This window comes from Cryptomeria japonica, chromosome 6 (assembly GCF_030272615.1).
Source record: "Cryptomeria japonica chromosome 6, Sugi_1.0, whole genome shotgun sequence".
NCBI lineage: Eukaryota > Viridiplantae > Streptophyta > Pinopsida > Cupressales > Cupressaceae > Cryptomeria > Cryptomeria japonica.
Window position 1 is genome coordinate 418,407,373 of NC_081410.1, and position 72,089 is coordinate 418,479,461.

Sequence of the window (72,089 nt, forward strand, 5' to 3'; positions counted from 1 at the left end):
ATTTATTCTCAGATGTTTAAGCGAGGTGTGTTATTTTTTTTACAATATGATACCACAATAGCTTATAAGATCTCATGTATGTAAATATTCTACACCAACTGAAGTTGTACATTTGCTCTCAAACATCCTCTTAGAAGGGTGGCATAGGTTATAGCCTTACAAGGAGGACTACCTTAAATTTCTCAATAGACAATGTTGAAAATTTTAGAAACTTTTGACAATAGGCAATATGATTCCATGAATTTTATAAGAATAATTAGTGGCTTTTTAAAAAAAAATTGATCCCATGACTTATTTAAATAAAAAATTAATAATACATTATGTGTAATTTATAAATATTTAAAATTATCTAAAATATAATTAAAAAACTAACAACTAAAACTAATATTTTTAGAAACAAGTGCCACGTAGTAGTGGCAAGTACTTGTCTTTATAGTATTGTAATAAAAACATTTGTTGTAATTCTTGATTATTAGAATTTTGAATTATTGTTATTTTAAGATTATATTATTTTTGTAATATTAACTATATCTCTCAATTCAATAAAATAATATTAATAATTAGAATATAATATAAATATTATAGTGAAAATATATTTTCTTAAGAATATAATCCTAATTTAATAATAAAATCTATATAATTATAATTATAATAATAAAATTCTCTGTTAATGAGATTCAAGGTTGATCTCCCCTTCAACTTGGGAGAGGGTGCAGTGGGTTGCCCTAGATAATGGATGGATAAAGGTCAATTTTGATGGAGCTTCTAAAAGAAATCCGAAATCAAGTGGGATTGGATGTGTAGCTCAAGATCACACCAGATTTTTTTTTGCAGAGAAGTTTATACACATTGGTGAGGCAATGAACAATATAGCTGAATTTAAGGCGACATTGACTAGGCTACAATTGGGATTGGAAGTGGATGTTGGGTAGATGCATCTTGAAGGGGGCTCATTATTGAAGGGGGCTCATTAATAACTGTCAATGCCATTAGATAGAACCACATGCCCAATTGGAAGTTGGCTCATTAGCTTTGGCCGATAAGGGTGGCTATTGCAAAACTAGGAGAATTCAGAATTTCACACATTTACAAAAAGGGCAATGTTAAGGCAGACAAACTTGCCAAGATGACAACTAACGTAATTAGTATGAATGCCTCGTATGAAGATTATGGTTCGTATAGTCGAAATGAGATCTAGATTACATCGTCAAAATATGAGAAGGGATTGCATTCGTGGGAACGAGGGTGCGAGGACACTTGACTATTGATAAAGGAGGTTGCGAGAGATTGATGCATAATGGGCGACGCGCACCCTTATGCATTGGCATGATCCGACATGGAGGCGAAATGACAGTATCTAACTTCATGAGCTATGCGTAGGAGTGTGCGAACCTTTAACTAGAATAAAGAAAAATCTAAGAGATGGATTTAGTAATGTTCAATCGCATCATCATTAATTAGAAGTGCCTCAGGAGCAATGATGAGGACGACTGACGGGTGAGTAGATCTAGCTTTGGCGACATAGTGTGACTCATTCTATAATGTCAGAACACATTTGATAATGAAAACTGTGATGGACATACCTCTACTACTTGAGTCCACAAAGAGGCAAATGTCATGTTTTTGGAGAAGTCACTGACAAGCAGTTGGTGGCCATACTCATGGTGGGTTACCCTCTGGTCTCTCATGTTGTCAAGGTTGTGTTGGCCCAAGAATTTCTCATGGCGTATCATAAGTATAGGGTCAATGCAGATGTCTTGACAATGTTTTTGGCTATGGTGGTATATATGGGAGTGTCAAAGGCCAAAGCTAAAAAGCTTTGCCAAATGATATTCAAGAACTCCTTCATGGGGGAAATTGATGTGGCTTTGGAAAATGTAGATAAAAAACTGCTTATCCCTTTATCACAAAATTACTACGTGTTGAGGAGTCGAGAAGGGGAAGTTAGGAAATTTCCTATTGTGAGAACCTTGGAGCCAAAAATGCTTGAAGGAAGGTGGAATGACATTGAGCGAAGCATTGCATTTCTTTAGTGTTTGATTGGGATGGTTGGGTAATGGAGTATATGCGAGAGGAAGGATTGTTGGAGGAAGAGGGAAAAGAGGGTGAAGTTGATGAGGGTGACTTAGGTTTGGGACCCTTTGCACAAGGAGAAGAGTGGATTGAGGATGATAGTTGAGACATTGAAAAGATTGCAAGGCGTTCAGCGCATGATGCCTGTGGCCTAGAGTGTCCAATGGTGGCAAAGACCCTAGAAATTAAAAGGCTTCAGAGGATGGTGAAGGATGGGGCAAAAGATTTAGAAGAAGATGGAGCGACGGGTGCCAAAGAGGGACCAACTATAGAGGACGCTATGGTGGATGACAATGATGCTACAAACTTGAAATGTGGCCCAGTGCCCTTGTGGGCAAAAAGGCAATTTTTTTTTTTTAGTTTTCTAGTTATATCAATATTTTGTCAATAGGTCATGGCTTCACTCTAAGCCAACATGAATGTTAATAGGTAGATAAGGGTTTATTGGTTAGAAGGTTGAATATAATGTTTTGCTGTATGTTTTGTTAGCTACTATGGGGCCGCCAATTTTGGTATTTTGGTTGCACATTTTGAGGTATATGTGTAGATTGGTTTGGGTATGCATCATTGTCTCGTTTGAATTCAATCATGATATAGTTTGGTTAAAAATGAAAATGTCTACAATTTTTTGAAGATCAATACAATGGGTGCTGACACTACAACTATTAAATTACCAAAAAAATAAATTATAATAATAAAATTAGTCTTAAATTTAATTATTAATTATTAGTTTAAGATTATCTATTATTTTAATTATATTTATGTAAAAACAATTATTAAATTTATGATTAAATGTTATAAAATTATATTGTATATATTAATAAAAAATAGAACGATTTCAAACAAATAAAAATATGTACAACTTGAGTTGGCCTAGTGGTGGAGAACTTGTGCTCTTGAAAGAGAGGTCACAAGTTCAAATCCAACAAGGGGGTAGGGGATGTACACCTTATTGGCTTCGACCCATTACCTAACAAAAAATAAATAAATAAAAATAAATAAATAAAAATTATAATTATAAACGATATGGTTTAGTTTTTAAATAGAAATATTTGTTGTGTAATGCTTGCAATTTAATTGTTTAATTATTTATTTATATTTCTATTTATATGCTATTTAAATGGTGCAAATTCAATCCTCATACAATAGTTAAAACGATTTTATTATTAATATTTTCAAAAAAAGAAAAAATACTATTATCAATTAAAAAAATTAAAATTATTTAAAATAGATATTTATTTTTTAAATATAAAGAAATATGAGGAAAAAACATATAAAATCTATTATTTCTATAAATTTGCTCCTATAACACTAATTTTTTAATCCAATAGATAAATAATTTATAGTTTAAAATAATAAATTTCAACTCTATAAAAATCAAATATTTTGAAAACAAAAATAATAATCGGTTTTAATTTTTAATTTTTTTTGCTAATTAAATCACTGCAGAGGGGCAACACCCTGTATTAATTTAAAAGAGTTTCATACATTCTCATCAGCCATGAATGGCTACAAAAAAACTGACCAGTACTACTATAAATACAAAATTAACTGGCCAACACACATGCCTTAACTATCAAAATAGTCTAGCTGCCAACATACTCGTCTGCTACATATCTTTAGATACCCCGACAGAGAACAAAATGCTCGAGGATATCATAGTGAGTACTTCTAGTTAACATGATTATCAAACATACTAACCCTAACCTGTTACATTCAGTTCGATATTTATAAAAACCATACTATTAACCGAAGTATTGTTTCAGACACAAAACAAAACAAGACATAGACCTCAGTCCTCATCATCACTCCCATCTCTGTTGCGCATGGCCATGTAGTCGGCAATGACAGGAAATTCTGGACCACATACCCGGTGAGCCGCACTCTTCACCTTTTCTTCCCAAACTCTGTCATTGTGTTCGAGCCACTCTTCACCAAAGGAAGCAGAGTTTCCATCCGGCTTCAGAAATTCAGACTATTCGACTTTGCGGTTTCCAATACTTCTCACAATAGTATTTTATAAACCACTAGAAGTTTCTAGATACTCTCAAGGCCTAAGCACTCGAAATAATAATTGCATATTTCTTGCTATGGGTGGTGGCATCTGATTCATTATGTGAGTAGTTAAATCCACCTATGTTGAGAAGTATCCTTACAAATCGCATACTAGGAAATGATTATCCTTTCTAGTCCACATTCGTGTTAAATTCATACGAAATCAAGCAGATTATGCTTTCGTAAGGACATTCCAATGTTCGATCTCAATGTGGGTCCTAGTCTTGGATGATTTGGTAGGCAACAAATTTTGCCAACTCATCCGCTAGTTGGTTGCCTTCGTGGTATATGTGGCTAACTTTGTAAGATGAGACTTGTTCCAACAATTTTATGATTGGTTGCAACAAGTGGACTAGTTTCCAATTTTGTGCATGACCATTTGTTATCGCATTGATCGTGATGAGCGAGTCACCCTCTAAGTGTATTTGCTTCCAACCTTTTTCCAGGCCTAATTCCAACCCCAATGTAGCTGCCCTGAACTCAACTTCATTGTTTGTGCATCTACCCAGCGGAACAGACTTTGTAGCCAGAATCTTGCCTTGAGCATCCCTTGCAACATAGCTAGCCCCTGCAGATCTAGGGTTACTCCTTGCCGCCCCGTCGAAATTGATTTTAACCCGACCTTCCTGGGGAGCTTGCCCAATTACCTCTGCTCTATTCATTTTCTTAGGGTGAGACGACTGACACCCATAGTTTGAGGGGACTTTAAGACCCTCGAACATCCTCTGCATCAATTTGTCCCAATGTGTGTAAACCGTGCGGCCTCAATCTTTTTTCCTAACATACTCATTGGTGAGTTCAACTATCGAGTGGGAGATTTTTTTGATTAATTCATTTGATTGCATTTCCTTTGTCTTGAAAGATCTCGCGGTTCCTTTCTTGCCACAACTCCCATACAACTGCAGAGAGAGTGAGTTGCCAAATTTTGTTGAACATCGATTTTCCACCCCCTTGCAGCCACATTCAAAATCAAGTGACAAGGGAGTCCGATATTGGGCATTGAAAGTTTAATTTGCCTTTGATAGAGTCCTAACACCTAACTGCATATGGGAAGGTGAGCAGGAGATGATCTGTCATTTCCTCATTATCTTTGCTTAGTACGCATCGCCTCGGTCCCTAGATGCCAAACTGCACCAACCGATCTTGTGTGAGAATGCATCTCTGAATTGCTAACTAGGCAAATACACCGACTTTAGGGAGGCATGAAGGTCCCCAAAGCAACTTGCATGGCCAATCCTCCTTAGCCAAAATTGCTTCCTTAATTTTATATCCCATCTTAACTTTGTACACTCCCGTGGAGGATGCACACCATTTGATTACATCGTCCTCATCACTTGGATTGAAATATCTTTGTTTAAGCAAATTTTGTAGCTTGTCTTTTTGCTCCTGGGGTGCATTGATCTCACTAAGGCCTTTCCATTGCCATTTCTTGCTACACCCACAAACCAATGCCTCACCATAGCTTGACAACCTAACACCCCACTGTTGCTTAGTTTCTGCTTTGATTTGTGCTAGATCCGGATATGAGTCCAAAGGGGGGAATCCCCCTAAGAGTCAAACCACAAGGTAGCTCAATTTTTATTTCTGACTTCCCATGTGACATGATTAGTGATTATCTCTCTGCAATCCAAGATGAAGTTCCAGAGGGCAGAACCCCTAGGTGGGTCTGCCACTATCAAGATTCTATAAGAACTATCTAAATCCAAGTATTTCCTTCTAAGTAATCTGACCTATTTTTGATGCGATTTTGTGAGTATATCCTACACAATCTTAGCTCCCATGGCCTGATTCATTATATCCAAGTGCTTCAAACCCACTCCCCCTGCTTCCTTGGGTGTGCAAACTTTGTTCCATGCCACCAATGGAATTTTGTTCTGATCTCCTTTTCCACTCCAGAAAAAACTTCCTTAAGATTTGGTTTAGAGAATCCAGGACTGCATTGGGAATCTTCCAACATGTCATTGAGTATACTGGGATTGCAGCTAATACCACCCTTACCATAAGTAATCTCCCAACTGCTGTCAACCACTTACCTTTCCACAGGTTGAGTTTGTTTTTACAACTATTGATCAAATTATCCTCGTAGCATACTTTATTAATACCTGCAAAAAGTGGCATGCCTAGAAACATCCTAGGAAAATTAGCAATTTTAAAGTGAAGAATTCTTGCCAAATCAATTTGTAGGGCTGGCTAAGTATTTAGAAAAAATACCTTTGACTTTCTCTAGTTTATGTTTTGACCTGATGCCTTACAGTAGTCCTCCAGAAAATTTCTGATTACTCTTGCTTCTGATCGACTAGCCACTCTGAAGAGGATGGTGTCATCTGCAAATTGGAGGTGTGTGGTATTTTCCATTCCATTTGTTGCATGTAGTTGTTTCCATATCCCATTTTCCCTGAGTTTGTTGATGCCTCTACCTAGAACTTCGGCCATGATTATGAAGAGGAAGGGGGACAAAGAATCCCCCTGCCTGAGGCCTCTTTTGGAGGCAAAGTAGCCATGTGCAACTCCATTAGAGAGCACAAAGAATTTGGCTGATGAAATGCAGCTAGAGATCCATTTGTTGTCAAATCCAAATTTTTACAGGACATCCGACAAAAAGTTTCCGTCCAACATATCATAAGCCTTGAGCACATCCAATTTTAGTATCATTCCCGCCTCCCTGGTCTTCCTTGTTGTATGAATTATCTCATGTGCAATTATGGCACCTTTAGCTATAGATCTTCTAGGGGCAAAACCACTTTGTTCCTCCAATATAATCACATTTAGTACCTTCTTGAGATGATTAACAATGACTTTAGATACTATCTTATAGACAGTGTTACAAAGAACAATCGACCTAAAATCTCCCATGTCTTAGGAGTCCTTCCTTTTTAAAATCAGAGCTAGGAAAGTGTGATTGAGTGCACCCAACACGGTGTACTTTCTCCTAGATTTCTCTACTGCAGCACATAAGTCATCCCCCACAATGTCCCAAAATGTTTACTAATCGCTTTTAACTGATAGACTTTGTAGACTTAATAATGCCATAATAAAGTTCTTATATAGTTTTTTCTTTAATATCATAAACCTTTTTGGGGATATAAAACCCTTGGAGCCATATCATGATCTACACAATAGGCTTCCAATTTCTCATTGTTAAACTCAATAGACAGCAAAGCAACTTTCGGAATACAATGGCTTACGTAGATTCGTGGGACGAATTTGCAGAACGAGCTGTTCTGCTATTTCGATCCGATCCAGTATCTGTATCCCCTACATCTTCTCTCTATGCTATTTGAGTTGGATTATATTTATTTAAGTTTAATTTTTCTCAATTCTTACTATGCAGACAAGATATGTAATGAAATACAGGCATTGCGATGGAAAATTGGTTCTTAAGGTCACTGATAATAAAGTGGTATGTTTCTAAGCCTGTTTAAATGTTGAATACAATTTTGGTTGTTTCCTTTGCAATCGCTTCAGAATAATATCCAGAGTTAAGAAGCATGAGACCCTTGGTTTCTTTTGTCGGGTCGCTGCACTTTTATAGCAGGAATTATGTGCAATGATTCTGGGGATTGTAAATGGTATACACTGTCTTCGTTCTGATAAGTATCCAATTCATCTATAATGCCATTAAGTTTTACTGGGTCTGTAACCATTTCGGGAGATCATTCATTTTGGGTGCCCTATAAGTGCCGAGAATGATCTGATCAGGATAATCGAGTGTCTCTTTGAGTGGTCTGACAGAGAGGAAGAGGTTGACAGCTGCAACCTCCACTCTTTCAGCATTCAAATAAACTGCAATCATATAACGGCTTATATATGTTTGGAGAAAGTTTCTTCATCCACATCGCTTGGTAATGAACTGGATCATGATATACACAAGATAGCCAAGGAGGTTGTAACCCTCATACCCGTGAGATTTAATCCATTAACAGAAAAAGCGCTGAAAATAAGGAGAAGAAACTTGGGAAGACGCAGGTCCATATGCACACGAGTCCGTGACACAACATAATTGCTAACCTAAGGATGCTTTAAAATTGAAGAGGAACACTATAAAATTGCCAGGGGAACAAACGTTAAAACAAAGCACTGAACTTGCACATTAAACCGAACAGCTAGATTCAGTAAGAAAGGAAACACCGCTTAATAAATCTTTGGGATTGCAGAAATTCATGTTGATCCTTATTCCAACCACAAAGAAGCGACCTTTATCAACAGGGATATGCTTCGTGTTGGTCATGAATGTAGGGTTATATTTCGGTGGCAGAGGTTCATCTTAAACTTCATTATTATTTATAGGGGACTGTAGGAGCAAAGCAGTGCCTAGAGATTGGGCCGTCTCATTCTGGTCTAAGCTAACCTATGCAATTTAGTAATGAAGAATTCTGAAAAAAAAGCGTGTCCTCCTGTTGAAAATGGATGCCCATAAGATTGAAAGCCTTGCCATTTTATAAGCTAGACTTTCAACGAGGATATTGCATTTTGCCTTGTTCTTGCCATCCCCGAATCGGACAGTAGATAATCTTCCAAGAAATTGAATGGCAGGTCTCTTGCCTTGTTATCTGATCGAATATTAAAGGCTATGGCCTCCGATAGCCATTTCGGTACAGTATCATCTCGACATATTAATCTGGCCAGAAATTTTTCATGGAGAGCTTTGGCTTTTCTCTTCTGTCTTGCCCTAACTTCACGCTTTGATGGTCAATGGAGAATGTCATTAATCATGCGATCAAAGTTTCATCTCAGGAATTGACTGCAAGCACTTTCTGCGATCAGTCTGAAATGGAGTTTTGCATTTTTCTTTTCTTTTGTAACAATTGTATTTTTCATTCCTTCAAGGAGTACTTCAAGAGGGTTAGCAGAAGCACAGCTTGATTCAGACACTTTCTTTGAAGCATCAATTCTTTAGAAGACTCATGTGATGGGAAGAAAGCCATGGTCAGGATCCCCACACAAAACCAGATCAATCAGAGCTTAAAACTAAGCTAGCTTGAAATTGCAAAGTGTTAATAGATTCTGAGTGCCAGATATAGTTGTAAATGACAAAGTGGCAAGATACAGTGCAGCTAATATGCCAACATAATTCTCCATTACACCTGATTCCTGAAGAGACATTTCTTTTGAGAATGAGGATAGGATTCAAACTTGATGAAATCATCGATACATCCTTCAAATCATAGATTGGGGCTACAACAGCTCATCAAAAATAAGGAGTGGGGTGGGAATCTGCATGTGTCAAGAAACTGCACATAATATACAAAGTCCCTTAAATCATCGAATTGCTGGACATCTTCACTTATACAAATCAGATACCTTGGTGGTTTCGACATAAACCCATATCTTGGTCATCTAAAAAACCTGCCAAGGTCATTTAGCCTCATTCAGAGTTTTTATAGGTCTCTAGACTTCCCATTTTACAGGCCCACAAAGTTGAAAAAGGAATCTCCTTTGACTTTTAGCTTCTCTATACCTCATCTAATAGCTATCTGCAGGCCATGCAAAAAAATCTGTTGCTTGAACTTTGTCCCATTAGATACCTCATACCTGCCATATAGAAACAATGAATTTTTCCTCCTTTATCCTAATAACCCAACCATAGCTGCCAATCCTTGGGTTCCTTTAGGCACCCTGGGAAAACTATGCCTGAAGCAATCCTGCTCAGGGTGTTGCCATTTCACTACCACCCACAAAGGACAGCTTCCACTAACCGCATAAGCAGGGATGCAGTTTATTTTTTTAGTTGCATCAATAATGATGTTTTTGTTGATTTTAGATCAGATTAATAGCAATTGGACAAATTAACAATATGAACACTGAACACACCAAGATACCCTGGGAAAACCCTCCCACTCGAGGGAGAAAAACCCAGCAATTATGTCTCTATTATATTGAATCAACTCAGTTACAATGAGGCCCAATGATGAGGCCAATAACAATCTTGATCTGTACGAGATATCAATCTGCTATATGCAGATACAAACTGCTGGAGATATCCCGATCCTTAGAAGTCTGATCTGCTGTGTATCTATTTGGTCTGCCCTCAATGGTATTCACTCTGCCTGTATCAGTCAACCTGCTCTTCAATGGTGACGATCTGCACTTCACTGTTTTATTGGTCTGCTCTTCACTAATACTCTATCTTCATATAATGAACTGCTCTTCCAACTATGTTAGATCTGCTCAGTATGACTTTCAATTGATTCGCTCTGCTATTATTAATCTGCCCCTTGAATTCGGACTGCTCTGTAATGAATTCGGATTGCTCCTTGAATTCAGACTGATCTGCTATTTCTTCTTTAATTCACTGAATGAATATGTCAATGACTGAAATCTCACCTCATATATATATGAGAGGGGCAGCCTTTCACCAAGGGTTGGCCCTCTACATAGGGTGGTGAGTCGGCCCTCTTAGACTCAATTATTTTTTATATTTAATTTTCTCTTTGAATTTGCTAGGTCGGCCTCACAAGGATTCCGACCTAGCTACAAACATCAACACTCCCTCTTAGCTAGGGAGGAGTCCTTCTCAATATCTGAGTCACATCGTGACGTCCACCCTGGCTACTCCCAGAGGGTGGGTCCATCATGGCTACTCCCATGAATGGAAATGCAAAAGAACACAAGTGCCCATCACGGAGTCACTCAACGTGATGTTGTCATCTCATCATGACGTTCACCATGGCTACTCCTAGAGGGTGAATGAACACAAGTGCTAAGTCATGGAGTCTCTCACATGACATCCACCATAGCTACTCCCAGAGGGTGGATCCACCATGGCTACTCCCAGAGGGTGGAACAAGGGCTTTCACTTCAAACTTATCTCCCACAAAGAAGAATGCATTAACAAGGGCTTGCACCTCAAACTTCTCCCTCACAGAGAAGAATGCATTAACAAGGGCTTGCACCTCAAACTTCTCCCTCACAGAGAAGAATGCATTAACAAGATCTTCATGATGATGTAGCTCCCTTTGAAACTGATATCAACCTTACGACCTCCTCGTCCAAGGTTGTATCTGATGAAATGTCAGACTCCCTCTGAATCCGATATCAACCTTTTGACCTCCTCGCCCAAGGTTGCCTCTGATGAAATGTTAGACTCCCTTTGAATGTTAATTCCTCCTCTTCGAAGAAATTGATTGCAATGATAACCTGAATAGGTTCTTCCTCTTCGAGTGATGTCTCCAGTTATGTATCACCAACTCAGCAAGCCGTGTTTCTAGACTTTAGCCTGCGATGCATCCTTACAGGATGCCTCAAGCTCTTCCTTCCTTGAATTCCTTAAGCCATCTCAGATAATTAATTCATCATTCATTTGCTTCTTGATCCAACCTTTGTTGATTCTGAAATATCTTTCTTTCATCTTTACTGCTTTCAGAAGTGCTAATCTCAGCACAAAAAAAACAATCTGCTCAACTCAGATATCTCAGACACATTATGCAGCCAGCATATTCAATATAAACCCAGGCCTCTCAAGGCACCATCACAATCCATGCACATAGAGAATGAAATCGATGTGACCAACCAATCACATTCGAGTTGCAGTTCTCGTTTCATTTCTGAGACACTCTCAAAAACTAGCATGAAGCAACTCGCAATGACTCTTTATTGTGATGTAGCATGGATGCTTGCGAATCACAACAATACTCACATGAAAATGAAGATACTAACAGTACTAATATGAAAGTGAAGGTAATATCTAGAAGGATATGCATGGGCTGTGCGAATCACAAGTGTAAGCCCAAAGCCAATAAGCATGTTAGACATTGGCCCTGCATACCAACCAGCTTCCTGACAGTGAATGTCTTTAGAAGGGGTAGAAACTCTGATGGAAGCCCACATATATCTCATCCCCATACACAAAATAACAATGCTCAAACTCCAAGTGAAGACTCAGCAGGTTCACGAATGCATTTGCAGCTCCAAGCAGTGGCAACAGCTGATGAAGTCTCACAGCTGGCAATGGAAGTGCTAGGTATTCATATGATGCATAAGAGTTGAATCCACATAAGGTGAGATTTCACCATGACCAGCAACATCGTCCACAAAACCATGCTATAGTGATTTCCTCACTGCTAGCGGCCATCATGAATCCCAAACACCAAACATTGAACTTGTGCCAATATTACAGCTCATGCTACCAAGACTATATCCGTGCAAGAGTGGAGCCGTGCTTTGGAGAATACTCATTCTTTAGAAGTTGCGCCACAAAATCCTTATGCCCATCAATGGTGAAAAGTCAAATATTCTGAAAGCTGCGCTAAACCCGTTCCCTTGCATACAGCAGGAAGGATCGATGCAAAGATATAATGCCCACGCAAGGAATTTGGATGCAAAAACATTCGATAGCTTGCAGACGTGTACAACATTCGCCCAAAATAGATTCTCCCAGAACGTAAATACTTTATCCCGCCAGAAATATAATTTGAATGGCTACAATTCTTATGCATGGCGATAATTATTGTTCCGCAGTTAGAAATAACAACAACCCAAACAGCTCCTGTAAACCCTGCACTCCCGTGGCTTCTCTTCTGTTTGCTCTCTGCCGTTACCCAGGGAAGGAAACTTACAAATCTGATCAAATTTCGGAACCTGTCTCTGATACCATCTTGATTTTAGATCAGATTAATAGCAATTAGACAAATTAACAATATGAACACTGAACACACCAAGATACCCTGGGAAAACCCTCCTACTCAAGGGAGAAAAACCCAGCAATTATGTCTCTATTATAATGAATCAACTCAGTTACAATGAGGCCCAATGATGAGGCCAATAACAATCTTGATCTGTATGAGATATCAATATGCTATATGCAGATACGAACTGCTGGAGATATCCCAATCCTTAGGAGTCCGATCTGCTGTGTATCCATTTGGTCTGCCCTCAATGGTATTCACTCTGCCTGTATCAGTCAACCTGCTCTTCAATGGTGACGATCTGCACTTCACTGTTTTATTGATCTGCTCTTCATAATACTCTATCTTCATATAACGAACTGCTGTCTTCCAACTATGTTCAATCTGCTCAGTATGACTTTTAATTGATTCGCTCTGCTATTATTATTAATCTGCCCCTTGAATTCGGACTGCTCTGTAATGAATTCAGATTGCTCTTTGAATTCGGACTGATCTGCTATTTCTTCTTTAATTCACTGAATGAATATGTCAATGACTGAAATCTCACCTCATATATATATGAGAGGGGCAGCCTTTCACCAAGGGTCGGCCCTCTACATGGGGTGGTGAGTCGGCCCTCTCAGACTCAATTATATTTTATATTTAATTTTCTCTTTTGAATTTGCTAGGTCAGCCTTAGAAGGATTTCGACCTAGCTACAAACATCAACAGTTTTTAACTTTGACTTTGTTTAGTGTTAAATTGGTTGGAATAGCCTTAGATTCTCAAGTCTTGGGTTTTTAGTTTTTAAGGCACCTACAATGGAAGGCTATGGCTGAAGATAGATAATATAGTGGTCTACTCAAATTTTTTCATATATTTATCCAGGCACTGAATATGTTCATCCACCTACAAATCACCCTATTAGTAGTTGGATTGAAATGTGATCTGATTTTAACAAGAATAGAAAAGCCAGTTTGTACAGCACATAATAAACAGTTAGGACAACATAAATGAATATTTATAGCTCTTCAGTAATAACGTCCTATGAAATACAGATTATCACAATGATTTGCAAATTGCCAGTTCTATTGATGGATTCGTGTTGAACTTTGCATCATAGTTTTCAAACTTGGTGAGTTCTCACCTGACTAGCAAGAAGTTGTGAGTTTTTATGCCTGGCAAGTAACTCGCAAGACACTTTGCACCAATTCCTGCAGGAAACTTATGAATTTCTGAGCAAGACTTGCTTGAAACTCATGAGTTCTCTTTGCAGCCTTGGCCACCAGAAAAAAAATGGAGACTCTTGAAAAAAAATGGAGACTCTTGATAAAATCCTTTTTTTTTGTCATTTTTGTCTTCTGCATTTAGGTTATCAGCAGTGCGAATTAACTGTTGACTGATTGATGGATTTATGGATGGTTGGTTAAAACTTCAAGTGATAAAATTATGAAATTGCATGCCCCATGAAGGTGGCTGTGGTCTCAAATGCCTTAATTGGGACATGGTGTAATGTACCCTATTGGGATATTCCTATATTTTGCCCTATAATCACCAAAGGAGATATAAAGTATATTAAGGAAATGTAAATTGCCAACTTCGAGTCTTGATTTAGAGCCAAATACTTGAAGATGTATAAGTCTGCTGACTATGTTTTATTGATTCTGAAACTGAACGTTTCTTCCTTGATCAATTGCCTTCTTGCTCTCCTTTGATTTGTCTTTTCTTGATTACATTACCCTCCATCTTCTTCTTTGAATTTTTTTATGTATTTAATATATCCTCCCCTTATTAATTCTGCCTCTTACATTCATATGCAGTTCTGGACTATTTTCCTTAGTGGACACACCTGATCACAGAGGAGGCAACTCTTGTTAGAAACATGCCTTTTCTGAAGTCCAACTCAGATCTGCCAGTTTCTTATCTTCTCCTGTACCCTTCCCTCCCCTCCAAGAGATTTCATTCCTCTTATCTCTTTCTTTGGGCAGGGTCATATCTCTTCAAACGGTCCCCTTTTTCTTAGCAAAAGTCTCAAACTTTCAGAACTGAGCATTGCCTTAACAAGTCCCAGTCGGCTGCCTTAGGAAATTATTATTGAATATTGTTCTTAATCAGGTCGGCCCTTGGTTAGAATCAGTTTGAGTCAGCCCTCTCTTTAATAGTCACAGTTGAATATAACTATTGCTTACTTGGGTTGGCCATCTCTTAGCCAAATTTATTCATTTCTACTGTGGGTTGGCCATCTCTTATAAATCCAATAGACTAGGGTTTTTACTATTTAAGGTTGTGACCTAGAATTCGGGCGGGGCATGACAGTCCGGCCTTTTTGAGATTGCTTGTCCTCAAGCAATGATCATGGAGAGAGTGTTCAAGATGACCCCCACAATTCAACTTCCAATGCGCTATTCTGGTATTATTCCAAGTTGTAAATTTGGAACAGTATATATTTTTGCCCTTGATTTGAAGTGACCTATTCGACCATAAGCCAAGGATTGGTGATTAGTAATTTTAAGACACGTTTTCTTTCATTTTTGGAGAGAAGGAACATAGTCACCTTGTAATGGCATTAATCATAGGTATCTTTTTGAGTCAAGTAAAAGCAAGTTTTCCACATATTAAGATGAGGATTGGAAGTATGACACACATCTATGACCTTAATGGTGATGTTTTTAAAATAAATTCATACCTTTTGGTTCACTCTTAGTTATTCTCATATTCTAGATCAACCAAAAATAGAAATCTAATGATGATAGGATTATGTTTACATTTACAATAATCATTGGGGTAGACATACTGGAAACACATCAGGTATTAACCAAACACGGAGCATACACATAAAGACAAAGCATACACATGAATATATGTAGACACAGAGCATACACGCAAACACACGTATTGTTAGATCCCTCCTTATTGACTATAATGCATCCATTGATTTATTTTTACATTGCAGGTTGGCAGGATCAAGAAGAAAGAAAGAAGTATCTAGATCTACAAAGGGCAAGTGCATAGAAGGGTTTGTTAGGAGATAGGAAGGGGGCCTAACCTTGTCTTACTACTCCCATGAGCTGGGAAGGGGGCCTAACCCTGCCTTGCTGTTTATAAGTCACTTAGAGCTAGAAAGAGGGCCTAACTCCACCTTTTTGCTCCCATGAACTAGGAAGGGGGCCTAACCTCACCTTGCTCCTCATAAGCCACTTAGAGCCAAAAAGACGACGTAACCCCACCTTTTTGCTCCTATGAGCTGGGAAGGGGGCCTAATCCCACCTTGTTGCTCATAAGCCACTTAGAGCCAGAAAGAGGGCCTAACCCCACCTTTCTACTCCCATGAGCCAGGAAGGGGCCTAACCCCACCTTGCCTCTTATAATCCACTTAATGCTAGAAAGATGGCCTAACCCCACCTTTCGGCTCCCATGAGTGGGGAAGGGGGCCTATCCCCTTCTTGCTGCTCATAAGCCACTTAGAGCTAGAAAGAGGCCTAACCCCACCCTTTTTCTCCCATGAGCCAAGAGGGGGCCTATTCCCACCTTGCTGCAGATAAGCCACTTAGAGCCAGAAAGAGGGCCTAACCCCACCCTTTTGCTTCCATGAGCTGGGAAGGGGGCCTATCCCCACCTTGCCGCTTATAAGCCACTTAGAGCCAGAAAGAGGGCTTAACCAATTTTCTGATCCGATGAAGGTCCACAATTTGTTGACCATTTGTTCGCTCATTTTGGATTTACCCCAGACTTTGCCCTAGTATTCGATCAAAATAAGGTTTGGAGGAGGAAGAATGATAGGTCCGCATGAACCCATCCCTGTACTAAGCCCAAGAGTAGACACTCACCCTCTTGGTCCTAGTGGCAACCACATTGGACATCCACTAAGGGTGGTCTTGTTGTGACCTTTTCACACATCGCCCCATTGCAAATGGAGACCCCCTCATTTTTGCTCACCTGATCGTTTGCTTTAGGTTTCTTGGTAGTGTCATTGTAAATTTCCCAATTTCAAGTGTTGAAAGGTAATGAAAATAAAACTAAGTCTCTCCAAGTTTAGAACGTTGTCATTTTTAGGGTTTCTGTCTTGTTAGTTTTGAAAGAAAAGGCTTGTGTTGAAAAGATAATCTTTCAAAGATTAATGCTATGAGATTTCCACAATCCATGCTATAACTTTCTTAATTTTTTCTGGATTTGATTGTGTATGCAGTTTTTTGTCATCAACGTTTCAAATCACACTCCGTGAATCTTTCAAAGAGCTTACCAATGAAATTTGAGTGTTTTCAGAGAACTTTCTATTTTTAGAAAGTTTCACTGTGGCCTCATTTGGTCTAATTTCACATTTTGACAAAACTTTATCTTTCAAAGGGCCTACTAGTGAAATTTGAGTGTTTATTTTAGAAAGTTTCACTGTGGCCCCGTTTGACCTAATTTCGTGTTTGGACAAAACTTTCTATTTTTATAAACAATTGATTGTTGACTATAAGTGGAGCAGATATCTAGATTCAAGTCTAGAAGAACAAAGATGAAATGCAGAGCATAAAAAGTCAATGCAAAAGGAAAAATCCTCCTCCAAGCCAAAAGTGCACCCAGGAGTGGAAATTCTCGTTGAAGGAGAAATTTGGTGAAAAGGAGAAATCCTCCTCTAGGCCAAAAGTGTGCCCAAGAGTGGAAATTCTTATCGAAGGAGGACTTGGGCGAAAAGGAAAAATCCTCCTCCAGCCTACAAATGCGCCCAAGAGTGGAAAATTGTCTCTGAGGAGGAATTTTCTGCGAGGAAAAATCCTTCTCCCTAGCAAAAGTGCACCCAACGAAGAAATAAAACATGGGACATAATATAATTAATATTTTAATGCGTTTTTAATAATTTTAGGGTGTGGGGTCCACACAAAAAAAATAAATTATTTTTTGAATAAAAATAGCTAACCCTAAATGTAACTAGTTTTTTTCCCCTTTTATCGACCAATAAGACAAAGAGGTGCGAGGCAAAATTGCCTATAAAAGTAAATTGGTAAATCATTTTAAACTCACAACTTGGGAATTCATAGCCAGAAGAGTAGGTGCAATTTTGAGAAGGAGAATTTGGGGCGAATTGATTGAGGTGTCTTTTCTTCATTATTTTTTATCTTGGAATTCTTTCCTGGCAAAGTTATTTATCTATTTATTTATTTTTAGAGTTTGGAATTCCAGGTATGCAGTCATTCCAGCCAAAATCACATTATGGGCTTGTTCATTTTTTCCTTGCAGTCAAGAATTTTGAATTTATATTTTATTAATCCTAGCGATGAAAGATTAGACTATAGGATGGATTAATAAAATTAGACTATAGGATGGATTAATAAAATTTCCAAGTTTAAAAAGAAATGATTTTAACATTATTTATCCTTGGAATTCTAGGAAGTTGAATGGCAAAAGTCAAGGTCGCAATTGGGTCCAGACAGGCGTTGATCAAGAAAGAAATCTGATTTCTTTCTGAATCCAAAATCCAATCGAAGTGTGAAAATATTGGCAACATCAACTTTGGGACGTTCAACTTAGAACATTTCAAGTGAAGGATGTTTGGGTATGATGGCATAGTTCCTTCAGCAGTGGCGTCAACAATAGTCTGGAGTGGAATAGTCCATGTAGTAGGATTCCCTCCTTCCATCTAGCATCCAAAATTGATTGTTGAATGTGCGAAACACTACAATCTAGAGAGAAGAACGATCTCAGCTCCTGATGGCAAGTTGCTAGCTAATCTCACTCTAGGAGCAATCTCAGAGGCATTTGGAATCACCACATACTGCTCTATGGAGTATAAGAATAATGTGCAGCTACTACGTAGGAGTAGATGAATGTGCAGCTACTGTCAATCACAAGTTGATGGAGAAGTCTAAGCCTCATCATTCTAAATTGCCAAAACAACTCATCGGAATGGACTTTAGGTAGGAATACAATGATCTAGTGGTCTTGATGAACACACTCATGGGAAGTCAACATGCCTATGCCTATGAACCATGGATGTTCTTCTACATTGTAGAAGTGATACAAGGAATCAAAGTTATACATTGGTCCATATTGATAACCGACAACTTGGATGAACAACTAAGGAACTTGGAACAAATTCGTTCTTTCTACATGAGTTCATACTCAGTCTACTTGATCGCCAAAATTCAGAAATATGATGGACTCATATGCTAGGGATTGATTGGACTAGGTGAAGGAAAGTTCAAAGTATATGAATGCTTTTTTTCCTAAGTTACAATTGACCAACATTATTACAGGAGAGTGAATGATGCATTTTCGATGCATATTGTTCGGAGTCTGCAAGGAGATTTTCATAGGAGGTTATCCTCGGAGGCTAGAAAATTTCCAAGTTCACCTATATCAGAGTCCAAGTGTTTGATGGCAATCCTCTTTGGTTACCAAGATACCCAACCGATAAAATAATCCTAATGGAGGTAACAAGACCTTTGACAATATGTGACAAAATTCAAAAGAAGAAAAAGCAAGGATTACAATTTCCCTTCATCATGGGAGATGCATATGAAGTTTGTCCATCACTTTCAGCAGTCAAGTAGTTAGTTGAGGAGTTCTAGTTCCACAAACTCACCACATACATAGCAAGGGCAAACTTTGATATATATAACAAGATCAGGAATGCGGATGGATGGGGGCGTTGGCATAGAGCACACATGGAAGATTATTGGGCAAATGCTGGAGATGATTTTGAGATTAGAAAAAGAATGCTTTCTAGACTATCGCTGAAGCTAGTCCGATTATGTGAACTCTTTCCAGTGCCTAATCAGTTAGGAGAAGATGAAAATAGAGTGCACCCAAACTTTGATATGGGAAATAACAAGCCATTTTTTCCACCAAATTGGACCGATCTAGAGATATCCAATCTTGACGCCTTGACAAGACCAATGACTAAAAGAACCAAGATGTGGATTGAAAGGCAGGTTAGCAGATTCCAAGCCCAAGGTACTGTTGTGACCTTTTCACACATCGCCCCATTGCAAACGGGGACCCCCTCTTTGCTACTTTCTATGTTGGCTAGTGTAGGGTTTTGGCAGCATATTGGGCAATTTTGAGTTCCCGTGCCCGAGTCTTGGAATTTTGATCATGCCTAATTGTCGTTTAGGGTTTTAAAGTTATTGGATCAAGTGCGTAAAAGTTGAGAGTTTAAATGATCCTAATTTTGTCTAAGTGTAGATCTTTTGAGCGTGAGTGTGTTTTTGAATGTCCTCGTTGGTGATATTTAAGTGCCTAGGTGTTTTGGACCTTTAGGAGTTGTTTCTTCGCTCTTGTGAGGTTATTCAAGTTGATTTTGCACTTTATCCCGGTAGGTTTCTTTGTGTTTCGCTCAAATTTTGGTAAAATTGTCTAAGTCCTGATGCGTTTTATTGAAAATTCTTAGTGTCCAGGTGATTTTGAGTGGTTAAATGATCCAATTCTTGATGAAAATCCATGTTCTAAGGGTCAAAATGTCAAATTTCCTAATGGGAGGTGCTTTTCTTCCCACTTTTCTGATGACCCATAATTTTCCCCCACTCAAAATCTTGATGGGAGAAGAATTTGCATTGGATTTTCGATGGACCTCTTTTTTCCCCCATTCAGATTCCTGATGCAGGGCGATTTTCCACCAGGATGACATAAATTTAACTAAGTGTTGGGAAATCCTCCCGATGACCCACATTTTTGCACCAGGACTGCGGATGACTTCAATGCGGATAAAATTCATGTTTTTGATGATGATCGATTTTCCACCAGGTCTAGTAATGATCAAATTTTAAGGATTTCAATGCGGATAATCATTCTTGACATGAGGTGAATTTCCACCAGTGGCTGTTTTGACAAAATTTGATCTGGAAAGTTGTCCAAATGGGTTGATTTTCCCCAAAAGTGATTTTTGAGCTTGTTATCACAGAAGCTTGCACCCTTGCTGAGCGATCAACTCAACAACCTCGTGAAACATGGAAACAAACTTGAAGTGTGGGACCTTGCACAAGGGGGTTGAATCTTTGGAGAAGGCCGGCTTCCTTCTCAATCCAAGTGCAGGTGTTGAACCAACTCAACACTTCAAATCTTACTTCTAAACCTATCCTAACAGCTTGCAGAGGAAAAGGGAAGAGAGAAATGCTTAAAATGAAAGGAGGTGATGCACCAAGTTAAGAGATGTTTCTCTCCCCACCCGAAATGGCACAAAGAATCAACTGAAATACCCAAGAGATGCACAAACTTCAGTTGCATGAATGACCTTAACGCACGTATGGAGGTTAGGACATATTGAATGTCATGAGGGGAGAAGGCTTCCCACAAGTCACACTTAGAAACAGGTTAACACAACATCTATGTGAAAGAAAGCCACAAACATACACTTGCAATGAAGGTAAGAACACATACACAACATGCATAAGTTGAAGTAAGGCAAGAATGATGATTTCAATTCATTATAAGGCCAATGGCCAAACTTACAGTTGCAAAAATGCAAGATAAATACAAGTCTTTAAGAGAAGTGAAAGAGCATAGAGTAGCTCAAGCCAGCAGGGAGAGAACCCTTTACAATGAGGCATAACAACCTTATATAGAAAACTGGTTGCATAGGAGAGACCATTGGTCAAGGGAGAGAAGCCTTGACCCTTGTGTGTGCAAGGAAATGTCAGTTAGGGAATGCAGGGAAGTGCATGCACCTGACATTGTGTACATGCAAGCAACCTGTCCATACCATAAAAATGCAATCCCAAGAAGAAAGGTACTTCTAGAAGGTGGATTGACTGACATTCCAAAGTCAAAGCATGCGTGCATGACATAGGTAACCACAAATAAGCATGGCCCTGTACTTCTCTTGATGGAAATCCTACAAAAATCATTAAATGCGGGCCTGTAGCTCCACAAAAGGTGTACAAGTCGCAAGAGTTGTTGGAGCATTAAGAGCCTTAAGTGTTGATCACGCCATCTGGAAGTATTGCAAGCCAGAAGGAAGTTGGGAAGACTTCGGAAACATAGGTTACCGAAGTTGGGAAGACTAGGTTTGGGATTTCGGGATTCCGGGATTCTGGAGTTTCGGGGTTAAGGACCTAGGAACTTGGGAACCTGGGGGTTTCGGAGTTCAGGATTGAGGACTTAGGAACTTGGGAACCTGGGGGTTTCGGGATTGAGGACTTGGGAACTTGGGGGTTCTGGAGTTGAGGAAGAGAAGACTTAGGAACTTGGGAACCTGGGGGTTCCAGAGTTGAGGAAGTTGGGAACCTCGGGGTTCCAAAGTTCCGGCAAGACAACACTTCATACTTCATGATTCCATTGTTTTCTCTTTGATCAACTGAGGCAGCACTGGTCCATAGAACATCTCTCTGATCGGTTCTCACTGATGGACCAAGGGTGTCATAAAATGACAACATTTTTGGCGACCTTTGCGGGATGCTTGCTTGCTAAGCATGAAGTCTAGAAGCCTTGAGCATCCATTGGGCACCGAGTCATTGAAATGACCCAAAACATGTGTGCGCCATCACTGGGAGGGAAACTGGAAACTAGAACGCACACCCTCTTAAGGAGAATGCAGCAGGTGCACAATCACTTATGAATGCAAAAGAACTTCTATTCTAATATTTACATAGTCATCAACACCCTCTTTAGAAGCAGGGCTTGAGATAAATCCCATTCACTAGGATTGGAAGAACTTTGCCATCAAGCTTGGAGAGATGAAATGCATTGGCCTCCTTGCAACTAGTGATGACATATGGACCACTCGAGATAGCATCAAATTTGGAGTGTTGCCAACTTTGGCTCTGTCTGCATCCCACTTTAGAACTAGATCTCCCTCTTTGAAGACCCTATTAGTAGCCTTTTTGTCAAAAACTCTCTTGACCTGTTTTTGATGGGTCTCAAGCGCATGAGCCTGACCTCTAACCTCCTCCAGCTCCATTAGCTCAGCTAGCCTTACTGTCATGGCATCATTCTCTATCAATTCCAGCTGATGTGCTAGTTCAAGCGAGGGTAACTCTAGGGAAGTTGGGAGTCTTGCTTCTTTCCCATATACCAGCATGAAAGGGGAGTTACTAATCGCCCTCTTGGGTGTGATCCTGTCAGCCCATAAGGCTGTCCTCAACTTAGCATGCCACGACCTCTGGTTGTCTTCAATCGTCCTTTTGATTATCCCGATGAGGTTCTTGTTGGAAGATTCAGCTAAGCCATTACCTTGAGGGTAATAATTGGATGACATCTTCAAGTATACACCATGCTTAACTGCCCAAGAACTGATTTGGGTTCCAACAAATGCCTTGGCATTATTTGATATGATGGTGGAGGGGACACCGAATCTTGTCACAATTCCATCAAGGAATTCCAATACTGAGGCCTCAATGGCATCCCTTAATGCAATTGCCTCTGTCCACTTAGTGAAGTAGTCTGTTGCGGCCAAGATCCACTTGTGGCCAGCACTAGAAGGTGGATTTATCATGCCAATGAAGTCTAAACCCCATTGTCCGAATGGTTGATCTGCTAGGATGGGGTGAAGAGGTTGGGCAGCTAGTCTTTGCTTTCCAGAGAAGAAAGCACATTTCTTGCAATTCTTCACCCATCTATGTGAGTCATTGACTAATGATGGCCAGTAATAACCAACCCTCATTATTTTGATAGCTGTAGTCCTTGCCAAAGAAACGGGACTCGGACTCGGCTCGGATTCGGCTCGGCCGAATCGGACTCGGACTCGGACTCGGGACTCGGACTCAGACTCAGCTGGACTCGGGAAAGTGAAAATCTCAAGAAATTTAGAGATTTTTAAAGATTTAAAACTTGTTTCAAGCACCCTTTATTGAATACACCTTAAAGACACAATAACATCATCAAAATCGGCTCATTTGATTACATACGCAAGTATACATCAATCACATAAGCATAAACGCAAATTGTAGCTGAAGGAAATAACAAACATAGATATATAAATATTGTCAAATGTATACAATATTACAAAACTCATGGAATAAAAAATCCATGTCATCATATGATCATCATCAGATGTTTCATACAAATACCAAAGGTAAATACAACTACAAGCCTATGGCTCAGAGGAGCTAGCACGGCTGCACCCTTCGGCCCCAGCCCCCTGTGAAGGCATCTAAGGTAGGTCCTGGATGATTCGACAGCCATAGCCGCTCCTCGTGACACCATGCCCTGCTCACCAACATCAAAAACATCCATGTCACTATCTGCCTCTAAATCTCCTATATGTGCTCGTGCTCTTCGCTCCTCCTTTGCCATGGCTACAGTCTTAGGCTCTATATCTACCTGGTCGATCCAATCAGTGTCAGACTTGGAGGTTAAATTTTCCCTACTTCTATCGACGCAGTTTCCCCCCATATTTTTCGACGGGGGTTTGGGGGTAAGGTGGGGTCAAGGGGCATCGCTTTTTGGGTCAAGGTGGGATCAAGGTGGGGTCCGGGTTTGAGGACTTAGGAACTTGGGAACCTGGGGGTTTGGGAGTTCCGGGATTGAGGACTTGGGAACTTGGGAACTCGGGGGTTCTGTACTTTCGGGATTGAGGACTTAGGAACTTGGGAACTTGGGGGTTCCGGAGTTGAGGAAGAGAAGACTTAGGAACTTGGGAACCTGGGGGTTCTGGAGTTGAGGAAGTTGGGAACCTTGGGGTTCCAAAGTTCCGGCAAGACAACACTTCATACTTCATGATTCCATTGTTTTTTCTTTGATCAACTGAGGCAGCACTGGTCTTGAGATGCACAAACTTCAGTTGCATGAATGACCTTAATGCATGTATGGAGGTTAGGACTTGCTGAATGTCAAGAAGGGAGAAGGCTTCCCACAAGTCACACCCAAAAATAGGATAACACAACATATATGTGAAAGAAAGCCACAAACATACACTTACAATGATGGTAAGAACACATATACAACATGCATAAGTTGAAGTAAGGCAAGAATGATGATTTCAATTCATTATAAGGCCAATGGCCAAACTTACAATCGCATAAATGCAAGATAAATACAAGTCTTTAAGAGAAGTGAAAGAGCATATAGTAGCTCAAGCCAGCAGGGAGAGAACCCTTTACAATGAGGCATAACAACCTTATATAGAAAACTGGTTGCATAGGAGAGACCATTGGTCAAGGGAGAGAAGCCTTGACCCTTGTGTGTGCAGGGAAATGTCAGTCGGGGAATGCAGGGAAGTGCATGCACCTGACATTGTGTACATGCAAGCAACCTGGCCATACCATAAAAATGCAATCCCAATAAGAAAGGTATTTCTAGAAGGTGGATTGACTGACATTCCAAAGTCAAAGCATGCATGCATGACATAAGTAACCACAAATAAGCATGGCCCTGTACTTCTCTTGATGGAAATCCTACAACAATCATTAAATACGGGCCTGTAGCTCCGCAAAAGGTGTACAAGTCGCAAGAGTTGTTGGAGCATTAAGAGCCTTGAGTGTTGATCACGCCATCTGGAAGTAGTGCAAGCCAGAAGGAAGTTGGGAAGACTTCGGAAACACAGGTTACCGAAGTTGGGAAGACTAGGCTTGGGATTTCGGGATTCCGGGATTCTGGAGTTTCGGGGTTGAGGACCTAGGAACCTGGGAACCTGGGGGTTCTGGAGTTTGGGATTGAGGACTTAGGAACTTGGGAACCTGGGGTTCCAAAGTTCCAGGTTTGAGGACTTGGGAACTTGGGAACCTAGGGGTTTGGGAGTTTCGGGATTGAGGACTTGGGAAATTGGGAACTTGGGGGTTCCGTAGTTTCGGGATTGAGGACTTAGGAACTTGGGAACTTGGGGGTTCCGGAGTTGAGGAAGTTGGGAATCTGGGGGTTCCGGAGTTGAGGAAGTTGGGAACCTCGGGGTTCCAAAGTTCTGGCAAGACAACACTTCATACTTCATGATTCCATTGTTTTCTCTTTGATCAACTGAGGCAGCACTGGTCCTTGATCAACTGAGGAAGGAGTTTTTAAAAAATGAATGGTCTCGTTTTTTTGGCTGACATGTTGTAACTCTAATTTTTCTCATTCTTAGGCGGAGGTTGTAGTGAACAAAGACGAGACCATTCATTTTTAAAAAACTTTTTAAAATGTTTTTTTTTTGTCATTTTACGTAACCCAGCCAGTAGCCGAGTTTCAGGCACTGGACTCGCTGAGTTTAGCGAATTTTTGCCAAACTCGCCAACTTGGCAAGTTTGGCGAGCAAACTCGCCAGACTCGGACGAGTCCGAGTCTGAGTCCCATAGACTCGGCGAGCATGTCTCGGACTCGGACTCGTCGAGTCTGGTGATTTTCTGGCGATTTTCGTTTCTCTGGTCCTTGCAAAGAATCGGCCCCTTGAAGAGCCATCATGAAATTCTTCTAACAATCTGCTGACTTGATTTTGCTCGATACATCTTAACAAGACTCCATTAGAGTCTCTTCGAAAAAGGGTGCCATCCACTAAGACATAGGGATGGACTGCAACCTGAAATGCCTTCTTTTGGTCTTGTCCAGACCTTGGGGGTATCTACCTTCCATTAAGAAGGTGGTCATTTCACTTACCCAACTAACTCGAGTGTTGTTGCTAGTTGCTTGATCCTCTTGTAACACAAGGGCGACCTCTGAAGTAGTCTCAGAAGATGAGACAAGCTATTCACATAGGCCCTTGCCTCTTACATGTTTAGTGATTTTGATGTTGATGTCGCATTCCATGACCTTGGTTATCCACCCAACACTCTTCTCACTGATGTCCTTGTTTAGAAGGAAATCCTTGACACTTGCATGTGGAACTAAAAGCTGGACCCTGTTGTTAGACAACATGTGTCTGGACTTTTTTAATGCCCTTGCAACAGTGAGGACCTGCTTCTCTACATAGCTATACTGAAGCTCATAGTCTTTTAACCCCTCACTAAAGAAGGGAATAGGTTGCTCCAAATTATCATTGTTCAGCTTCGTTAGGACAACTGAGATGCTGGATTCTCCTCCGAAGGTATAGAGGATAAAATCCCTTTCATAGTTAGGGTTGACAAGGGTAGGCGCCTGAGCAATTGCCTGTTTAATCTCTTCAAAGCCGACCCTCCCCTCCTTGGTCCAACTGAAAACCAAATTTTTCTTCAACATGGAGGTGAGGGGTTTTACCATGGTGGCAAGGTTGGGAATGAACCTCCTCACAAAGTTGATCCTACCAAGGAAACTTTGCAATCCCTTCTTGTGACTGGGGAGTGGGAGAGAAAGAATAGCCTCTACTCGCTCTGGATCAATGGTCAAGCCATCTTTGGATACAATGTGTCTTAGCAATCTTCCTTGATTAGTAGCAAGTACACACTTGCTAGGCTTCAAGGACACACCATACTCCCTGCATTTCATGAACACCTGCTCAAGATGACCAAGATGGTCAACCGCATGCTTTGAATAAACAGTTACGTTGTCAAGGTATATAAGCACAAACTTTGCTAATACACTCTTGAAAGCCATGTCCATTGCTCTTTGAAACGTGGCACCTGCATTGGTTAGCCCAAAAGGCATTTTGCAATAAGCATAGGTACCCCACTTAGTAGTAAATACAGTCTTGTATTGGTCTGATTCTTGGACTAAAATTTGATTGTAGCCTGAATACCCATCCAAGAATGAAAATCTTTTTGAGCCACCGACCCTTTGGAGAATTTGCTCCATGGAGGGAAGGGGATAATGATCCTTGAGGGAGGCTCTATTGAGGTCCCTAAAGTTTACACATAGTTTGATTTCCCAATTTTTCTTCCTTACAGGGACAAGGTTGGCCACCCAGGAGGAGTGCTTGCTAGGGAAGATGATATTGGCTTCTATGAGCTTGGTCAACTCCTTCCTCATTAGTGGCTTAATCTTGGGGTTTATTGGCCTTTGCTTTTGTCTAACTGGCTTTGCATCCCGGTTTAGCTCTATAGTATGTTGGGCTAAGCTAGGGTCAAAACCCTTCAAATCTTCATAGGTCCAAGCAACCATGTCATCATATTTTTGACAAAGCTCAACAAAGGCCTCTTGTTCGGTTGAGGAACATACCTTGCCCAAGTTTAGAGACCTACCCTCGGCAACAACAACTGGCTTGTAATCACCCATCTTTGCAGCCAGGTTCATCTTCTTCTTCAATTGATCATCCGAGTTGAAAATGCCCTCCAAGGTAACTAGACCTTTAGGCAACTTGTTGGAGTTGAGCTGCATGATTTGAACTCTATACTGGTCTTGCAGCTTAGACTGATATTTAGCAGAAAATTTTGCTTCATTTTGCAAGAATTAACAATCTGCTAATCACTTTCGAATACTTGCCAATTTGCTTGATTGTCCGGGACAATGGGCCTCACAACAAGCCTGATGTGTTGTTCCTTCTCGCTTGCAACATGTGCTGGTATGTCGAACTGAGCACCAACCACTGCAAGTCTATCATCATGCTTGTTTCGACTTCTAGGAATACTCTGGACGTTGAGGCCTTGAATCCTTCAATCAAATCCCAAACCCTGTTATTGTATGATTTGAGTAGTTTGTTCTTTGTTATACTTCGAGCTTGGATATGATTAACAACCCATTCGCTATCTCCAAATACTTGCAAGGATTTGATCTTTCTGTTTTGTGCAAGTTGGAGGCCTTGGATCAAGGCTTCATACTCAGCGACATTGTTGGTGCAACCAAACTGAAGCCTAAAAGAAAATAAATATTTCTCTCGCTCAGGAGAAACAAGCATCACACCAACACCTGCACCATTTCTGTTTCTTGAACCATCAAAAAACATGCTCCATAACCCCTCTGAATCTCCTTGTGTCTTGATGAGGTTAGGGATATGAGTATCCTCTTCATGGATACAATAGGTACCAAGCCCAGTTTCTTTAGTCTCAGCTAATGGATCAAACTGAAAAGCATTGGCCCATTCATCAAGCAAACAATCGGGGACCTCTTGCAAAAGAGTACCAGGCTCACGGACAGTACACTCCTCCCCCTCTTCGTGCGAAGTGCAATTCATGTTTATAGGGTTGGGGGTGTAGGGCTCAATGTGGTTTTGCGCAATGGGTCTGCCCTTATGGTAACCTTGGTACCATACCTTGTTTGAAATAGCATGTGGGACCAATCAGAAGACAAGTATCCACCTATCTTGGCAGTGAAGTCTCTAGATAGGTAGATGGCAAAGAAGGCAGGGAGGTCGATGATTGATACGTCTTGCAAGACAGTGCAACCAGGGCATGCATGCAAGGTTAACTCCAAATTTTTAACAACCCCTACTGTCTTAATAGAAGTGCCATCCAATTGGACCACCCCCTTAGTCACAAGCTCATATTCTATGCCAAGAAGATCAACTACTGACTAAGCGACTAGCTCCTGAATCTATCATGCAGTTGTGAACTAAGTTATCATTTATGATTAAGGAGAGATAGAAGGGGGGAGGCTTGCTGATCTTGCTTGAATCTTCTTCCTCCTTGGGTTGTACCAAACTGGTGGAAACTGCCTTCCTCCTAACTGCTGCCTCATCACCTGACTGGTTGATGTCCTTCAATGCCTCCTTGAGCAAATCCCTTTGAGATGGGATGGAAAGGGCCTCCCACATAGTGACATTGAGGTTGGCTTTTTTCATCTGATCTACTATATTGAAAGGAACACCAACTGATTTTAGAGGCCCCTTTGAGGCTACAAGGTCTACCTTTTCTCTTTGGACGACTTGGGCCTCCTCTTGCCTCTTGCTCCCTTGCATGTTATTTTGGCTTGTATCATGGACAACTACATCGGGCGTTGGAGCTTGGGCTGATGTTGAAGGTGAGGCAACTTCCATGGCTCTCTTCTTTGACCTTGTATATTGTAGCATAGACTCACCATTTGTTTGGTTCATACCACAAAATTTTGCCTCCTGCCAATTGACAAAGGTAGAATCTCCTTGTAAGTGAGCCTGAGTGCCAACACTAGGCTGATTTGGGTCATATTGCTGGCCAAAGGTGGTTGGCTCATTCTGCACTACTAAGGCTTGGACAAACTCTCCATTTTGGCATGCACCTTGGTTGTGTGGCTGATTGCATGGTTGACACCAATCTTGCTCTTGGGCGAGGTTGTTTTGCATTGGAACTATTGATTTTGAGTTACTTGCAGCTATAGGGCTCACACTATTCAAATGCCTGACATTGCTCCATTGGTTTTGCCCTTGTAAGGGTGGCCTATTCTGCTAATAGTTCTGATTTTGTGCTTGATAAGGTCTGCTATGCTGAGTTTGTTGCCTCTTTAGTGTTACCAACTCATTGCCAAAGTTTGGCAATAGAGTCTTGACTTCATGGAGCTCATTAGAGGATGTGGATGGTTGACCTACGTGCGTCATGGGGATAGGAGCCAAGGTGGGTTGTTGAGTAGGAGCTTCTGGGAAGAGAGGCATTGTAGGCCTTGGAGCTATCTTCCCAGTCTATATCAAACAATTTTTTGCTCTTATGGCTATGTCATATGCATCCGGTAGGGAGGCTCCACCCATTGATTGTATCATGACAAATATATCGCCGTTGAGAGCTCTCAGATAATACAAGAAGGCATGATTTGGAGATGGCTTCACTAGAGCAGGGATTCTATTCCATGTCTTTTGGAATTTGAAATTGAAGTCTCCCATGAACTCATGAGGTACCCTCTTAATTGTAGTCAACTGCTTCACAAGTGATAGGTGATCACTTTTGTCTTCCAAATGGTTGCACAACTTCTCCCATAATTCATCCCAATTGTGAATGGAGCTAGACGACAACCCTCTATACCACTGCAAAGCTTTTCCTTTCAAAGATGTCGCTAAGAGTTTGACAACAACATCATCCTGAGTGACATTATGGACGGAGCAGATGTTCGCAATGTCTTGAATATGCTCAATGGGGGTAGTAGCTGTTTCACCAGTGAAGTATGGTATACTCTTTAATGCAGCCACTGCTATATCATTCCATTGGGTCAAAATAAGAGGACTCCCCCCCATTGAAGGTAACAAAAACCTGATTTCTGGCCATGTGAAACAATGGTCTATTGATATGAGTGATGGGAGCCCTAGACGGTAATGGTCTTGTAAATGGAGGGGTAGAATGAGACCTAGGAGATGGAGTGTTTACGACCTTGACACCCCTAACTGGTGACAATGAAGGTCTACCTCTCCGCCTTCTAGAACCTGAAGATGAGAGTTCCACAAATTGGAAACTACCTCTAGAAGACGCCCTTGTATGAATTTTGGGCATGAAATCAGCAACAAGTCATGAACAAGAGATTGGACTTGTGAGTAGAGTCGCCAAGTGCTTGAAAGATGATTGCCTCTAAAGTCTGAGACACTAAGAACAACATTGAATCCTTAGCATGTAAATCGAAAGTCTGAATTTCGGTAACCTATGTTTCTGAAGTCGTCCCACCGGGTGTGCCAAAAACTGTTATCACAAAAGCTTGCACCCTTGTTGAGCTATTAACTCAGCAACCTCGTGAAACATGGAAACAACCCCGAAGTGTGCAACCTTGCGCAAGGAGGCTGAATCATCGCAGAAGGCCGACTTCTTTCTCAATCCAAGTGCAGGTGTTGAACCAACTCGACACTTCAATTCTTACTTCTAAACCTATCCTTACAGCTTGCAGAGGAAAAGGGAAGAGAGAAATGCTTAAAATGAAAGGAGGTGATGCACCAAGATTTGAGATGTTTCTCTCCCCACTCGAAATGGCACAAAGAATCAACTGAAAAACCCAAGAGATGCACAAACTTCACTTGCATGAATGACCTTAATGCACGTATGGAGGTTGGGACTTGTTGAATGTCAAGAAGGGAGAAGGCTTCCCACAAGTTACATCCAGAAACAGGTTAACACAACATATATGTGAAAGAAAGCCATAAACATACACTTACATTGATGGTAAGAACACATATACAACATGCATAAGTTGAAGTAAGGCAAGAATGATGATTTCAATTCATTATAAGGCCAATGGCCAAACTTACAGTCGCATAAATGCAAGATAAATACAAGTCTTTAAGAGAAGTAAAAGAGCATAGAGTAGCTCAAGCCAGCATGGAGAGAACCCTTTACAATGAGGCATAACAACCTTATATAGAAAAGTGGTCGCATAGGAGAGGCCATTGGTCAAGGGAGAGAAGCCTTGACCCTTGTGTGTGCAGGGTAATGTTAGTCAAGGAATGCAGGGAAGTTTATGCACCTGACATTGTGTACATGCAAGCAACCTGGCCATACCATAAAAATGCAATCCCAAGAAGAAAGGTACTTCTAGAAGGTGGATTGACTGACATTCCAAAGTCAAAGCATGCATGCATGACATAAGTAACCACAAATAAGCATGGCCCTGTACTTCTCTTGATGGAAATCCTACAAAAATCATTAAATGCGCCCCTATAGCTCCACTAAAGTTGTACAAGTCGCAAGAGTTGTTGGAGCATTAAGAGCCTCGAGTGTTGATCACACCATCTGGAAGTGTTGCAAGCCGGAAGGAAGTTGGGAAGACTTTGGAAACACAGGTTACCGAAGTTGGGAAGACTAGGCTAGGGATTTCGAGATTTTGGGATTTCGGAGTTTTGGGGTTGAGAACTTAAGAACTTGGGAACCTGGGGGTTCCGGAGTTCCGGGATTGAGGACTTAGGAACTTGGGAACTTGGGGGTTCCGGAGTTGAGGAAGAGAAGACTTAGGAACTTGGGGGTTCCAGAGTTGAGGAAGTTCTTAGGAAGTTCCGGAGTTTCGACAAGACAACACTTCATACTTCATGATTCCATTGTTTTCTCTTTGATCAACTGAGGCAGCGCTGGTCCATAGAACATATCTCTGATCGGTTCTCACTGATGGACCAAGGGTGTCATAAAATGACAACATTGCTGAATGATGAATTTTAAGTTGGAATTTTCATCCCAGATAGGGGTCGGTTTTCCCCTGGAGGCATTTTTGTGCATGTTTGATGAAATTTTAGTGGGATTTTTATCCCAACAAGGGGCGATTTTCCCCCAAATGGAATTTTAACGATTTTAATAAGTTTTCAGTGGAATTTTTATCCCAATATGGGGCGATTTTCCCTAGGAGGGCTAAATGATTTAAATTTTGAATTTTTTTAATAAGTCAGCCCCAAATTTAATTATTTTTGTGATTGCTAACGATTATTTAAAAATAAAAAATAATTAATAAATGATTTGCAATAAACATTAAATGATTTACACCTTCTAGAAGCAAATCGATTTTCCCCAGGCAAGTATAAAGAACAAAGTTTTATCCCACATTGCTTGTGTGGTGAAAACTCAAGGTAAAAACATGTTTAAAGAGGAGGCCAGCAATATAATAATATTATATTTGCCAAGTGTGATTGCTAAGTTGCTGATTTGGGCAAATTTCTCCACCTGGGCGATTTTGGTGAAGTGTCAACCTGACACATTTGGAGCTGGAAATTGATTTTGTTGTCCATTTTCTGCCCAATCAGACCTGGGCGATTTTATTTGGCAGCCATTGGAGCAAAGCTTGAGGGCGAATTTTCAGACTAGGGCGATTTTCTAGAGGTGGTGCCATTTGTGGAGGAGGGCGATTTTGTTTGGGAGGTCAAACTCCCCCATTTTTGAGAGATTTCCTTCATATTGGTGGCCTGCCATTGCTGTTGCTTTCTGTTATAACCTTCAGACCTGCATATTTCCACCATTGCTGAAGCTTACTTGACCTCCATTGTTGGCTAGGAACACGTTTTTGTTGGCATTATGTTGTCATTCATGTCAACTGGTATGGAATGGTCACCGGTGAGTATGTAGTGGTGACCGGTATGGGTGAAGTAAGTAATGATGTCAACCGGTATGGAGGATAGAGTGTGTAAGTAGACATAAATGGTATGTTACCGGTACACATGAAGTTCAACATCTACCGGTAAAGCAGGACCATCGACAAGCAAGCAAAGAAGCAAAGAAGCAAAGAAGAACAAAGGGATGTGATCACCGATAGACAAGAGAAGTGTAATGCAATCGGTAAATGGATTCAGTGAATGGACTAGCATGTTTGATGGAAGACCAAGTTAATCCACCTGTAGAGAAGAGGTTAGCAGGTATGAAGCTCCACCAGTGAAGCTAGGTTATATCGGTAAGGTGAGTTGAACCGGTAGTATGTCTTGGTCGGTGAAGGATGTCAAACCAACATTGCAGTTTGAGCATAGGTGGATGTCGACAAGGATGACATGTGGATACCAGGTGGCAAGCACGCAGAGGTCGGTGAAGTATTCATCGACGTAGTAGTTTGATGAGCAGGTCGACATTAATGAAGAACCTGCAAATCATGGGACGACGACAGGATGTTGCGGTTCGAGGGAGACAGAGTGGCGAGGTGATTGAACTAACCTTGTAGGACGATTTGATCCTTGTACTCGTTGGCTGAAGGAAACAACCGAGCCATTAAAGGTGATTGACAAAGCAATGCCGAAAAGCATGTTGCAGACATCTAAAAATAGAAAACACGCATTGAAAGGCTACGATATGTTGGTGTTGTTTGATATGATGTAGATCATCTTTCCAAAAAAGTAGATCCGATCAGATTTGATACAGATTGAGTTGGTAGAGGAAAACCCTAGCACGCCACTGTTTGAATGTTGCTTTTGGCGGGAACCCTCACATATAAATATGTGAACTAGAGACTGAAGCTGATGATGCTGGATGCGAGTTGTGAGAGAGAAGAGAGCTTGAGCAAGAAAAGAGGCTATCTATCTGAGAGTGCCTTCATAGAGAGTCAGAGTGTGGAGTTAGCAGGCTGAACCGGTGTGAGGCTCCAACCGGCAGAGACAGAGCAACCAGTAAACTGTTATAATCCTAACAGTCAAGCGTATCGGTAGAGATTGTATGGTTAAGAAGGCATCCAAGTGTGATACTGTGTAGGGTGAGATTCTGGGAAAGAGAAGAGAGGCAGAGAGTAACTGGTCAGAGATCAAAGAGAGCAATCTAATAACCGATAGAAGAAGGACTGGTGAAATAGAGGAAGTTGATAACCGGCAGACATCAGTTGATCAGGTTTTGCAGAACTCATTTGCAACTAGGTGCTATCATTGCATTAAAATTGTATTTCATTGTATTACACACCGAGTTGGTGCTTGGTGCAAGGGTTGGTGCTCCTTGGGTTGGTGCCCTAAATCATTTGTAACCTGTTGTTTCATTGTGAGGCTGGATTGGAGCAGTAGACTCCAGCAACATTTCTCACTGAGGTTTTTCCCATATTGGGTTTTCCTCGTACATCTGGTGTTGTGGGTTATGCATTTGTGTTCTTGCCTCTTTTGATATCCTCTCATATATTACCTGTTTGATTGCTTAGTGTTTAAGATGTTAATCGGTACTCAAAGCTTGGTTTAAAGAGAAAAGATTTTTAGGAACCATTGATTCACCCCCCTCTCAGTGGTACATTGTGTTCAACAGGTTTTAGACTTCATATTTCATTCCCAGCTCATTTACACCTTAGGCGATTTTGGTTGAGGGCTGTTTGGAGGAGTTTTCAAAGCATTTTCTGAGCTTATTAGTGCTATTGTAGATTTGAGACCATTGTTGTAGACTGTCCTCAGAATTTTTTTCATTTCTAGCTGCTTCCCAACTTTGGCGATTTCACTTAGAGGGCATTTTTATGCCATTTTGGGGTCACATTCTGGGTTAATCATCATAATTCAGGGTGCTGGTAAGTCTGAAACCTCCATTTTCAGACTTGTCTTCAGAAAAACTTTCTTTTACCAGCCCTACATTCACACCTGGAATTGATTGTTTTCACCTTGGGAAGATTGTTTTCATCAAACTTTTGCATTCTAGATGATTGCAACATGATTTTAGTGACTGATTTTAAGTGTTGCAGGTTGTCTTCAGACTTATTGGCAGCCAGTGGAGGACTTGGAAGGGTGTCTTCAAACATTTTTTGAGTGAAAATTAGACTTCTCACACCTTTCCTAGTTCATTTCCAGATTTGGTATACTCCTTTAAACCTTAATTTTGATGGATTTTTTGAGTATAAGGAGGTGTCTTCAGACTTAGTTTTCATATCAGATTTTAGTTAAGTCTGAAAATGATAATTTTTAAGAGTTTCGTGAGGGTTTTGACCCTATTCTTATCACATTTATGTTCTATTTTCAGAATTCGTTAGGAATTTGGATATAATCTCTGATTTCCATCTCTCTAAAAATTGTCTAAATCATCAGAAATCAGAACTTGTCTAATTCTGAAAATAGTTATCAGCAAGATTTTTTGAAGTTACTAACTTCTAGCTTTGTATAGGTGCGATGTGGAAGTCCCGAATTAGAATTCGAAAGGAACAACAAAAGATAGTTGAGAGTGGATACTATCCAGAATCCAAGATGTCATCCAGATGGAAGGAGATTACCGGCACGAACATGCATTTCTTGAATGTGGACCAGATGTGGCAGCGGATGTTCGGAATTGGAAACCAAATTCCTTCTTCTACTTATGCAAACATCATGAGGAGTGGTATCTTCCAGGCCGCTGGATTTTTGCAGTCCATATAGTGCAGCGAGCTAGTCCTGGAGTGTGCAAGATTTTATGATCCCCGCTCTCGAATGATCAAGGGGTCACCATTGCCTTCCTTGCTGATGACAATCAACAGGACTCCCACCAGTCCATATAGTGCAGCGAGCTAGTCCTGGAGTGTGCAAGATGTTATGATCCTCGCTCTCGAATGATCAAGGGGTCACCATTGCCTTCCTTGCTGATGACAATCAACAGGACTCCCACCAGTCCATATAGTGCAGCGAGCTAGTCCTGGAGTGTGCAAGATGTTATGATCCTCGCTCTCGAATGATCAAGGGGTCACCATTGCCTTCCTTGCTAATGACAATCAACAGGACTCCCACCAGTTAAAGATGCTGTCGTAGATTAAGGAGAAGATTGACAGAGATTGTGCTGCAGCAAGATAGTAAGGAAGGTCAACTAGTTTTCATCAAGTGTTCAGCAGGCTAAGTGCCACAGTCTATTCACTCCTACCGGTAAGTGGTAATACTCAGCTCATTGGTCAACACTCCATACTTACCGGTGACATGTTATACCGGTTGACATCAATGACAACACAATTTCAACACCTTCCTTGCTGAGGTGTTCGGAATTCCAGGTGGTGTAGACATGAAAGATAAGACAAAAGATGAGTATGAGGTGAAGTATAAATTGAAGATGGATGCATGCAAAATTGTAGTAAACAAGGAATGGATGATCGAACCTAGGGCTCATCATTCCAAGGCTCCCAAGACACTCATGTGCATAGATTTGAAAGAGGAATATAGCGATTTGGTATTCCTATTAAATCGAGTGATGGGAATGTCACAAGGTGCATTATATCATGGATGGATGTTTTATTTTATCCAGGATTGTCTTAGGGGAACATTGATCAATTGGTCAAAATCATGTGACAATCCGGCTTTTCAACTGAGGAATGTGGAGAGATCCAAATCATTTGCCATGATTTCCTACTCGTGTATATACTTGCACGATTTGTCACTTATAAAGGATTAATATGTAGAGGTGAAGTTGGGAATGGACAAGGGCATTACAGGAGTTATGAATACTATCCATAGTTGAACATGTATAGAATTGAAGATTATAAGAGAGTGAATGATGCATTCACTATGTACATTACAAGGATGTTGCAGGGTGGAATTTACAAGAGGTTGTCCAAGTAGGCAATCGAGTTGATTGAGCAGTATGGATCATGGTACATACAGTTTCCCACTTTCACATACCTAAGGATTCATGGATTTCAATCTGAACCTTACAGGCTTCCTAGGTATCCTACAGATAGAATGATACTACTTGAGGTGGTGAGACAACTTCTAGAATATGATTCTATCCAGAAGGACAAGCACAAAACTGGGATGACATTTCCTATTTCGGTAGGGAAGACATTGGAGGTTTGCCATTCTGCCGCTGCAGCTAATGCAATGATTGAGGAACTTGTATTCTATCGCCTTGCGACATACAAGAAGAGAGAAAGGTTTGATCCACATAAGAAATTTGGAAGGATCAGGGGAGATAAGTTCGTACACAAGGTGGACGTAGAAGATTATTGGGCCAACCTAATGGATGAGCAAGTAGTGAAAAGAAGAACGTGGTCCAGAATGTTCATGGATTTTATGAAAGTGTGAACTTTTCCTCTTTCTTGATCAGATATTAGATGACAAGGATCATACGCATCCACAATATGAGAATGAAATGAAGAAGGCGATTCTATTGCCTAATTGGTCAGAACAAGAAGTGACGGATTTGAGTGTATTGATGAGAGAAGAATTGTGTTTCTCTCGAGGATGGGTAGACAATCAGATGAACAAGTTAGTTGATATGGGTGTTATCTTCACATATGAAAAGTTGAAACAGGAGGAATCCTCTTCCGAAGATGATCAAAGGACTATCAACGACATAAGGATTCATGCAGATGAGGAGAGTCAAGCTCCCAAGTGAAGGAAGAACATGCCAGGAGAAGTTGAGGCTAGAGGGAAGAAGATCGAGGAGGTTAAAAAGAAGAAGCAAAAGTTTATCATTCCTTTACCTCCCCCTCAGTGTCTCATCAATCAAGGAGATTGAAGTGTCGGAACATAACAAGGAGTTTGAACAATGTTCCAACATAGTGATATTACCAGAGGGTGTTCAGGACTTGTATGCCACAGCTACATCTGCTCCACCTAATGAAGATGATGATCAACCGAGATCTCCTACTGTCCTTTTGGAGGTTAGTTTGGGGAATAACGTATATGATTTGATGAAGGATAATCCTGATGATGATGCTATCTCGGCATTGAGGGAACTTGATCGAGAGATGTGTCTCAATGATGGTATGGAGATGATTGCTATTCTTGATTAGCTGATGAGGAGTATGGAGAAAAGTAAGAAGATGGTAGAGGCGCAACCAATTGACGACACTGATGACTACTTAGCTCGAAGCAACAAGGAAAAAGAACCAAAGAAGGCTGAAATTTTGTCACGTATAACTAGAGATGAGATTGGAATGCAGATTGCACAGGTGGCTGATCCTATTGGAGATGTGATGAAAGATGCTGCTACTCCTATGGATTTCCAGATTAATTTAGTTGCCCTTGGTCGTACTACAAAAGAGCAGGAGTTCTAGGAATTCGGCGATACTCTCAAGGCAATCAATGCGAGGTTGGATAGGGAGATAGAGAAGAAAGAGAAATACAAGGAAGAAAATATCAGACTTAGAGAGTACATTGCAGGGATAAGGCGTGAGAGTCCCACCCTTATTTCCCCTATTGCAGTTGATTGTGGACTACGTGCAAATTATGAGGCAGCGAGAGATACACTCTCGGAATTGGAGAAATGGATTGAAGATGCAAAGAAACAGGTGGATGATTTCCTTACTTTGTCTAGAGGGAGTTTGGGAGGAATTCTGACCTATTTAGGAGAAGACTATTCCACGCCTCAAAGTATTGAAGAGAATTCTTGTGTCCACATTGATCAAGGAGAATATTGTGCATGATGGAGACATATCCAATTTCCATGGCTAGTATTGTTCATTAGCCATGAAGAAATCTACTTATGAGCACACACAAAAGAATTGTGCAAAGATGGAAGGATCAATTCATGAGATCCAATCGAAGATCCTTGCCTCAATTGAGGAATTATTGGGGGTGGATGTCAACGAAGCCAATGGTTTACACTTAGTAGAATTGAGAGACAAGGTGAAGTTCATGTACTTCAATCAGTTGGACTCTTTGAAGAAGAGTCAGATGGATGACTTAGTTTCTTTGTTGATTTATGTCCACAATTTGCAGAAGCTCATGCCAGATTGGTTGAACACCTTGGATGCTTGCTTGGATACGTTGGATGTGATTGATTTGCAACAGGATGCCTTACCTAGCATTTCCATGGAGGAATTAGATTCTGTATTAGCTAGATTCTTGGAGTATGCTGTGAGAGAAAGAGATGCAGGACAAAATCTTCTAGAAGATTCCATATTTGATGATTAGGTGTCTTTCTATTGGGCCATATGTTGGTGGCTCCATTTTTTATGTGAACCCTAATTAAGGCAACTCTAGGGATTTGTTGGCATGATCTTAGCCCCTGATTTTGATTGAATCTTGGCCATCCATTTTGTTTGAGACTCTATATAAACCCCATTGCCTCTCATTTGTAAGAGAGATTTTTGAGAATTGTTGGTATATGTTGCAGATTTGAATACAAATCATTGTTCGACTTGATGGTGATTTTTGTTTAAGTGTTGTCTTGCATTCAAGGTTCTCAATTCCTCCAAGTTAGATTAGAATTTGTTTTCAAGTATTGTTAGATTGAATGAAAGAATTTGTTGAATGTATTTGTGTGGAATCCATGAATCCATACCACTAGCCTCTTGCTGATTGTAAGTGTGCCTTGCGTGGTCAACTGGAGTTTATATGAGCTTAACTTCAATTATTATACGTCCATTGTTATGCATTAACTTGAATGGTATCAATGTTTGATGGTAATAACTTGAACGTCTTTGAAATACACCTTAGATGATTGCACTGAGCTTGTGTCAAGCTGTTCGACTTGATGGTGAGACCTTGCCTAGTTTGATTCCACCGAATTTGTTCATCACTTCTTACATTCTAGGCTTTAGAATAGAATTCGTTAACCCTATTCCTTTTGCCCCCTTTTTTTAAAATTCTTGTTAGAATAGTTTCAAGAACTTCATTATAAACGAAGTTAATATGAACACTTGTGTAAGTCCTCAAGCGAAAACAACAATTCACATTGACCATTGAGTTACCCACTTGTCAAGTTTTGACTGTAGAAACCTTGGAATCATTTTAGTTGATCTTACCCTTAGCATTTGAGGTGATTTTGTTCAAGAGAGGGTAAAGTACTTTGGTATTTTATTTTGATGCTTGCATGTGCATAAAACACACATCAACAGGTACTCAATTGACATATGATTTGATGGGCGATCCTAAATCACGATCCACTTAGGATGGGATTACTGAGGAAACATAGGATGATTCGGTTGAGCATGAATAGGGCCAACATGAAAATAATAGTCAAAGGAAAGGTGAGGAGATTGCCGAAAGTCCAAGTTCAAGGAAGGCAAATAAGCAAAATACACCAAGTACAGGGCCAAACTCGAAGAAGCATAAGATAGTGACACCTCAATCATCACCAAATAGTTCTCCAAGCGTAGAAGAGGTGGACCTATTTTCAAGAGAAAAGATATCTCGACCTAGGAATGAAAGCCAAATGGAAATTGAGTCTAGTGTACTTGACAAGTAGAGTGGGAATGCTTCCATGGAACTTCCTTACCAAGGAAACCTTGAACAGGAATCCTGTTAGGATGAAGACTTGGACATCATGAATTTCTTTGACTAGCATGATACGACAACATAAGTGGAAGGTTTGGGGAATCCCAATTTTTCCTTTTCCAGTGGAAACTTCCTTGAGGATGACACTTTGCCAAGACAGCAAAAACGGATGGAAGTGCATAATCAACCGTTTGAAGTACCAATGTGGCTAAAAGACCGAATGAGAAAAGATCCAGAAGAAGATGGTGATCCAGCGATAGAATTGGAAGAACTCCTTAGCCGAATAAACAATTCAGAAGAAAAGAAGGCAGCCAAGAAGTTCTCTCGATGGACAAGAGGAGGATCAGGATCGAGAATTCTACATGTTGCAGTTCCCAAAGTAGACAAGACGAGAGATGAAATTGCTCCAGAGGAGTATGATGTGACAAAGATTGATTTAGGACCTACTTCAAGAGCCCAAGCCATTGAAGATTTTGTTGACTCCACTCAAGTATTGAAAGATCAAATAAGGAAATTGGAAGGAAAATACAAGAAGTTGAAGAATGACCACAAAGCCTTAGGTGGATATGTGTAGCACCTAATGAAGCCAGTTAGACAGGGAGATGAGACATTTGTTCCACCTACTACCCTTCCAAGGGAATCAGTTGAAGGCCTTGAAGAAATGAAGATAATTGCTTAGGGAAGTAAAGACTGGTTGAAGAAAATTCACAAAGAGGAGGATATATTCATTGAGGACTTAGTGCAGATGTATAGCAGGATTTTGGCCATCCTCAGTGTAATCCAAAATATTGATCATGCTTGGGAAGACACTCATATCTACCAAGACAAGACTATCCCACATCTAGGAGCATTTATGGAGATTCCTCGAGACACATTGATGAAAGGAGGGGTGATTAGGGAAAAAGAAGCATATGACTTCTCTAGATGGTATTGTGCAGTGATATTAGGAAAGGAAGCCTTCGAGAAGTCAAATGAAGAATCAGCTCGGCTAAGGAGGATATTCAAAGAAATTTAGATGGAAATCCTTCCCTCAACGGTGGAATTGTTTGCGCAAGAAATGGGAGATAAGAAAATGATTACAGATAATTTGAAGAGCAAGGTCAAGGAATATGTTTTCAAGGACATGAGTTCTTTCTCAGGGAGTCACCTGGATGACATTTCCATATTCATCAGTTTCATGAACAAGATTCAAGAACTCAAGCCAGCATGGGAGAAGACTCTCAGTCAATGTGAAAAGGATACCATAGTCATGGTGTGCAAGCATGAGACTACTCCAAGTGTCTTTGTAGATGAACTCGAGATAGTGATGTCTAGGTTCATTGAATTTGCCAACAAAGAGAGAGATAAAGGACACTTACTTCTAGATAATGAGTTGTTTGATGCTTAGTTCACACTCAGTTATTGGCTCTTTACTCTAGTTCTTTTTGCATAAAAGGTGGTCATTTACTTTGAAACCCTATTTAGCGTTTTCTCTCATTGCCTTTTGAAGGCCTATATAAAGGGATTTACCCCCCTCATTTGTAATAAGGAGAGAGATTGTGAAATTGTTGCTGAAATACTACCAAGATAATAATAATTCATTCATTGATTCTTTGGTGAATATTTGTATTGTCTTGAAGTTGCATGGTTTCCTATCCTTCAAAATAGAATAGAATTTGTTTTTTTTTTGAAGTTGTTTAGTGAATGAAAGATCCAATGGTGTTGATTAGTGGTGAAATCTTTTGCTCATACCTTTAATGAATAGATGATTTCTTTTCATTGTGTAAGGTTGGTCTGAGCTTGTTTTTGTGGATGTTTAACTTCTATCCTTCGATAAATATTGTTCATTCTGATGATAATTATTCAAGGTATGAAAATCATAAGCACAACCTTTGAAGATTGCACCCACTTTGTCTAGTTGTTTCTTTTGAAGAACCCAAGTGTGGTTTGATTTCACCCGATCATTCACCGTCTCTTGAATTCTTAGGAGTAGGATAGAACTCTAAACCCAATCCTTTTTTCCATTTTTTTTAGAATTCCATGATCCCAAATCCAAAAAGAAGAACCTTCATTGCTATATCTTCTGTATCATACATTCCTAGAGAGTGCATCATTTCAAATCTTCATTGTGATCGAAGAACAACAAAAGTTTAAATCCCCCTTGGATTACCAGCACACATCATACCAAACAAGGTATATCCATCATAAAGTCGCATGTATGCAGTAGAAGCCTTGGAGTTGCCTCAGTGAACTTTTTTTGCAATCTCAGCACGCGAGGAGTCTTTGTTCAAGAGAGGATAAAGTGTCTTTGGCATTTTTATTCTATGTTGGTGTGGTCATAAAACACCCATCAACAAGTCTATCTAGTGCAATGCTTGTATTTGCTTTCCCTATTCATGCTCCATCCCTTTTAGTCAATGGTCAATCCTTGTAGAGAAGGTAGAGGGGATTGTAATAGGGTGCCTCGTAATCCACCTATCTAAGCCCAAGAGCGGACACTCACCCTCTTGGCCCTAGTGGCAGGTACTTTGGACATCCACTCAGGGTGGTCTACCTAGATGGCGAATTTATAATTGCTCCCCTTCCTTACACTTGCTTCCCTTCCTACAAAGTTGATTATTAAAGCTCCATCTTTTGATATAGTGAATCAAGATCTGATTTGTTATAGGTCTGATCCCAGTTTGCCTTTGCTGCTCACAATTACTCACATCTGCAAGATTTTGCAAATCTGAATTTCCTTCTGATAAAGATTTTGAATTCTGCTTCCACAATGTACTCTTATCATTGTCAGAAGAGGCCAACTTTGTATTTCCCAGTTTTTCTTTCTCTAAACTCAGCACAATATCCTTGTGTGATACATTGTTTGCGGAATCTCTAGCCATCATATTACTTCCTTCAAATTGTGTTTCAACTTGGTGTGATGCCTGATTCTCAAGTAGTGAACTATAAGAGTCTAATCTTGGCTATAGTGAAATGCTCATCTCAACATTCCTTAGTGTTGACGTGTCTTTTATGACCGTGTCTAACACAGAATAAAGTCACCAACGGTCACCTTATCCTCTCTTGATCAAGATTAGTCCGTATGCTAGGATTACTTAAAGTTCAAACAACTAATTCCCAAGGTTCCTTCAGTGCGTGGATGTGACTCAGTTGTTTGATGGGTTTGCTGATAACCCAAGGGGGCCTTACGTATGTTGAAGAAACTTATGCAAGCTCAAGGATTTTTTATACGGATGATTTGCAATAAAAGCTCTAGTTTTGGATCTTTCGGATTTTGAATTCTGCGGAAAGTAAATAGGAACAGGGGTGAGAAAAACTAGACTAAAAGTAATCTAATCCTATGAACAAGGAGACGGGATATCTTGTGCAAAATCCAACCACACTTCGCTTTGCCAGCAACGCACAACTACACAAAGGCAGTGCAATCTTCAAAGGGAGTGTTAAAGATTTTCAAATCATCAAGAGAAACCATCAAGTCGAACAATCTCTCCTGATAATCAAAGTTAAACATACACATATAACGGAGGCTCAGGCTAACTTTGCACGGTATGCAACAATCAGCTGCACACCAAAAGTATGAGCACGAATTTTGCAACAAGCGATCCTATCAAATCCAGTTCGTCTAACAGCATGAAAGCAAATCTAATCTACGAAGAGAATGAGACCATGCGAGCTTCGAAACAACACAAGAACACACCAACAATTGAACAATGTATTAAGTGTTTGCTTCAAAAACTCTTAGCAACAATCTCTGACGATAGTCTCTCCTGATTACAAATGAGGGGGTCACCCCCTTATATAGGCCTCAAGCAATGATTAGATGCAAAAACCCTAATTAGGGTTTGCCCTAAAGATTCCCTACTCAAGGTGCAACAAGGTGGGATCCTGCAATTAATAACCCATTATGCCCATGCACAATTAATTAAAAGAGCCTAAAATAGCGTCCACTCAACACATTAAATGCCTCATGATGTTGACCATGCCCAGAATATAACCGACACCATCATAAATGCCCATCATTCTCCAAGTGACGGCGGCATGCACGAAGAATCTGTCATAAAACCATAATGAGAAGGCGACATGCAAGGAGATTCCCTATCCGATGGTGATATGCATTGACTGGTCCCACGCCTAGTCAATATTCCTTCAGCACTAAGTACACCATCACTATTCAGTCAAAAGACTTTCGTCCAAAAATGGACGATCATTATCTCGTTCATTAATGGCATATGCAATGAATCTACCAACGACGACTTCTAGTTCTCCGATGGAGACACTTGGCACATTCTCAATGTTGAATTCCATTAAGGCAATTTCCTCTTCGCTTCTGGAAAAGAAGCTTTCCCGCTCTGCCATGACTTCCTGCATTTTCTTCATCATACCGGAGAATGAAGAAACATTTGCAAAATGTTCCTTAGGGAACGAACCGACGAAGAAGAAATCGTGCAACTGGGATTTCAAGGAGTTCACCGTTATTCCTCCGTCACTGAGTTTCCTTGAAAATAAAGCTTCCATGGCACTAAGGATTTCTTCCTGTATCCCTCTGATAGACTCCTTCAAGGTGACAATCAATGCTGAATTTGTCAAGGGTGTTCTTTCCTGAACAGATGGCGTAGAACCATCGAGGAAAGTCATAGGCTTCGTTCTCTTGGATCATTTTCCCGTCCACTAGAGTTTGCCTTGGAGTTTTCGTCAGAGCCCTGAGTCGGGAAATGGTTAAGTCTTGGTAAACATCTACATCCTCCCATAGTCTTTCTGCTGTCTCTAATCTGCTTAGGAGGGCCACGAACCTCGAATGAAGCTGAGCTAGATCCTCAACGAATTTTCTTGCTTCAGCATAGACATCCTCTACCCATTCCCGGGAATTTTGTGCCATTGCTCTAATAAGTTCTGCATCATCAACTACTTCCTTGGGAAGGAAGGGAGGAGGAGTGGATGAAGGACCTGCTTCCCTGAGGGGTCTTTTGAAACTCCTGACGTATTCGCATAGAAATCTATTTTCCTCCCTCAGCCGCTTACATTTTGCCTTTGATTTCAGCAACTTCTCCTTCATGGCTAAGGAGGAATCTTCAAAATCCCCCACAACTTGACCGGTGGAAGCATGGCCAAGATCAACCTGTCTGATGACGTAATCCTCTTGTCTAATCTCACCCCTATCCTTATCCACCGCAGGTTCAGCGATGTGCAAAGTCCGGGATCCAGATTCTTCCTTGACCACCTTGGAAAACTTCCGAGGGGCCTTTCTTTCCGGTGGTCAATCCATCCTCTTCAATAATTCTTCTAACTCCTAGCAGGATTGGTTCCTCCTTCTGCTTCATTCCCCAATCTGCCTATCAACCAATCTGGCGCAGGGATGGAATGGCTATGATTGTCTGCATGTATTTGTTCTTGAGATTCCTCTTCCATTTCACCAAGGATAGTCTCCACGAAGCTATCCTGGTGAACTTCTTCCTGGTGCGGGGAACTTTCTTGCCTCTGACCTCTTGGCTGATGATGGCCCTGTGAAGCATTGATGCTGAGTATATTAGTTGCTGGAATGTTCCTTGGAAGTGGGCTTGTGGGATGTGGAAACATCTCCACTTCCCGTACGCTCGAGGAGCTAACTGGTGAATGCTCCCTTCCTGTCCTTGCTCTCTTTTGTGGAGGTTCCTTTTGCTGGGCTTCTTGTTGAACTTTGTGTGGGATTTCCTGCTGGATATCTTTCATCTTTGTTGCCCTTGGCCTCTTTGGGACATTTTTTCCTTTGTCCATCCGGGCTTCTCTTCCTGCCTGAACCTGTGAAGAGCTTTCAGTTGCCTCGCTGTGGGAGTCCAGATTTCCCATTAGCTGGTATGTCAGATGGACATTGTCTTCTACCAGCTTTCTTATCTGCCTGTCAATCCAGTGCTTAGTGCTTAGTGAATTTTAGCACTGGTCTAGCTAAGATGTTCAAATCATCTACCTCAGGCTCTGATCAATCTGGCAACTGGATAGGTAGATCCTTCACTTTCTCGAATTCGGGTTGCGTCAAATCTAAATCTCCTTTCACCTAATCCAGTACCTGATGAATTTCACTTATTCTGATGGTGTCGAGGGGGAGTCTGGAATGCATTCTTCTCGACCTCAAGGTCATCCTTGGCACTTGCCCAGTAATCCTCTAAGTGAAATCTGTGTATGAATTTGACACCGGCAACCTTCCTAATCTGGCTGTAAGGATCATATTGGGCCTTGGATGTGTAAAATGGTAGGCGATAGAATGCCAATTCCCCTGCTGCACTTTCAACGGCCTCCAAACCTGGGCATATCTCCATGAAATCCCCCAAGACAATTGGAAATTCAATAGATTGCTTCTTCTTCTTCTGCAGCTGATCATAGGCAGTTAACTGTCTCATGAGCTCGAGCAATATAAGCTTGTCTGATGGATATCTGGGCAATTTGTAAGACTGGAAGGAGAACCGTTGCGTCCTGATGTAGGTGAATTGCAGGAACGCAGCGCCATACCTCTGGACCAAGGCACTTGCTTGTGGAGACAACCTCATGTGTAACTTATTTTGCATAAGTCGTGTCAGGTACATGGTGAAGGTGTCATTTGCCAACCTGTAAGAGCTAACATTGGAGAGATGTAGCTGAGGATAACACTCATGCACTTTTAACTGAGCTGGTCCACAGCCCATGATTCCTCTTGCTGGCAGCCCATTGAATCCTCCCCTTCGTGCAAGCATATAGAACAGGTAGGAGCTCATGAAAAAGGACTGAGACCTTTTCTCTTTCAGGTTCTTCAATTGTTCATTCAAGTAGCGACTGATCAATCTAGCCCAGTCGATCAGTGTATTTGAATTCATGATCTCGCCTATGTAGAAGAACATCCAGGGCTTGAAGTTCACCGAATGTGAGCATCCCATTACTCTGCTCAACATCTTTATCAGGTCCACATACTCCTGCTTGAACTCGAAGATTGTGAGAGTTTTGGGCATCTTGGAAGCGTGCACTCTAGGCTTCAACAACCACTGCTTGTTGATCAAATCAGCACACCTGGCGAGGCCTGCTTCATATACTGCCTGAGCTTCGCTGCTGGTCCTGTACGTCATGGAATAATGTGAAGGGATTCCGAAAGCTTCACCAATTGACTCTGGAGTCAATGTTGCCAGTAACTTGCCATCTGGCGTTGAGATTGTTTTCCGCTCCAGATTGTAATGTGCTGTACATTCCAAGACCAGATCTGGGCATTGAATAGCAGGAGGAAAGCCAACTGCTGCAACTATTCCACTTCTCACAATTTTGACAGCTGTCAGGGATGGATTTTGCCCTGCTGTTCCGAACATTCGGATCTTGAATGCAGCCAAGTTGAACGTGCCAAGGTTAGTATCGCTGATTTCTTCCCATCTTGAATTCAACCGAGAATGAGGAAGAAAACCCCTCATCTCTACTTTGATCAATGCCTGCCTGGAGATAGTAGTTGCCTTGCTAGGTTCCACCATCTTGGGATCACTTCGAAATGATGAAAATAGAGACTAAGTATGGATATTCTTCACTTCAAAATGATGAAAATAGAGACTAAGTATGGGTATTCTTCACTTCTCCACTCCTTTCCTGAATCTTGCACGTAAAAAATGAAATGCCTTTCCCATCTTATATAGAATTCTCAAGAGGCATTAATTTAGTAATTGCATTCATGATGCGTCATACTTTCCTCAATTACTACGCCATGCAAAGGCAGTTTCCCATGCGTATGAGTTCAAATTTAGAATTTTCCTTAAATGCTCCAAGTCATGCGTCATACTTGGAAGATTCCTTCTGCCAACTCGTTGATTTCATTCTTTCCAATTTTGGAGGGAAATCGAAGGATTTTTCTCAGGATTTGCTCGATTCTTGTCATCTCCTGCCTTCGAAGGAACTTTCATGGCTCTTCTCCACATCCCTATTTTTTAGGGATCTTCCTAAAATTTAGGAGTCAGGTTCATTGGATGGGGAATTTCATCCCGATTCCGAATCTATAAAATTTTCCACATTTGGTCGGGATTTGGTGTCTAAAAATAGCATATTCGAAAATTCGCCCGAGGGGAATTTTGCTTTTTTATTCCTCGACCCCTGGGATTCCATGCCTTAGGCAAAATTTCAATTTTTAGCTTAGGTGAAATTTTCACCATGTTCATGGATTCATGGATTTTTCCACTTGTGAATGGCATCTTCAATTTAGCGCCCTAGCCCAGTCTTGGGCGCATTTTCACTCTGTCCATGGATTGATGGATTTTTCCACCTGTGAATGCCTTCTTCAATTCAGTGCCCCAACCCAGCCTTGGGCGCATTTTCACTCTGTCCATGGACTGATGGATTTTTCCACCTATGAATGCCTTCTTCATTTTGGCGCCCCAGTCTAGCCTTGGGCACATTTTGGCCCTGTCCATGGACTAATGGATTTTTCCTCTTGTGAATAGCTTCCTCATTTTGGCGCCCCAGTCCAGCCTTGGGCGCATTTTGGCCTTGTCCATGGACTGATGGATTTTTCCTCCTGTGAATGGCTTCCTCATTTTGGCGCCCCAGTCCAGCCTTGGGCGCATTTTGGCCCTGTCCATGGACTGATGGATTTTTCCTCCTGTGAATGGCTTCCTCATTTTGGCGCCCTAGTCCAGCCTTGGGCGCATTTTGGCCCTGTCCATGGACTGATGGATTTTTCCACTTGTGAATGGCTTCCAGACTTAGAATATTTTGACCTCCTGTGCTTTTGAAGTGTTTTCCTGAGCTATCCATTTTAGGCATGGATTTCTAGCACTTGACCCATTTCTGGCTATCTTTGTCTGCTATCTGACTTTTCGGAATTAGAAATGTCTGCGAACGCCTGATCCTTGTCGCCTTGTCTGATTGACCCTGCCAGTACTGACTTTCCAAAAATAGAAACTTTCCAGGTGTCAGCATTAGATCCCCAAACAGGGTGCAATAATGACTTACTATAAATAGAAACTTACTAAAAATAGAAATTACTAAAAATAGTAAGTTTAATTTTTGGCAAAATGGCGACATTTCGGGACTCGGAAAAATCCCTAAAAAATGGGGACTTTCTAAAAATAGAAAGTTGCTCCGTTTGGGCTCAAATTTTATTGGGAGGTCCCTTGAAGGGTCTTGATTCTAGTCGTAAGCTCAGTTTTCTCGAAACCCTAACAAGAACCCCTAAAATCTAGGACAAAAGGCAAAACCCTAGAAAAAGGACAAAACATGCCCTAGACTTCATAGAATTTGCTTGACAGAGAAGCAGATTAACCCTAACTGACCCCCGAACATCCACAACGCGGAGAGATTTGAAGAGATTGCTACCAACACACACAAAAACCAAGGCCAAACGACCAAAAGGGCCTAAAAGCTAGGGGGGTCCCTATTTGGGATGGGGTGATGTGTGATTAGGTCACAACACTTAGGTCCATTTCATTTGCAGACTTTTCAAGTTCTTCATCAGGCATTATAGTGGTGTGAAATATTGATGGAGTGGAGGGTTGGTGAACATTTGAGTGGACAATTTGGGTAGAGGTGGTAGGTTTGTAGATCTTAGCTTGCTAGGGTTAAGAACCCCTTTGCTAGGGTGATATGATCATGGGCTTTAACACCTAGACCTAAGCACTAGTCATTTTTGTGTGTCTTGTGCCATAGTACAACACTCACAAAGATTGTAAAATCATAGTACCCTTGTCCAATCAAATCTTGTCATACCTTGCAAATTGTTTGCAAGCTAATGAAATTGCACAAACTTGTAGAAAACGTACCATGATGATGCTAGTTGATGTAGACATGGGAATATGCTCACAAAATATTTTGATGTGCATGTAAAGCATAGAAACTGTACACCTGATATAGATCTGTATTGTATGGATTTGTACGATTGATATTTTAATTTGATGCCCTCAAAATGCTGAATTTGAAGGCTGTCCAAATCCTATTGAGTTTATTATTGAGCCATAGATTTTGGTCTTGTGGACTCGATGGTGAGGTTTGTTCCATAAAAAAGTTATTGGCAAAAAACTTTGAGAAATGAGGAATGGTAGATTTGAATCTTTGATACCATGAAAGAGAAATCACAAGGATTCATAGGAGCTCAAGATTCTTTGCAACACCAATTACCTTCAACAAAGAGAGAAGCAATGAGTTTGCTAAATTGCAAAAGAATGATACAATGCAACCCTGATTATAAGTAAATGCTACGTCATTTACAATGAGGGTACCTTTTTAAGTTTTATATATATGCAAGAGTGAGGCCTAAGACAAACTAAGATGATATGTATCTTAATCTTATGACATAAGATGTAAACATCAAATGTTCTAACTATACTTAACTAGGGTGAAAAGGTCCCAAAAGGAAATTGGATAGGTAGACATTCTTATTCACAATGGTGAAAACAAAAAATGAGATGGTTTGGTACATCATTTGTTGTAGATTGATGAGCTAACTCCACCAACCGATACATGCCTTGGCCTACTATTTAAAACAAAAGTTTTACTTCTTTGATACATTCAAAGCTGATAATGAGGCCATGGCAATTATTGTTTAAAGGGGTCTGGGGTCCTCCCCTACCTCTTCGAATTCTGTGTTTTTTTAATAAGTTTTATTAAAATTGTTTGGGCCATGATTAGCTATTCTTAGGATGGTTGGGGACATTTAGATGTCTTGGGAATGGTTGGCCATCCCTTCTTGTCCACTGGTGTTTGTATAAAAAATTCAGTCCCCAGCGTATTTTCTTTTTCTTTTGAAATTGGGTATGAGCTGGGGATGTTTCCTACCTGCCCCCACATCCTTGAAACATCCCCTATAGGAATGGGGTCAAATTATGTAGGCGATATGTCTCAGAGGAGAAAAGCCAAAAAATGCTCTCACACAATGGCTTCAAGCATCAGATTGATTGATTTCATCACAAGACTGCCACTTTAACACAACCTTTGTTATTATAGATTATTTTGGAAAAAATGAATTTCACAAACAATTTCAAATTCCCATTGGGCAAGGAAAGATTCCACCAAGCTGTTTACCATGTTGTGTTCCAATCATTCTCTCAACCTAGAATGATGGTTTTCTGCACCATCCATGGATTATTGTGCATCCAAAATGATCACCATAGAAAATAGGTAATCTCTACCTCACCTTGATCCTCTTTGTGAGCAACTTCAAGGTGCACAATACTTTATGAGACTGATCAATACTGACATTTGTATTCTAAAACATGCTGTTCCTTTTTAGGCTTTTAATAACATTCCTTAACTTTTAAACTATTATGTGCTCCATAAGTAAATACATTGTGATGACGTGACCCCATGTTAATTTCACCTGGAGCTTATAGGATTCAATATTAGCAGGCTTATGATTAGTCCCCGTTCCAACACTCATAAGACATATAGTGACATATACACCAATGAGCCTTTTAGCTTCATGAACAATGCTAGAGTTTCTGATACACTTTGATAAGTCACAGCTTATAAGTTATAATGTTTGAATCACCATCCACTTCCATGCAGAGGAATTTCACTAGCTAGTATGTTATGAGCCCCAATCTGAACCCTTGACAATACATAAAAAAATTTCAAATATTTGTTTATGAAATTAAAGATCTGAATTTTTGATGTAAAAAATTGAAGTACAAGAATTATTCATTCCCTTTGCATGTTCAATTTAACTCACTGATTAGTAAGTATATGCCTCTCTTAATTAGTTTGTGATTTGTCCTTCATACAACTTCTAGGATCAGCTTGGATCACATAGTGTTCATTGTTCAGAATCGAGTTAAATCTGTAATGTAAAAATGTTGTACATTGTAAATGAGAAAGTAGAGCAAGGGAATAAACTATCATATAACCACTCCAATAATTTAAAATACTGCCATGTCACCTGGAGCATGGGATATGGACGTGTGGATATTTGTTTCCAAGATGAGAAGAAGCCGCACCCAAATCTAGCGAACAGCTCAGGAAACATTTATAAAAATGTATACAACTACTGTATAATTACAAACCTTTGGAAGTAATTAATTGTATAATGGATAACTATCTAACAGGCGAGATCAATAGAAATTTAATTGTCTTTTCTGTATGGATTAAAAGCTAAGTTGCAGGGTTCTCTGGGTTCAGGGCCTGGTACTGGTCCGGTCTGGTTTGGGTTTGGGTTCGGGTCCTGGTCCAGTTTGCCTTTGGGTTCGGCCAGGGTTTGTGCCCGAGTGAGCCGGTTCGTCCAGGGTGAACTTGAGGCAAACCTGGATGCCTGGGTGCCCAAATTTATGTTTTCTTTTGCAAAATTTTATAAAATTTATAGCAATGAGGGTTTCTTGTTTGTAGAGATACGTGTTTCAGACTTGCAAATTTGTGTGATTGTTTTGCAAGTTATCATGATGGTTTAAGACTAAAAATTATTAAGAACAGCAATAGACAATTGATAAATATTTTGTTTATGTCTGAAGCAAGATAAAACAGAACAGCAAACAATTTGGGTTGTGACCTCTTACTTGTTAACCTTATACAATGTACTAGAGCAGTGCTCAATCACAACAGCAGAATACCCATGCATTAGCTCATTCCGATTTACAATCCTCGGCTTATGAATAGCAACAGAAATATTCAGTTTCCTGAGCTCACTTATGATTTACATACTTAAGCAGTTGGACTCACTGCATACAGAAATCCCAGAAGTTGTATCAGACCTTACAATTTGAGATATACGCAATACTTTTAATAGAATAGCGGATCTTGACAGAGATTTAGAGTCCCAATCTTCTCCTAAAATAAACATGAGCTAAATTGCAATTAGCTTCTTATTCCCACACCACTTTCATGATCATCAGTAGTCTGATTGATTTGTATACATTCAACACTTCCTTAGTTGTAAGTCACAGACAAGATCTAACAAGTTAATGGTGGTTTTGTTACTTATCTGATGCTATGTGACATTCTAATCTTAGTTCATGCTTCTAGGCTGCATATATATATATAATTGTTACATTGTTTTTGTACTAACGAACCCAAACCCCTTTTCAAAAATTTGCCGAACTGGCAAACCAGGTTCTCGAACCCGAACCCGAACCGGCAACTTAGATTAAAAGTAACACTATATACCTACAGAATAGTAGTGAAAGTACCCGAGAATAATAGGAAGAAATGTGTGTTTGAATTAAACATTAAAGCTGGAAGGTTCCAACAGGTGATAGTTATATTTGCATTCAATAAGTATTCTGATATTATTTGCATTTGTGTTTAATTTGATATAAAACTAATGCAACTTGTACAGTGTCTAAAATTCAAGACAGATCAGGCTCAAGATGCAAAGAAAATGGAGAAGCTCAATAATGTTTTCTTTACATTGATGGCTCGTGGCCCTGATGGTATAGTCCAAATGTCACACACAAATATTTTTATCTTGTTTAATCTTTTTTCTTATTTATTACTAGTTTTACATCTTAATCAAAGGTTGCATTGGAGTCATATTTGTCTCAAGTCTTAAGTTTTATCAATACAGTATCTTATAATTGTTTGTTTCAAGGGTAATGCTAGATTTGCATCCTGAATCTAATGTATTTTTATATTGAATACTTCAGTTGATCCAACAGAAGAGTTAGCAAAAGAACAGGCAGCTTCTCAAATGACCAAAAAGGGCCGAGGAAGGAGACAATGATTGTTGCATTTGTAAAACGTACTTTGCTTTACTAAGTCCAATTTTTGTCTTTGTGTTAAGGCTAATTAAAATTGCATTTAGAATAGAGCTGGGGCAATGCAACATACGATTTAATGTTTGAGGACGTTTGAGAAGGGGAAAATCTAGAATTATGCTTTGTCCTTATGATAGCAATATCCAGTTCCAGTTTTGTATTGGCTTTATTTTTTTCCTTCTAAATAGTACTCTGTACTTGAATTTGGAATTCCCTTGCTCTGAATTTTTTATGATTGTCTTTAATATGTAAAATTGGTAAATGAAGTAGAATGTATATAGGGAAATCAAATGGAAGATCTAACAAATCCTATATTACAAAATTACAAATGTATTGATAAAAAGCTAGTTATAATCCTGGACAGGAAAGCATCATAGGCACCTGGAACTAGATTACCTCTTGCACAGAAGGCTATTTTGATTTTTGAATCGTCTGAGTGAAAAAAGTTAATCTTAATTATACAATTTTGTTGCTAAAGCTCAGTTGCTAAAGAATTCTCCACTAGCAGGTTACTAGGTTGCTTTAGGCTAAACAACACTAGTGATCTAGGAATTTGACATCATCACAGGAGGATTACCTCAAACATGCAAGGAGTAAAAGCTCAATTTTCTTATTTTGGCTTGGGCCATAAATCATTGGCATGCTCCCAAGAGTGCGATTTGTTGGAAATTCATTGAAACCAAATCACTGTCATGCTTACCAGGATTCTATGTCAATGTTATAGCATACTGGTATGCTGCTGTCAAGTTCAAAGGAAATTGAATGCAAGAAGCAACTCGGTAGATGCTGTAAATATCTGTATTGATAACTGTATCTTAAACATATCAACCTTAAGATTTGAAGGCAGAAAAGGGTGGTGGTAGATGTTTTAGGATGGTTATTATCATATTGACTACAATTCATCTGAAACTTTATAGCTAGTTTGGGATTTTTAGCAAAGTCAACATGGAGCGAAAGTATACTAGCTTGTTTCATACATCAAACATTTGACCAAAGGTTGCTTAAGAGCCTCAATTGAAATAATAGCACTGATACTAGAGGATTCAATATTCTCCAGATTTTCTTCCACAGGAAAATCAATTACCGAAGGTGGAGGGAACTTGTTTATATTTCATAATGCAAAATTGAATCTCCTGGATTGATGCACTTTTGTGTCACTTATGAACCTAAATTCTTTTATTTTTCTCTCCAATAGTTCCTACTGTGACCTATTGGCCAAAGAGGCTTTCATGAGAAGAAATACAAAATAATTCTCATTTTTGTTCAACTTCTCTCTTTAAGATCTCCCATTTTTACCTGATTCCCTTGTCGAGATGTTCTTCCTGTTCAAGTTTACTGATCTCTGTGTTACAAGTACAACGCTTGAACTCCATCACAACGAAATATTTACTTCCTGTAACCAATAAATAGGAGTTAAAAATGATTTGAAACTATCTGATTTTTGTCATGTAAGGGGGATTGAAGATCCTCTTCATCATCTTTGAAATTCTTAGGAAATAGTCTGCATTATCATCTGCATGATTAGCTGAAAACTCCTTATGAGAAGGAAAATGTCCCTAGCTTTTATCCAATGCCTTTCATTATTCCTTTAGGATCATAAAATGGCACGAATTAAAAGAATTTAAAGTTAAAAACTAATAATTCCTCATCTACGTATGTGGCATTCTCTGCAAATTTGCATACATAACTACCAACAATAGTAAGAATCTTGGTTCCCATTTCCTGACTCTTATTACGAAAATAGTGCACTACTGAGAACTGTCTACAGTATTCCAGCAAAATCAATTCATCACTCAGATATCAGGGAAGTACTTATGTCTTCAATTCAAAACCCAAGAAATGAATATATTGGAAGGTGGGAAATTGGATAAATGAATCTCACCATTTGGAAATGGTGTCCTTGGCTTCTTATGAAGTTCTCTATATGCATTTTCTTTTCATGGCCTTCCTAAAATGAAAAACGGATGCATCATGGAGAGCAACTATCTAGAAATGGGGCATACCGAGGGCCTCTTCAATAGAATCTCTATTTAATTTAGCTAACACTTTTCCATAATAGGCCATTATTTTTGTTGTTTCATGATTGTATAATTTGGCACAATTTAATACCAATTCCACACTTTGGAGAGAAATAAGGAAAGTGACTGCTTGAAGAAGATCAACACTCGCGCAATCGTTTGGCTTAGATATTCTCCTTATTGGCTTTATTTTGTGGGTGATGCCTTTGAATATCATTATGATGAATTTATGTATCTCATATATTGGTATAGGCATTTTGAATGTAGGGAGGCGCAAATCCCTAACATTGGTACTTTATTCTACTGATCTAAAAGACATCAAAATCATGTGCTTGAAATGGAAATTATTGGGAAATGTAACTAGAGGGTAACTTTGGCAAGAAGAAAGTGGTGATCCATTTAGTACTAAAAAGCTTCTCTTCCCCAAAATCATGGCTGTTAATTATTTTTTGTATTTTAAAACCTTAGCCTCGAGAAATCAAATACATGTTATAGAATACAAGGGGCTATAGAAACTTTCTTTGTGATAATGGTGGGATTATAAGGTTTGAAAAATATGTCTGTCTTTTCTAGAATAAATCTCCAAGTTAAACTATATCCTATGCCTTACAATGTCCCTAGAGCATGTTGAAACTCTTTATCTTTTCACCCAAGACTCTTGCTATAACACTTTACTCATGAAACCATCACCCTTGTAGCTATAGTTTTAAACAAAGAGTATTTATGAACACCATGTCAAACTCCAATATACACTCGGAGTGATAGGGAATTCTAGTTGTCAATAATCATTTTCACTAACTTCAATTTCATGTGCCAAGAACAATATTCATTTTGAAAATCTTGTATGAACGCTACACACATCAAACCTTGGCTCTGCTAAAATCTTCAACACTCTTTCAAACCTTGGTCCTTTTTGCTTGAATCTTTTGAGGACAAGATTCAACTTATATCAAAAGAAACAATATAGTTGATTCAAATGGGTCAAGTAGGGTTAAAAATGAGAGAAATAACTTTGGATTGAAAAAGTGAGAAGTATATATTTTTCTCCCTTTTGCTTTTTGAGAATGTAGTAAGGTTGGGTGCTAAAGGCGTGCTAGGTGCTTGTCCCCTTTTTTATTATGTTGACACGTGGGAGAAAAAGGCATGTAGGGTACACGTGTAAAGCATTTTGGCCAAAATATGGTGGAGGCTTGATGTGGACGCACTTGTTTGCCCTTTCTTTTGCATTTTGAGAAAAAGGGCACAAAGTGCACACAAATTTTGCTATTTTGAGTTGAAAGTGGGAAGGGTGTGTCTTTCAACTTAATGTTTTTGTTCTTGCAATGTGAAGGTGTGTGTAAATGTTTATACGCACTAAGGAGTTGGCTAAAAGGTGCATTAACTCTTTAATTTTTACTTACGCAAGACCATTTTAAGTTATTAATCTTATTTGGACTAATACAAAATTAATTCATGTCAGTGTTTCCTAACAAAAAAGGAGAAAAGGCTTTACAATAATGTTTCATGAGACAATTGACAAGAAAACAGTAGAAGAGACTTCGAATGTTTAGATGATTTTTGTAAACACAAATAAATGTTTGGTTGGGGTGTAACAAGGAGTATAAAAAATGCGTTTTGAGAAACCTTAAATATGAAATACTATATTCTTTTTGACATGTCTATGCAATATAGTTGTTAGTGCGAACATGCTATATTACCTAACTAGTTTCATAGTAGGTTCTATTCACATGTGTATATTTAAACTTAGGTCATTTACTCTATCATACCATAAGATTAATACACTTGTCACGATCTTAGTATGTCCTCGTGTTTGATTTAGGATCTAATCGTTGTTTTTTTAACAAGGGTTTCTTTATTATATATGTCAATGTTTCATTTTGCATTAATGAATTCTTTGGATTCATAACATTTCCATTGCTTCTCACTTGTGTGGAAGGTGGGTTTGGTTGCAAGTGATCTTTATGCTATTATGGAGGTGATCAACAATTGTTGTACTAGCATATAATCCATAACCCTCAAAAATAGTAACTTGGGGACCTATAGAAACCTTGTTCTTGAACATTACCATGGCATGAATACCAAAACTGCACCTTATATCTTATTGAAGTAAAACTTCCAAGGCTTCAACACCTAAAGGTTGATTAGGGGCCAGTAGAGTTTCATATAGATGGAGTCAATTATATCACTAGCCATGATTGGGTAATTCTTCATATCATCCTTTCTTACCACAAAGACCCTTAGTTTATGGAGGCTTACAATCTTAACGAATATTTAACCAAGATCTTTTCCTAGATTGAATTTGTGGATCTTTTGAAAAATTCTTTCACTCATTACACTACCTTACTTCAAGTAGTAGATCTTAGTCATTTTGATACTAAAACACCTCCTAAATCCCAAATACATCATTTAGATCTTTATGCTCACCCTCATAGTCAAGGATCTAAGTACACAAACTTTTCTTAATTTCAGACGTTAACCTCCAAATGATGATTATCTTTTAAAGGGAACCTTTATCTCTATCGACAATGTCAACAACAATGATGTTAAGAGAGCATTGATTGAAAATGGGGGGTTTTCAATGTAACCCCTTCATTTTTTTAGAAGATGGTATGCAGTGAGACCAATTGTTTGGTGACAAGAAAAAAATTGAAAGGTTATGTTCGACTCCACTAGCATTGGGCCTATCATTTAGCGTCTCGGTGCTTCCGCACTATGCCCTAGTTTTTAAAAAACTAGGGAACCCCTTTTTGTTTACTTGAAATTTTGATAGATTGGAATGCTAACGTTTCAATTGAAAATTGTTGTAATTGTTATTGTATTTTTGATTTCATTTGCATTTCTCATTTGTTTGAATTTTACATGAGCTTTGGTAGGGTTCTATACATGCTTGTTATCTGAGCTTTAATTCACTTGGTTTTCATCTCCTCTTGGGTTATGAAAGTTTATATATGAGAAAATATAGAGTTGGTTGGGGTTTTATTTGTTTCCTTTATGTGAAAGTTTGGATTCATTTATGTTTGGAAGTGAGATAAGGTTTTATTGATTCATTTTGGACCCAAATTGTTTAAATTGGACTTGTTGTGACCTTTTTCACACATCGCCCCATTGCACATGGGGCCCCCCCTGTTTTTTCTTTTTATGGTTTTTGTTAGAGCCTTGTGATCACCTTGCATCAGTATTGGCAATTTTGTCAGTTTTGAAAGGTCCGAATTTTGGAAGTTATAAGTTAGTTTGTGCAAGCCATGGTCAGAACAGAGTCTAGACACCGTCAATGTGCCTAGGAAGTCTAAAGGACAAAGATTGCAATTGATTTGGCTAGATTTGGACAACTTTCTATAATTGGAAAGTGTTGCTTTTTTGATTTTTCTTATTTTTTTAGGAAGTTTCATTTTTGGCACTTTAAGCACGATCCTCAAACTGGCTATTTTTAGAAAGTTTTTCCTATTTTTTAGGGATGCTTTCTTTTTCTATTTTTGGAAAGGGGATCTAGGGTTTGCACTTTTGGCTTCAAGTTACACTGAAAATGATCGACAAATTCCTTCAAAATTCAAGTTTTGACTGAAAAAGCCAAATTCCTAAATTTTAGGGATCATGAGGAATTCAAGGGATGATTGAAGTTTGGTTTTCAAATTTCAAGGCAATCCGAGGAGTATTGTGCAAGTTATGAAGATTTGAAGTTTTGATCTCATGTTGCGTGGATTTCTTGAAGTCCGCCCTCCCTGGTTCCTAAAATTCATGAAGTCCGCCTTGGAGGTGAAACAATGGGTCATGAAGTTGATAAAGTCCGCCCTTGTCTAAGTGAAAGGTGCCTAAGATGATCCAATTCCACCCTCACCATGGTGCAAGGAAGTGATAAAGTCCCCCGAAGGGTATGAAGGTAGCATGAGAAAGGTTCCTAAACATCATGAAGTCCACCTTAGGGTATGAAGCAATGTGTCATGAAGTTGAGAAAGTCCGCCCTTGTCTAAGTGAAAGGTGCCTAAGATGATCCAACTCTGCTCTCACCATGGTGCAAGGAAGTGATAAAGTCCGCCCAAGGGTATGAAGGTAGCATGAGAAAGGTTCCTAAACATCATGAAGTCTGCCTAGCAAACAAGCAATGTGGCATGAAGATCATGAAGTCCGCCTTAGGGTATGAAGCAGTGTGGCATAAAGTAAGTAACGTCCGCCCTCCTAAGATCATGAATGTGACAAAGTCTGCCCTATGAAGAGGTTGAGTGTACAAATACAAGGAAGTCCTCCCTCCTTGGTCACATAAAGAACAAAGTCCGCCTTCATGAAGCTTAAGATCAGTAAAGTCCACCATGAATTTTGGTGCACAAAGTTGGTAAAGTCCGCCCACTATGCATTGAGTGGTGCTTGAAATGAGCAAAGTCTTCCCTAGGAGGAGGACATATGAAGTATACATTGGAACTGATGTTAGTTCAAATGAAGAAGAATGACATGTTAGAAAGGAAAGAACCAAGGAAATCCGCTTTGAGGAGAGAGAAATTTGGTTAAGGTTAAGGTGCACAATCTCTCAAAGTCCGCCTTAAAAAATAAGTCTAAGTGCATGACTTCTAGGAATTTTGCCTAGCATTATGTTAGATGGTGCACCAGCTGTGCAAAGTCCGCCCTACCTTTGATTGCAAATGGAAACAAGTTAAGAGAAGTCCGCCCAAGGGATAAGGAGACAATAAGCAAAGAGGTGCAAAGTGTTAAGGAAGTCTGTCTACACTTGGGAAGTGAATTTCACTAAGTCCGCCTTGGAATGTATAAGGGAATGAAGTTGTTCAAGTCCGCCTTGAAGGAGATTGAACATGGTGCATACCTTCTTCCAAATCTGCTTGCTCATGGTGCACAACTTTGATGAACTTTGCCATGTATGAGGCGCACAAGTGTGATGAAGTCTGCCCACATGAGAAATACATTTCAAGTAAGAGGTGCAAAGGTTTGATAAAGTCTGCCATGAAGATGGAGAAGAGTTTCTTCCAAGTCCGCCCTCATTGCTTGATAAGATGGAAGACATTTCATGAAGTTTGCCCAAGCTGGAAAAGAATAAGGAAAATCTATGACAAAGTCCGCCTTGGCTGGGAAATAGTTTGGTTGGCAGCAAGGAAAGAGAAGTATTCTCTCAACTATGCCAAGGAAAGAAACTCATTAATCTCGCTAACCTTTGGAAAGCTTTTCATCAAGTCCGCCCTCATGAAGGAAATATGTGAGGCAAGATGAGATTGATTCTCACAAAGTCCACCAGTTAAATGGAAAAGATTGACAAAATCTGCCTTGCTGTCAGGAAAATCTGCCTAAGTTCGAACTAAGGGAAAGAAAAAGTTTTTAGAAAGTTTCTAAATTTGGAAGAAGAAAGAAAGATGGAGTTCGATTCATGAACTCAACCTGAAAATAGAAACTTTCTCAAGGAACTAAATTCAAACTAGAAACAAAATCAGAACTTTCCCAAGTGACTAAGTTCAACTGAAATCAAAATAGAAACTTTCTTATTGAACTAAACTCAGACTTGATTCGAAATCCAAGACTTTCCCAAGAAGATTAAACTCAACTGAAATATAAAAATGACAACTTTCTCATTGAGTTCGATGAGTGGAATGAATTTAGAAACAAGAATAGTTCGAATTTAGAAAGACCAACTATGTTGCCAAATGTAAAATTTGAACTACTTGAAGGTTTATACAAATGACAAATCATTTATTGATTGTGAAAGTTCAAATTTGGAAGAGCAAGACACAAGAGGAGGAGAATATTTTATGAGTTTTTGTACAGATTTCAAGAGGATTTCAAAGGTTTTCAAGAGCATTTCAGAGACATTCCAAGTACAGATACAAAATTTTTTGAGACAAGCAACACTTTCTTACTTCTCTCTTGTCTAGATTTTGAAGGTGACAGGGGTATTCAAGGCAAATTTATTGAGTTTTCAATCTGGTTTTAAAATTTTGGATGGAGTTTTCAGGGACTTAGTCTGATTTTCACATATTTTTCAGGATTCGAATCTGAATTCAACATTTATTTCACAGATTTTGGGACCAAGTAATTCATTTTTAGATCAGTCAAAGACAAATTTCACTCCCAAACTTTCAAATCAAATTAAGTTTCTCAGAGTTTTTCTTATTTCTCAGGTTTCTAAGTGATTACAACTTGTTAAAGGCTAAAAGTTATGAGGAATTGGAGAATTAGAGCACACTCTCCCATCAAACTTTCAAAATTTACATTAAAAGTAATAATCTTAACTCAGTTTCTTTCTGGTTTTGCAGATCGTAAATGAGAGCTGAGGCAGGATCATCACAAAAAACACAAATGAAGTTTCAAGGCAAATTCAAAATTGAAGACTATTGACTTTATGGTAGTGCTCGTTAACCACATGCAAACATCGGATCGGTTGCCTTCCCAACCATAGACGATAAGCTCTTATTGTCACCCTCGAGCACACTACATGTCCTTCATGTTATTGAATTCATGTCTATTGACGCAATCATGACCTTGCATATATATGAATCAATACCTTCTAATAGACCTCAAGTCGGCCATATACTTTTGGTGCCAAGGATAGTGTCAAAGCTATATATTACAAGTTACATATGAGTCTCTCTTAGTTGCAAGTTACATTTAACTTAATCACAAGTTACACACAAGTGGTTCACCCAAATAGGGCCTGGCTCAAATTAGACTCATCAACCGAGGTATCCAAATGCCAAGGCCAATAGGGCACTTGGCATTTTGTGCATTAGGTCGGCCCTAGAAGGGATCTGACCTAGCTACACAACAACACTCCCTCTTACCTAGGGAGGATTCCTTCTAAATAACCAAGTCACATAGTGACTACCACCATGGCTACTCTCATGAATAATACGTTCACCATAGCTACTCCTAGAGGGTGAACAAGCACATCATGAAATTTCTTCCATGATACCCACCATGCCTACTCGCAGAGGGTGGGCTCACCATGCCTACTCGCAGAGGGTGGAACAGGGCTTTCACCTCAACCTTCTCCCAGAGAAGGGTGCAATACCACCATGCCTACTCCAAGAGGGTGGCTCCACCATGCCTACTCCAAGAGGGTGGAACGAGGGCTCTAACCTCAAACTTCTCCTAGAGAAGAATGCATCTCCACCATGCCTACTCGCAGAGGGTGGATCAACCATACCTACTCGCAGAGGGTGGAATGAGGGCTTTTACCTCAAACTTTTCCCAGAGAAGAATGCATTAACAAGGGATTGAACCTCGAACTTCTCCCTCACAAAGAAGAACTCATTAACAAGGGATTGCACCTCGAGTTTCTCCCTCATAGAGAAGGACTCATTAACCAAATCTTCATGATGATGTGGCTTCCTCTAAAGTTGGAATGTCAAGCTCCCTCTCAACCTTCTGACCTCTTTCTCCAAGGTTACTTCTGACGATATGTCAGACTTCCTCTGAATGCTGATTCTTCCTCTGCGAAGAAATGCAAGCAATCTTCCTTCCTTGAATCCAATCTCTTATGCTTCTTGGTCCACCTTGAAAGCATTTCAAAGAGGTTATCTAATGCAAAATAAAGCATACATTATTCACTATCAAAGTTATAACATGAATTAATATAAAAATTCATGTGCATTAATCAAGCATGGAATACTTATCTCTTATTTAATGGATCTTAGAACCTTAGTCTGTTTTCACTATAGTAGGGACACAATTGGAGTGATCAGGTTGAGCTTTCAGCTCAGGCCGACAATTGCATCACTATCAATAACAAAGTCATCTCCATCATCTTGGGCATCTACGATCCATTCCCTGGTAATGACACTTGACTGGAGTTAAAATAATAACAAGGTGTCGATGATAATCTCAGGCCTCCTGACTGTGAATGTCTTTAGAAGTGGTAGAAACTCTGAAGAAAGTCCACATATATCTCATCCCCATACACAGCATAACAGTGCTCAAACTCCCAAAGAAGACTCAACAGGTCCACGAATGGAATTTGCAGCTCCCAAGCAATGGCAACAACTAATGAAGTCTCACAGTTGGCAATGGAAGCCATGATAGCATAATGGATATGACAACAGTTGTAGCAACAAGTTCTTCACTGAAAACCACAAACAACAAGGGTTTATATGCCTAGCATAAACTACATGGCTTCCCTAAACAAGTCCTGGCGCCAACAACTGGGTGACTTGCCCCAAAGATCCTCATGCCACACACTAGCACACCTGTAAAATTAAACAAGGGCAATGACCATATCAATTGTGCAAAGCTGGCCACATACAAGGTCCCACAACTGCCTCCAATGTCCACGACTTGGCTATAAGTTGAGGGATGACAATAGCAAATATTCGAACCACAAGATAGGTATGATGCGAAAGATATCACCACAAAAGACTAAGCGACTCTCGCAATAATGGTGACGTCAAGAATATACACAACTGTATAACGTTCACAAGAATAATTCAAGAACATGAGTACGCCTAGACTTGAATCAACACACTTTCCCGAACTCCCATGTTTTTGAAGAAGTGGTCGAGTTCCCAAAGCAATACGAATATACTTCAAAACCCTGGACGACTCCTTCCTAAATCTCAATACCAATCTGACTTAACGACAACACTCGACAAAACTCCCACAATTTTATATATATGCTAAGGAATGTCAATTAAGTGAATAACGACTAAGGATCGAAACTTCATTTTTGCCTTTTAAGCCAATCTCCTTTGTGCAATGGATGACTCTTCAGTTCTTCTCAAATCATGTCGGAAATTCCTGATTCATTTAGACGCCTCACCGATGCCACTATGATGGGCGGAGGTCAGCTAGTGTAATCGTTGCATTATCCTCTGTAGTCGCCTTTCAATCTGGAAGAGATCTTAAATCTGCAATTGTTTTTTATTGAATTTCCCTTGAAAGCACATTATCTACCTTCAAGCGGTTAGGCTCTATAGAAGGAACCCGCTCTGATACCATGTTGACATTATGGTAGTGCTCGTTAACCACAAGCAAACATCAGATCTGTTGCCTTCCCAACCATAGACGATAAGCTCTTGTCGTCACCCCCAAGAACATTACATGTCCTTCATGTTATTGAATTCATGTCTATTGATGCAATCATGACCTTGCATATATATGAATCAATACCTCCTAATAGACCTCAAGTCGACCATATACTTTTGGCGCCAAGGATAGGGTCAGACTTATATATTACAAGGTACATATGAGTGTCCCTTAGTTGCAAGTTACATTTAACTTAATCTTAAGTTACACACCAGTGGTTCGCCCAAATAGGTTATGCCTCAAATTAGACTCATCAATTGAGATATCCAAATGCCAAGGCCGACATGCCACTTGGCATTTTGTGCACTAGGTCGGCTCTAGAAGGGATCCGACCTAGCTACACAACAACAAAGACAAGTCCACAAGCAAGATTCGTCCGAGCATAAAGATGGCCAAAATGTGGCTAAGTATGGGAAAAACTATTTCATAGGAAAAATTCCAAATTCCTCCATTATGGTGAAGACAGGGAGGAATTCTTCTCCAAATTCAAGGTACTTGAAAAAATTTCAAGATATCAAGAAAGAAGGGTTTTTAGACTTGGTGAAGATATGGAAAAATTAAATAAATTTCTCACTTCTTAGGGGATTTCATCTACAATACCAGACCTATGGAAGCAATTAGGACAACTTCTTGAAGGATTTCATCTCCTAAAAAATTAAAGACAAGCTCCCAATCATAATCGGATGGGGACAAGATGAATCAAATTTCCATACTTACACAATTTCTTCAAGGAAGACATCCAACACGCTGAGGTGGTGCCTTGTCATCTTCCAACGAATTAGATTGTTCCAAGTCAACATGTCCAGGTTCAATGAAGTTGACTTATCCACATAAGCTTCTAGAGGGCACACTTCACAATGCAATTACCTTGTATTTTTATTGCTAGTTTATATTTAGCAAGAAGGACAAGTGTCCCCAAATGTAATTTTCTCATTGGTTGAAGGGTAGTTAGTTGTAACAAACCCTAATTAGGGTTTTGATCTTTCAATCTGGGCCCTTGATCACTGTTTCATCTCGACCATTCAAAACTTTTGTGTGCCTATATAAGGTTTCCTCCTCTCATTTGGAGAGTGTGAGGTTTTTGAAATATTGTCTCAAGAAGGTCATTTTCAGATAATATATTACTTGTGTGTTTTTTCTTAAGGCCTTGCAATATCTTTTATCTGAATGATTAGCAAGGTTTTCGATTTCTTAAACATAATAGTTTAGATTTCATTTCATGTATGTTAGATTGAATCAAGGATTTGATAAGTATTGATTCATGGTGTATCTCCGCTCATACTTTTGATGAATATATGATTTTTGTTCATTGTGTAAAGTTAGTCTGAGCTTTCCTTTGTGTATGCTTAACTTCCGATCATAAGCACATTCTTTGAAGATTGCATCCGCTTTATGTAGTTGTCTTAAGTGAGGCAAAGCAAAGTGTGGTTTATTGAGTTCACCAAATCAATACCGTCTCTTGAGTTCATAAAAGTAGAGTAGACTTCTAAACCCTTATCCTTTTTATCCTTTTTGAAAGTCTTAATCTGAAAATCCAAAAAAGAGGAGCAATTAATTGATAAACCCGTCTAAATCCCAAAGTTGTGAACAATTTAAACGTAAGTCCCTTTGTGTATTACCAACATATCACACCGCCCATTGAGCTTATCCACATGTCAATACCTGACAAAAGAAACCTTGGAATCACCATATGATCTTCTCGCAATCTTAGCATAAGCGATGATTTTTCAAGAAAGGACAGAGAGTCATTGGACATTTTTATTCTAATGTTCGATATATGATGAAACGTACAACAACATGACCCACGTTAGCTTTTGCCGCAAGTCTCTTTATTTTTACATCTTTGGAGCAGGCCTGGAATTTGATAGTCACCCCTGTAGACGTATAAAAATGACCATATTCCTAAATGAATATTTTATGTTCATTTCTCTATTTAATTAAATCTAATTTAATTAAATAATCCACATTCCTCTATTTAATTAAGTAAATTACTCAATTAAATTCACTATACCATTTAATAGGATAGATTCATTTTATTCAATTAAAGCTCCTATCCACTTTTTAATTAAATTCAAATTTAATTAAAACGGTTATCCTAAATTAAATAAATCTAATTTATTTAATTGCAACCAAATTGAATTAAATTCAATTAAAACCTATTTTCTCTCACCCACTTGCAAAATCCTACACCTCCCACTTGCATCCTAAAACTCTTTCTAACCTCTTCTAGATTCTTCTAAACCTAATTAATTAACCCAAACCCATCCATTATCCCTTTTCCCTAAATTTGAGGAGGTCACTTCTCAAATTTGGAGCAAAGTCTTCAAAATGCATTAAAGCCTTTATCCATTGCTTGTTGAATGCCCCCAAATTTGGAAGGACTCTTAGAAAGTTATCCCCAAAGTCTTCATAACCATTCATGGTTAACTCAACCCTCTTACATGGTTAAAGAATTTCCATAAACTCAACCTCCATCTAACCCAAGGGTCTCATCAAACATTTATTGCTTTGACCATGATTATCGTTAAACCTTTGTACAAGAGTTTATCCTTTGGGTAAAAGCTTTATCCAATGGATAACCCTAACTTAACCTTAACCCTTAACCCCTAGGGTAACCATGAGGTCTTCTCAAACATTTAATGCTTCTTACACCTCCTCTCAACCAACCTTATGTTGACAATTGTCATCATTTTATTGGTGCCAATTGCAAACATGGATTCTCAACTTTCAAACCTGGCCCTTGATTAAACCTTTCAATCCTGGCCATCCATTGCCCTGTTTTTGCTATAAATAGAGCTCTCATTCCTCCATTTTTATCATCTAAGTCTTTAGCATCACACTTATATTAAAATCCATTCAAGCTTTCATATTTTATATGCTCATCATTTAACCTCTTTTTAAACAGGAATTAATCTAAATATGCTAATTTAGAGTATGTTCCTTATCATCTAGCTTAAATCATGAACTAATATAGCAAGCTAGGATAGTTTTGTTTACTAACCTTGTCATCTTATAGCTAGTTTATTGCATTTGTAGCATCATGCATAGCTTAGGATGCATCTCATATTAAAATCAACAAAAGCATCCCTCGTTCTTGCATTTGCCATCCCTAAACTATTTTGCTCAGTGATCTGAGAGTAAAAACACTGGTTTGAGGGACCGTGTAAGATAGAGAACCATGGAACCATCCTTGGGAAGTTGAGCCATACTTCATGACTCCATAGCTTGCACCAAGAAGTTCTGTGGGTGTGTGAGCAAGGCTCCATAGAGCTCCGTTTTTCACATATTGAGTTCTATCGACCCGCTTTTCCCGCATACATTTTTGGCGCCCACCGTGGGGCATTACCCCATCTATCAAATCGGTTTTTAAATTTAACCACTTTTGCAAGTCTGCGGGAAACGAGAATCAACGCGTGGGAAACATTCCCTAGTGCATCTGGTCAACAGCCTGACGCATCTAGTTCACTGTTCAGCGCGTTGGGTCCATCATCTAGCGCGTCAAGTCTGTTTATTAGCGCATCAAAATATTAAACTTTTCCTGTAGGTCTCGACACGAGAGAAAAACAGAGCAGCGCTTCCGGAACACAGAGTAGCGCATCCCGAAAACAGTGTAGTGCATCACCATTTTCTTTTAGCGCATCACGGATATTTTGTAGTGCGTACAGCTTGTTCTCTAGCGCATCGAAAACAGACAGAAATAAAAAAATTAAAATCTGTAACGGGAAGTAAAAAAAAGTAGACTTGTTAAAGTCCAGCAACCATCTAATATTTTCCACTTGTTTTCTTGTAGGATTCTAACAAATTTGTTGCAGATAGGAGCTTAATTTTAAAAAATATTAAGATAGTTAGGATTTTCACTAACTTAGTTAAGTTAGTTTAAAATTTTGAACTTCTTTTATTCTTAAAATTGAACTCATCTGTTTCCTTTGGGCTATAAAAAGAACCACAAATCAGAACATTTCTTGATTTCATAGGAGAAATCCTATTTTTGGGCTTTAAAAAGAACCATACAAACCTTCCTTTTTTGCAAAAGTAGCTATAAAAGGAACCTCACCATTCTTTGGTGTATAAAATGATTCATTTTCAATTTTTTTGCAAAGGAAAGAACCTCACCTAAAAATTTGTAAGTTATTCCCCTTTTGTTTACCGATTTTTCTTTTGTTGACTAAATCAAACCTTTTGCTTTGTTGACCCAATTATTTTCCTAGATTAAATAATCATTGATTTGGGGAAATAAAATTAACACCATGCTTTTTTGGAGCAACATCTTCCAATAGAAGTTAGCAAATCATTTATTTTGAAAGGCTAAAAAGAAAAATTGTTTGCCTTGTCTCGAAAGTGGAAGGAATATGCTCTCCCCTTAACTGGGTGATCAAAAATCCAGACCACTCTTAAAGCTTTCTTTACTTCAAGCAATAAATCCTTTAGCAGGCCTACCTTCCCGAGGAGTTGGAATCAACTCTTAAAGTCATTTATGACTGGTGTGAAGGGAACGACCTAAGTGGGAAACGACTTTGACGCCAAGTATTCCAACCCACTATAATCAAAAGTGGAAAGTGACGAAAGTCCTTTTCAACGGTTGCGCGCAACGATTAACCTTCCCCCAGTATCCCCGGGATACGTAAAGCCTTTGTTCTAAAGGTTGGGAAGCCTCCTGAGGGAGTTTATCACTGACGGCCGAACAAGAAGCTTGATTACGAACCATAGAAATAGAAACCTTGAGCTGAGTCAGTAACCAGATATTTATAACATCATAGTGCAAGGGTGGGGAAGAATCCGCCCCCAAGATCTGTTGGTATTTTGGTATGGTTTTGTCATTAATGTCAACATCTACTAAATTCACCTACTTTGGAGATCCAGCAACATTCACCGGCAAACAGTAAACTTTGCAACAATTACGAGTATATGGTTAACCGGCAGGATATAATGTTCACCGGTACCTGCAATGACATGGAAGACACTTGGTAATGTCAAAGACATCATGTGGACACTTTATTTTGAAGTAATAATCATTGCTATACTCTTATTTGTATATTTGCTTTTACTGGCAAATAGGTCCAGGTTATCTAGGGTTACACCGACAGGTTTATCTTTTCCAGATCAGCATGGCATGCTATGGAGATAATTTATTATTGTTGTAAATGCGCTAAAGCCGACATGTTCAATTGGTTATTGCATCGGATATTGTATTATTTGTAAAATATTTTTATTGTAATATCTTGTAGAGCCGACCTACTAAAATTGGTCTTAGGGTATGGTATAAATGTAAGATCTTATTTGTAAGATCAAATGTGGATGCGAAAAAGAATTGTGTAAAGGTATATGCGAGATCAAGCAGAGGTATACACGAAGACATCATTCGAAGGTGAAGTTAGGTTTTTGAAGAAGCATATTAGCATTACACCGGTACTGAATCTAGCATATGAAGATGCTATTTTGTGCAGTACATTCTTATTGGATTTAACCATCCAACTGTAGTCAGTGTGACTCCCATTTGTGATTGAGCAGTGAGCTCTAGGTTGTTGGCCTTTCTGCATGTGCAGAGCCTTCTTTGTACACTTACTATCTGCAGTAGTATCATCTGATTGTGGGTAAGGTTTCCCACCGTGGTTTTTCCCCTTACAGGGTTTCCACGTACAAATATTGGTGTCATGTGTTGTGGATGACTTTGTGCTTATGTTTCATGCATTAATTCTTACCGGTATAGCAATTTTCTGTTAACACTGTTTACCGGCATACTTAATTGTCTTACTGGTATTAAGCATTAAGCTGGTTAATAAGTTTTTGGTTTGAATTTATTTGACAACTGATTCACACACCCCCCCCCCCCCTCTCAGTTGTCTTCGGGACCTACAAGATCACTCACCATATATCTCCCAAGATAACTACTCAATTGTGAAGCAATTCACTTTGAGTTGATTTTTGGCTAAAGGCAAAACAAAAGGCGCCCTCTAGGGGGTGACACGGCTGTTTGAGCTGACGGAGTATCGAGACTAGTGGGCTATGATGTTATTTATGACTTTTGAATAAAAAGTCTTCTTGGTGTGTATAATTTGTATCCAAACCCGTTAAAACATTGAGGATTTGAACACATCCTCGCATAACATACACTACTTGTTAGATTAACCAGAAATGGTTATCTTTTTTGTGTTGTGCTTGCATTTACTTCTTCAGAAAATCATCCATCAAGACTGAAAAACTCACAATCAAATCCAAAAATTACAAAAAACCAAACCAAAGGAAAAATCGGGGCAATTTAGCGCGTGGGAACAATTTCGTAGCGTGTAGGGTACTTTTGTTAGCGCATCAAAGCATAAAGTTAGCGTGTCTGGTCAAAACAGTAGCGTTTTATCCAAAATTCCAAAACAGTGTTAAACAATTAACGCATCTGGAAAACAGTCTAGTGCGTTGAAGCATCAGCTTAGTGCGTGGAAGCAAACTTTAGCGCGTAGGGTTTAACAGTTAGCGCATCACAGACCCATACTAGTGCATAATCTTTTAAACCAGACAGAAAACCAATTTTAAATAGTCGAAAAATTTAGTG

At 39.5% G+C, this 72,089-nt stretch overlaps 1 protein-coding gene across 2 annotated transcripts; it reads left to right on the forward strand.

Annotated features, from left to right (window-relative positions):
- Positions 1-7,206: 7,206 nt before the first annotated feature.
- On the forward strand, positions 7,207-54,684 carry LOC131039014 (signal recognition particle 9 kDa protein). Of its 2 annotated transcripts, none has more exons than XM_057971659.2 (4): positions 7,207-7,370; positions 7,460-7,528; positions 54,098-54,191; positions 54,405-54,684. In XM_057971659.2, exons 1-4 carry the CDS (start codon positions 7,233-7,235, stop codon positions 54,479-54,481), a joined length of 378 nt encoding a protein of 125 aa, XP_057827642.2. In that variant the 5' UTR covers positions 7,207-7,232; the 3' UTR covers positions 54,482-54,684. The 2 variants fall into 2 exon arrangements, with proteins under 2 accessions (XP_057827642.2, XP_057827633.2); XM_057971650.2 differs by having other exon boundaries at positions 7,214-7,376.
- The last annotated feature ends 17,405 nt before the right edge of the window (positions 54,685-72,089 follow it).

Coding starts and splice junctions, on each gene's coding strand:
- LOC131039014 (XM_057971650.2), top strand. CDS start 7,233: ATGATCTACACAATAGGCTTCCAATTTCTCATTGTTAAACTCAATAGA. Junction 7,529..54,097: donor AGGTCACTGATAATAAAGTG/GTATGTTTCTAA, acceptor CAACTTGTACAG/TGTCTAAAATTCAAGACAGA. Junction 54,192..54,404: donor GATGGCTCGTGGCCCTGATG/GTATAGTCCAAA, acceptor TGAATACTTCAG/TTGATCCAACAGAAGAGTTA.